At 45.1% G+C, this 64,933-nt stretch overlaps 1 protein-coding gene and 1 long non-coding RNA gene across 6 annotated transcripts; one reads left to right on the plus strand and one right to left on the minus strand.

Annotated features, from left to right (window-relative positions):
* Positions 1-2,823: 2,823 nt before the first annotated feature.
* GALM (galactose mutarotase) lies at positions 2,824-58,733 on the minus strand. 5 transcript variants are annotated; one of them, XM_029937914.1, is made up of 8 exons: positions 58,432-58,730; positions 49,479-49,633; positions 49,197-49,400; positions 43,864-44,070; positions 37,258-37,339; positions 6,633-6,774; positions 4,515-4,689; positions 2,824-3,907 (listed from the first exon to the last, which is right to left on the minus strand). In XM_029937914.1, exons 1-8 carry the CDS (start codon positions 58,619-58,621, stop codon positions 3,830-3,832), a joined length of 1,233 nt encoding a protein of 410 aa, XP_029793774.1. In that variant the 5' UTR covers positions 58,622-58,730; the 3' UTR covers positions 2,824-3,829. The 5 variants fall into 5 exon arrangements, with proteins under 5 accessions (XP_029793774.1, XP_029793776.1, XP_029793775.1 ...); XM_029937916.1 differs by lacking the exon at positions 4,515-4,689 and having other exon boundaries at positions 58,432-58,732; XM_029937915.1 differs by lacking the exon at positions 49,197-49,400 and having other exon boundaries at positions 58,432-58,729.
* LOC115290142 lies at positions 6,301-8,632 on the plus strand. The gene is made up of 2 exons (XR_003907984.1): positions 6,301-6,440; positions 8,496-8,632. It is a non-coding gene; the product is annotated as an uncharacterized LOC115290142 (long non-coding RNA).
* Positions 58,734-64,933: the final 6,200 nt, after the last annotated feature.

Below are 64,933 nucleotides of genomic sequence, written 5' to 3' on the forward strand. Positions count from 1 at the left end.
GGATTTTTTGTACAGTTGTTACAACTCTTAAGTTTGAAATTTTTTAAAGTTTTAATTTATTTTGTTAAGTTTATTTTGAAACAGCGTGAGTGGGAAGTGTCATTTCTGCTCTCATTTTGCTGACTTAAAATTAAAAAAAATTTTTTTTAATGTTTTAATAATTTTTGAGGGAGAGAGACAGAACATGAGCAGGGTAAGGGCAGAGAGAGGGAGCTGTCAGCACAGAGCCTGACATGGCGCTTGAACTCATGGACCACAAGATCATGACCAAAGTCAGCTGCTTAACCGACTGAGCCACCCAGGCACCCCACTGATTTAAAATTTTAATTGCCAATGGAAGATGCTGGTCTTTGGCAATTCAAACAATGTAAATAAAGTTAAAACTGAAAGTTCTCAGTTTTCCTCCAAATTCTATTTCCTAGAGGACCCAACTGTTAATAACTTGTTTAGCCCTTCTAGATTTGATTTTCTTTAAAAATTTTTTTTAAACATTCATTTTTGAGAGTGAAAGACAGAGTATGAGCAGGGGAGGGGCAGAGAAAGAAGGAGACACAGAATCTGAAGCAGTCTCCAGGCTCTGAGCTGTTGGCACAGAGCCTGATGTAGGAATCAAACTCATGGACTATAAGATCATGACCTGAGCTGAAGTTGTATGCTTAACCGACTGAGCCACCCTGGCATCCTGATCTTTTTTTTTTTTTTTAATTAAAGTTTATTTTGAGAGAGCATGAGCAGGCGAGGGGCAGAGAGAACGAGAGAGAATCCCAAGTAGGATCTGTGCTGTCAGCAGGGATCCTGATGTGGGGCTTGAACTCACGAGCTGTGAGATCATGACCTGAACCAAAATAAAAAATTGGTCACTTACATGACTGAGCCACTCAGGAGCCCCTGATCATCTCTTTTAGTGGCCATGTAGTATTCCATTGTACGGATTATTATTTACCCATTCTTGTATCGATGCATGTTTAGGTAGTTTTCAATTTTTCATTATTACTGATTAAATTGCAGTGAATATCCTTGTCTGAATGTCTTTACAGATAGATTAACAGATAGAGAGGATTTTTTTCCGAGCAGGCAAAACAAAATTTTATTGAAAAACCTTTTTTTTTTTGTTTAATTCTCAAGTTAACAGTGTAGTCTTGACTTCAGGAGAATCCAGTGATTCATCACTCACATGTAACAACACCTAGTGCTCATCCCAACAAGCACCCTTCTTAATGCCCATCATCCGTTTTCCCCACACCATCAACCCTCCGTTTGTTCTCTGTATTTAAGAATCTCTTATGGTTTGCCTCTCTGTTTCTATTTTACTTTTCCTTTCTCCTCTGATCATCTGTTAAGTTTCTCAAATTCTACGAGTGAAATCATGTGAGATCTGTCTTTCTCTGACGGACTTCTATAGAAAAGATTTCTAAAAGTGGAATTATAGATCATGAGTTTTGCAAGTTTGCCAATATTCAGATTCTGCCAAATTTCCCTCCAAAAAAGTTGCATCAATCTACATTACTACTAATGGTGATTGAATAAAAATTCTCCACTTACGAAGTACTGTGTGGTTTTAAAAATTTTTTTTTAATGTTTTATTTATTTTTTTTTGAGAGAGAGAGACAGTGTGAGCAGGGGAGGGTCAGAGAGAGAAGTAGGCAGAATCCAAAGAAAGGCTCCAGGCTCTGAGCTAGCTGTCAGCATAGAGCCCGGCACAGGGCTCAAACTCATGAACCCTGAGATCATGACCTGAGCTGAAGTCAGACGCTTAACCAACCGAGCCACCCAGTCACCTGTTGTGTGTTAAGACTCTTCAACTTTTCCCTCTGAACGGAACATCTTGGGACTCTTTTTGGGAGTGTGGTGCCAGCAGAGCATACCCGGGGCTTCTTATTGAAGGGCTTGCGTTCTGGATCAGGACTATTACTTTTTCCAGCCAGGGACCTCTTAATGGGGATTCTGCTACCTCATTATAGGCTGTAAGGGTCAGATGAAATAACTTCTTCAAACATCCTTTTGGCAACCATAGTGGCAATGAATCCAGGTAAGTTGGTAACAGGGTAAGAATTCAGTTGTCCAGAGGTCCTAGAAGAAGGATATGTGATGGAAGTCTAGGTTGTGCAGCTCTCAACAGTAATGTGGTGAGACACCCCCACCCTCCCCCACTGCCTGCTCAAAGCCACTTGGGAAGAGACAGAACCACAGGTCCTGGGCCTCAGCATCTTGCTCAAGGCCCTGGCTGCCTGAAGAATTTGCTGTCCACCTTTTCAGGTCCTTCGTCGCAGGCACAGGGAGGGCCTGCGGAAGAATTGGACCAGTGGCCAGTTTTAGTTGTCCTATGGACGTGGACTTACCTTCAAGACATCTCATGTCTAATCCCTTTGCCTTGCCCAGTCCCCAAAATTGGTTTGTTTGCCCATGTAGTAAACACCAGCAGTAAAGTTTGGTCTGTCATGATGCAACTCTACACCATCTGATTGTCACTATTCGTCTTGTCTCATCCAGAGAGACTGATCTCCCTGAGGAAATACACTACATCTTAGACATTACTTAAATTCCTTAAGACTCAGCAGAGAACTGTATACGTGGTAGGTATCCAGAAAGTCCATGCTGAAATGATCTTTAAAAAAAATCCATGGTTTTTTTGGTTTATTGTTGTTCCTCACAAAGTATGGGAAGCTCAGTAGGCAGCCAGTTAGGTGACTTTCTTCTAGAAGGTGTTGGGGCTCGTACCGGAAGAGCACAAAGGGATCCAGAACACACCCTATACATGGTCAATTTTCTGAAGGTCTGTGTCTGACAGATGTTAAAGATGAGCGAAGACACTGGGAGCCTCCCGAAGGTGCAAGTTCGGGTTTTATTTCAACTGATGACTAGTATATAACTGTGGAAGATACATATCTTTAAAAACCTAAACCAACCACCAACCCAAACCCATCGCTGATGATTCAATTGTTCAGGAAAGGGGAGCGCTCTAGGCCCAACTATGTAACAGCGTCTTGTGCCAGGTGCAATGTACAGTCCTCAGGGAAGGCCCTCTCCACACTAACAGCTGTCTCCAGGGGCTAGCTTGCTTCCATGCCATGGCTGAACTTGGGCTTCCTCTACCACAAGGGCAGAGATCAAAATGATAGCTTCTTCCTGGATATTTTGACCTGGCCCTGTAAGTCGTATCCTTAGAGACAGCTAAACTCAGACTAATGCTTCTCATAAGTATGAATCTGGAAAGAAAGGCTGGACCTAACAAAGGTCAGTGATCCTAGGAATACTTTGGCAGACTGAAATGGAAACAGAAGGGGACTTGAATGTGCACGACCTGATGTCAAGTCCTCACTAAAACAGGCTGTGCCTTTATGAGGGTCATTTACCCTCCCTAAGCCCCGGCTCCTTCACTCAATCATCTGCTGCCTTATCAATGTGACTGAAAACTCTGAAGTGCTGCACAGGGATGGGGTGGCTTGAGGCGGAGAGGAGGACAAAGAAACGGAATGAGAGTAGGATCAAAAAAAGGAAGGGTAAAGAGAAGAAAGCAGGGCAGAGAGACAGCCAACACAGCAAGGGGCTGTGTACCCCTTCCGGGTCAGGGTCCAGGCTTAGGCGAAGACAAGGTGGTTGGATCCTCTTAACCACACGGAGGATACAGCTGGTCATTAGACTGACCTGTAGCCAGTCACCGGGAAAGGAAATCACAATTCTGATTAATCACTGTGAAGCTACACTTTATATGATTTTGAGTCACAGGATCACTTGTGAAGCCTATAAATCCTCATCTCCTCTCTGGACAGGAGACAGGCTGTCCAAGGGGCTCTCAGCCTGGCCCTGGAGGTCATGTCTTTACACTTCCTTAAGCAACCGAAAACTTGAACCAAGTGGTGTGGTCGTACTCCTCACCAGGCCTCAGCAGCACAGAAGGGAAGTTGGGCTGTGAAGAGAAAAACAATGCAGGTTACACCTTGCCAGCCTGGGTCACGCCCTTAGCCATTCAGGATGGCTTCCGGCCTGGTCCCAGACCAGCTCTGGGAACCAGTTGCCAACGTAACTACTGTTTGTTACCGGTTTGCAATGAGCTAAAGAATTCGAGCCAGGATGAAAATCAGCTACATGGCTGAGCCCGTGTCGCTGAGGCAGCACTTCCCCGTGTGGATTTACATTCTGGGGCAAGCTGCAAGCGTCTTTTGAGCCCGTGCTCTGAGGAGCACTTCTCTAGGCAGTGGCTAGAAAAAGAAGTTACCAGTAAACAAATAGGAAGAGACGACAGGGCATCTTAAAAGTATGGTTACAGAAGATGCATACTATTGGCAAGGAGCAACATTAAACTGAGTAACTGCTTCAAAGGCACGAAATAGGAGATTAAAAAAATATGTAAATCCTACATTAGTAGCTTGGCTATGGGTTTCCTGTGCTTATTATGACTTAGAGAAGAGAACACACGTGGACTTTTGAGTCAGAGCTGACTTGAGTGTTGTGACCTCTGTCATACAGTGTGACCTTGGACGCAGCCCCATGGAGAGGCTGGCCTGTAGCTTTACCTGATTGACTGCATCAGGCCAGCTCTGGGTCTCGAGGCAGAAGCCAGAGTGCTTGGGATAAACTGCTCCACTTTTGCCCTTCAGTGTGCCATCCAGGAAGTTGCCCGTGTAAAGCTGGACCCCCGGCTGGGTGGTGTACACCTCCAGAACCCGCCCACTTCCAGCATGACAGACCCTGAGGATAAAGCAAATTACAAGGAGTATAGCGCTTGGAAAAGCCAGCAGGGACAGTGGGAGCTGCTGGGAAGCAGCCTTGAGACAGTAATCAGACCCAGTCACACAGCAGGGACAAGATACATGGAGACATAGATAAGAAGGGCATGATGGGAAATTCTCGCAGTCTCATGGGTGAGGCACCAGCAGGTGGTCCTGAGGATCCTCCAAAAGCAGCTTCTCACTGATCTTGGCATCTCTGAGGAAGGCTCGCCCCAGCCCGCTGTGTGTGTATGTATGCTGGGGGGCGGGGGCGGGTTGCAGGGGCACACTGGTTTGATTCTGGAGGGGCTGAGATTCTTGCTCAGGAAGAGCTGGCACTTTCCGCTTGGCCTGGCAAAGCCACCAGCTGTGTCTTTGGAAAGAGAAGAGATGCTTTTCTAAATTAAACTGTCGCCCTTCCCTGTGGCTAGAGCAAGCTGTGTTTTTGAGTCAGATTTCCCCCAAGAACAGATGTGCTGTTGGTTTTTGCTAGATTCACGGTTTCCTTTAAAAACAACAACAACAAAACAACAACAACAACAACAAAAACCCCAGGCCTCTATGGAGCTAAGAGTACCTACCCGGTCCCATACTTGGTGTTGAAGGGATGTGGATAAATAAAAGCCTCAGTCTTACCATCTTACCGAGAGGTAAAACATCCCAACAATGTATATAGTCAATCAAGAGGTTGAGGGGGGGTGCCTGGGTGGCTCAGTCGATTGCGCTTACGGCTTCGGCTCAGGTCATGATCTCACGGTTCATGGGTTCGAGACCCGCATCAGGCTCTGTGCTGACAGCTAGTTCAGAACCAGGAGCCTGTCTTCAGATTCTGTATTTCCGCCCCCCCCCCCGCCCCCCTCCCCACCTCTGACCCTCCCCTGCTCACGCTGTCTCTCTCTCTCTCTCTCAAAAATAAATAACATTAAAAAAAAAAAGAGGTTGAGGGAAAGATGTTCAGGAAGGGGAGGGCCCAGGACTTGAATAAGGGAGAGAAGGCAGGAGTCTCCACCAGGTGGGGGCAGTAGAAAGAGAAATGTGAGCACTGGGCAAGAGAATCGTGGACTCCTTCCGGAAGAACACAGGGACTGGGGCTCTGAGGGACAGAAAGCGTTTGAAGTTTCTATTAGAATCATTTTCTCTGCTTCATTAAAAAAGAAAAAAAAAATTTTTTTACTGTTTTTATTTATTTTAGAGAGAGAGAGAGAGACAGCATGAGCAGGGGAGGGTCAGAGAGGGAGGGAGACACAGAATCTGAAGACAGGCTCCAGGCTCTGAGCTGTCAGCACAGAGCCTGATGCGGGGCTCGAACCCACGAGCCGTGAGATCGTGACCTGAGCCGAAGTCGGACGCTTAACTGACTGAGCCACTCAGGCGCCCCCTCTGCTTCATTTAAAATCCACTTATCCTACAGACATTTTATTTGCTGATGCCAAGTCGGGGGTAAGACGCTCGGGCAGAGGTGGGGATGCAGAGGTGGCGTGAGGAGTCGGGAAGTTAGCGAGGAGGAGGGAGAGAGCTAGCGGGCACTCGAACGCCCGTCAGGCAAGACTCTGGTGGTGGGCGCCCCGGAGAAGGGCAGCCTCTGACGTTCCCTGCGTCACAAACCAGACGCCGGAAGTTCAAGGAAAGCAGAGGCGGCAGTCCAAAGGCATTAGCGCTCCTCACAAAAAGGGGGCCTTAGAGAACAGGCTCCGATGGGGAGAGAAGGCGCAGAGAGCGACAGGATGCCAGGTGGGAGCACGGGGATGACGGCGTGGCGGGGAGGGGAGCGCGTTCCCCGGCGCTGCTCTGCGGACCCGGACCCGGGGCTTTGGGAAGACGTGGCTCTGTGGGTCCCTGCGGCGTAGTCAGTGCATGGAGGTGGCCAGAGGAAGAGGTGACATCTCCTCCTCCCTACAGAGGCGGTCAGGGAAGAGAACCTACCGTGCACAAAAGTGCTTGTCTTTAGATCCCTTCAGGCAGAAATTGTGGTCAAAGCCCTGGATGCGGAAGTCCTGCAGGTGTTTGCCCAGCTCCACGGGCCTCCTCAAGTCGAAGGCAGTTCCTTGGACTGGAGCAACTTCTCCTGGTGGGAAGAGGCAGAGGAACGGGCAGCGGGCTGGAGGCTTCTGGTCATGCTCTCTTGAAAGAGGTCAGGGACTCTGTTTCCAAGCCTCACACCACGATCCAGTTTCGTTTCAGGACTTACTTAAAAAATGGTCTTTTATGTGAGCACGGTTGACACACAATATTGCATTCGTTTCAGGTGTTCAATGTAGTGATTCAACTTCTCAGTACAGGATGCTGTGCTCACCGTTGAGTACAGCTACCGTCTGTCATCATACAGAGCTGTTGCAATACCACTGACTATATTCCTTAGGCTGTTTCCCGTGCCTTATTCATTCTGTAGCCCAATCTAGTTTCTTTAAAGGTTTTCTTTTGTCCTAGAGCTATATCATGTATTTTAATTTTCTTTCTTTTTTTTTGAGAGAGAGAGACCGTTTGATCAGGAAAGGGTCAGAGAGAGAGGGAGACACAGAATCTAAAGCAGGCTCCAGGCTCTGAGCTGTCAGCACAGAGCTCAACGCGGGGTTCAAACCCACAAATGTGAGATCACGACCTCAGCCGAAGTGGACACTTAACTGACTGAGCCACCCAGGCGTCCCTGTGTCATGTATTTTAAAAGTGAATACAGAGGCTAGTTAACAACCCTTTTAGGGTTAGAATTACTTTTTCCTTTCATGTGGTCAGATGGAGAGGTTTTAGGAACTTGGTTTCTACACTAGTTTCAGGGGAGAGAGGTGGCATGCAAAGTGGGTCTGAAATCAGGAACTTGTACCTTACCTTAAAAGATTTAAACAAGTGAAAGGAGAACCGACTTTTAGCCATTCAAAGCATTTAGTTCTGCTTTTGTGTATTGCTAAATCTCCTACCTTTGGGTGAAAACGGGAATCCTTTTTGGTTTTTTTTGAATGTTTTTTATATTGACACAGAGGGGGTGGGGGAGGGGCAAAGAGAGCAGGGAGAGAGAATCCCAAGCAGGCTCCACACTGTCAATGAAGAGCCTGGCTTGGGGCTCGATCTCACGATTGTGAGATCACGACCTGAGCCAAAATCAAGAGTTGGTTGCCTAACCAACTGAACCACCCAGTCACCCGGAGGGCATCTTTTTCTTAAACCCAGAGCTGCCTTTCAGAAACATAATCCTCCTGGTACATGAAGTGGAGTCTGTAAGTTCACACAGAGCTGTGAGGATGTCTGGGGTCCAAAGCACCCGAGGGGGACACAGAGACCTGGTCGATGACACCCTAGCACCTGGTGTCCACTGTTAAACCAAGGGAGTTGGGAAGCACGCAAAAGAATCCTCTTACCTGAGTCAGTGTTAGGAAAAATTAAGTAGCATTCTTTTTTTTTTTAATTAAAAAAAATTTTTTTGTTTAATATAGTTTATTTTTGAGACAGAGCATGAGTTGGGGAGGGGCAGAGAGAGAGAGAGAGACACAGAATCTGAAACAGGCTCCAGGCTCTGAGCTGTCAGCACAGAGCCCAACACGGGGCTTGAACCCACAAACCATGAGATCATGGCCTGAGCTGAAGTCAGACGCTCAACCAACTGAGCCACCCAGGTACCTCAAGAAGCATTTTTATTGAAGACATCCCTGAAAACCAACTATTTCCTTTGCCTTGGTTCTACTTATATGAAAAAGAATTTTGGGATGGGTAATATTTGTACACATCACTTACTAATGTAAAAGGTACAAAATACTATGCGATGCCAAGAATCTCTCTCATCTTTGTTCCCCACAGATCTGGTTTTCTCCACCAGAAGCAATGGTCACGCTCACACCCTTTTGGAGATAAGACAAGGATATCCAGCGTGTAAATGCACACCCATGCACACACACAACAATATAGTCTGTTTCCACCTTGCTCTTTTCACTCAATTTGTCTTCAAGGTTGTTACTAAATATTTATTTATTTATTTATTTAAATGTTTCTTTATTATTGAGACAGAGAGAGACAGAGCATAAATGGGGGAGGTGCAGAGAGAGAGGGAAACACAGAATCCGAAGCAGGCTCCAGGCTCTGAGCTGTCAGCACAGAACCTGATGCGGGGCTCAAACCCACAAACCATGAGATCTGACCTGAGCCAAAGTTGAACACTTAACCAACTGAGCCACCCAGGCACCCCGGTTGTTACTAAATTTATTCCAGTGTATTTCATTAGATAATTCTATGTGCCGTTCATATTTCTATTTTTTCTATGATTACTTAAAATTTTTTTTCTGGTGTCATAATTGCAAATTTATATTTTTCTAGAAACTTATGTATCCCACCTCTATCACTTTCATTTATGTGTAGAGTCAAGGAAGACAGTAACTTATGATCCGGTCAATTTTCTCTCTTTGTGGCTATTTGCCTATGCTCATTTCTAACTTTGTGCATTGAATAGGTAGGCTGATGCTTTATCTGTTTTTGTGGGGGTTTTTTTCTTCCAACAAAGCAGGTCTTGGATTTATGTATTAGTACTATATTTTTCCTTCTCTTTTCAAAATCACAATTTCTGCTTTTAATTATATTTTTATTTTGTTCTCTTGGGTTTATTTTGTTCTTTAATGTTTTATATATTTTTGAGAGAGAGAGAGAGAACGCGTGCACGCATGAGCAGGGAAGGGGCAGAAAGAGAGGGAGACACAGAATCTGAAGCAGGCTCCAGGCTCTGAGCTGTCAGCACAGAGCCCAAGGTGGGGCTCAAACCCAAGAACCATGAGATCATGACCTGAGCTGAAGTTGGACACCTAACCAAATGAGCCACCTAAGCGCCCCTATTTTGTTATTCTTTTTCAAATATCTTGCATTAGATGCCTAGTTCATTTATTTTCACATTTTTTTGGATTAGTAAGAGTATTTAATGCTTCAATGTTGTTCTGAGCAATAGGCTTTATATCACATGTAGGAGTTTCCATTATATAAAATGATAACATCATATTCCCATTTATTATATATTCTGATATGTATTAAGTATATATTTCCATTCTATACAATTATGATATATTACTTATTTTCTAGATACTGCTAGTTTTGGGGTTTGACTTCTTTTTTGATCCAAGAATTATTAAGAGTTTAAACATTTCTAGGTCAAGCTTTGGCTGAATTACTCATATTTTGTGAAATTATCTGAGGTTTTCTTTATGGTCTCAGATATGGTGAACTTTTATTGTGAATTGCATCCTTTTTTTTTTTTAAAGTTTATTTATTTATTTTGAGAGAGAGTGAGAGAGAGAACAGAAGAGGGGCCGAGAGAGAGAGAGAGAGAGAGAGAGAGAGAGAGAGAGAGAATCCCAAGCAGGCTCTGTGCTGTCAGCACACAGTCCAGTGTGGAGCTCAATGTACGGCTCGTGTGAGATCAAGACCTGAGCCGAAATCAAGAGTCCGACGCTTAACTGATGCTTAACCGACTGAGCCACGAGGCGCCTTGTAAATTCTGTCCTTTATCATTACAAAGCGTCTTGCTTTCTGTCCTGGAATCAGCCTTTACTGATGTTAAGATTGAAACCTTCTGCTTTCATTTGGCTTTTATTTGCTTGGTTTGCTTTTGAAATCTCATGTTTTCAACCTTTTTGTATGACTTGGTTTATACACAGCCTTCTGTTGGGGTTTGATTTGTGATTCAATCTGAGAGACTTGTTTAATAGAGGCATTTTATGCCATTACTATGCCATATACATGTTCTAAGTATTCTTAGCCTGTGGTTACATTTTATGGGATGCTTTTTGTGTTTGTGAATTCTAGTTGTGTACTTTTTGAAATCTTTTTACTATATAGAGTGAATATATGTGTGTCTGATAAGTAAGACAGTCTGTAATTTTGTTGTAGTGGTAACATCTTTATATAAGTAACTTCAATCTAATATACTTAAGCTCTGTTTCTGACAATCTGCTAAGCATCTCTTTCCTCCCTTTCTCCTTTCTCTTTGCTATCTGACTCGGGTTTCTCCCTTTCCAATAAGAATCCAAATAAAGGCACTTTGTTTCCCAGTAGGTGGTGCTAGAGACACAATATAAAGAGCTTGCTTAAACCCAGATCCGTTTCCGGAGAATGAATAGTTGAATTTTTCGGTCCCTCAGGCCATAAGGCCAAATCCTGGATGCTAGTGACCCACCTGGGTGCTACTGTCTTGTGAAGTTTGGGTGACCAACCACCTCTCACACTGATATTTTTTAATTTTTAATTTTTTTAATGTTTATTTATTTTTGAAAGAGGAGAGTGTGCGCCAGCAGGGGAGGGGCACAGAGAGGAGACACAGAATCCAAAGCAGGCTCCAGGCTCTGAGCTGTCAGCACAGAGCCAACATGGGGCTTGAACCCATGAACTGTGAGATCATGACCTGAGCTGAAGTCAGATGCTCAACAAATGAGCCACGCAGGTGCCCCTCACACTGATTTTTAGAAAGGCAAAATGTTTCCTTATGAAAAACTTAGTCTGGGAAAAAGAAGCAGCTATTTTCATGAAGCTGTAGTTTTGCCAACTCATATTCTGAGTATTAATTTATGTTATGCTTTCTTCCCTAGCCCTATATGGTATTCACAGTATTTAGTTCCTTAAAGCCATAACTCAAAATCTAACCCTTATTCCCAATGTAATATTGCAGACGTCAGTCAAGATTACTTATTTCTCTTGACTTTAAGGTAAAAATAAAGTCATGGAATTTTCATGAAGGAGGGAGCCAGGTATATTTCAGGTCTGTTTACCTGATATTGAGCAATCTACAAATCAATGTTTGTGTTAACTTTTCTCTCTGTAAAATGAAGCTATTATTTGCTGCCTTACACATTACATGGAAATACTCAATTAATGATATGCTTGCATGGCATAATTTTGGGATGCATCTATAACACAAAGGAGAGGCTAGAGAGGGTGAGACTTCAAGAATGGCAGAGAAACCCTGGCTTAAAAATGAGAAACTTGGGATAATCCTTTTTTTTTTTTTTTTTTACTTAGTCATTTTATTTTTTTAACTTTTATTTTTTTAATATAGTTTATTGTCAAGTTGGTTTCCACACAACACCCAGTGCTCATCCCAACACGTGCCCTCCTCAATGCCCATCATGCACTTTCCCCTCTCCTCCGCTCCCCATCAACCCTCAGTTTGTTCTCAGTATTTAAGAGTCTCTTATGGTTTGCCTTGCCTCCCTCCCTTTCCATAACCATTTTTTTCCCCTTCCCTTTCCCCGTGGTCCTGTTAAGTTTCTCCTGATGCTCATATGAGTGAAAACATATGGTATCTGTCTTTCTCTGACTGGCTTATTTCACTTAGCATAACACCCTCGAATTCCACCCACGTTGCTACAAATGGCCAGATTTCATTCTTTCTCATTGCCATGTAGTATTCCATTGTGTACATAAACCACATCTGTTTGATCCATTTGTCAGTTGATGGGCATTTAGGCCCTTTCCATGATTTGGCTATTGTTGAAAGTGCTGCTATGAATACTGGGGTACATGTGCTCCTATGGTCCTGTATCCCTTGGATAAATCCCTAGCAGTGCTATTGCTGGGTCATAAGAGAGTTCTATCAATAGTTTGAGGAACCTCCACACTGTTTTCCAGAGCGGCTGCACCAGTTTATATTCCCACCAACAGTGTAGGAGGGTGCCTGTCTCTCCACACCCTCGCCAGCATCTATAGTCTCTTGATTTGTTCATTTTAGCCACTCTGACCGGCTTGAGGTGGTATCTCAGTGTGGTTTTGATTTGTATTTGAAACTTGGGATAATTCTAAAATGAGATTTTTGTTAAATGAGAAGAAAAAAAGAGAGAGGGTTCCCATCTTTTTCAGCCTCATGCCCTGATACATGGACCTCATGTATCTACTGATCAGGCATATGGAAAACTTGGAGTTTGTCCCCAAGATTCACTTTGTCTTTGGACCTGCAATGTCCTCTGTATCTTTTCTTCCACCACACCCTGGCAAAGTTGTTTAAGAATACTTACTCTCTTTCATGAAAAAACAATTTTTTTTACATTTATTTATTTTTGAGAGACAGGGAGAGACAGAGCGTGAACAGGGGAGGGGCAGAGAGAGAAAGAGACACAGAATCTGAAGCAGGCTCCAGACTCTGAGCTAGCGGTTAGAACACAGCCTGATATGGGGCTCGAACCCATGAACCATGAGATCATGACCTGAGCCGAAGCCAGATCCTCAACTGACTGAGCCACTCAGGTGCCCCAAGAATACTTACTCTCTAATGCCACTTCCTCTGTGAAGGATTGTAACCTCCACAGATAGAACTAATCTCCTTTTCTTTCTTTTTATCCCCTACCCCCCATCTCCTTTTCTACTTTGTTGCTATCACACTTTGAACATACTTTCTTTGAAGCATATGTTGCATTAAGACATAACCATAGGATTATAGTGAGCTCTGAGAGGGTATGTATTGTGTTTTTTATCTTTGTACCTTCTGAGCATGAAGTGAGCCTTTACTTGATTGAAAAACTGATGGATAAATGAAGTAGAGGCAGAAAAAACAGGGCCAACTGTGCACATTGTAGCACTCTGTGACAAAGTCAGAACAAAAGATCTAGAAAGGACCTTAGGAAATACCTTATCCAGTCCCCTCGCTTTGCAGATGATAAGACTGGGACCCAGACAGCTAAAGGGACTTGCCCAAGGTGACACATCTCCATAACGTCAGTCTCCAGGCCCCTCACCCCAGACCCAGAGTGACTTGGTAACAGCCCTTTCCACCCCCAACCCCTCAGGTGTTCTTGAGTTCTCAAAGAATTTGGAAAATCAATGTGCTGCTCTTCTAATTTTGGTCTATCTGAATATGTAACTTTGTTCTTGGTGCTAAGAATAGAAGACATCAAAATAGTGCTCTCAGCAACGCTGAGTGTACAGAAAATTGAAGCGGAAATGGAAAGGGTGCCCTCAGAGAGGATGTCACTTCACCAGACTTTGGTTTTGAAGCCACCAGAAAGCTGGGGTGTCAGCAGAGAGAAGCTGTTTTTGTAAGAGAATTTCTTCATGTTCCTGAAGGTTGGCCGAGTGTGCATTAAGGCCAGAGCAGCAGTGCCACAATTGCCTGGCAGACGGTGGGCTCTGACCCAGAGCTATGGGGTTACAGCTCTGGGGCAGACGGGCAGCCTGAAGTAGGTAGCATTTCTGCGTCCCCCTTTTGAGGAGAGCCTGACTGCAGGCACCAGTGCGGACCCACTTGGGGTTGCTGTCATGAATTTAGAGTGAGACCACTCCCTGAATGGTGGCAGCTACGGAGGGTGCGGTGGATGACATTAATTGGGGTTGGGTTTGTTAGAAGAATGGACAGAAGAGAGGGGGACGGTGAGGGAGTGGAGAGCATATGCAAAAGGGTGATTTGATGACAAGCCTCTGATTTAGGTGGGTGGGGAGCAAGCTCATGAGCGGGTTATGGGCAGTGAAAAGATGGTAGGATCAAGGGACTACAGGTTCGTGTGGCATCAAAGAATCGTTGGGGCTGAAACAGACACCTTAAATATGGATTATAGATGACTACAATAAGAGGTGATGATAAAATCAAGGGTATAACCCATTGAGCATGGGAGTGAGTAACTGAGATGGTTGGAGGACAAGATCATTGGCACAGGATGCCAAGAAGCTGAGAGATCAGAATATCATCAATCTGGATAATGAAATAATTAGGGACTATAACAAGAGTGTGTTGAAGTGACAGTGAGCCAGGAATGAGGTGATGTCTGTAGATGACCTCAGATGTGTCACTCTGGCAACCACAGCTGCCTCAGCCTTGCAAGAAGACACTGTAGAGCTCATAATTGGAAACAGGACTCTCTAACGTTCCAGATCTCCATCACAAGGTGTTAAATCTTTCTCTCCCTATTGGCATTCCTGATAGAATTATAATTACCTACCTTCTGGCAGCAAAGGAAAAACACACGGCCTTCATGAACTCCATCTGCCTGGATTCATATCTCTTATATCACATAAGGGGTTCTTATACATATTCTATTAGATAGACTTTGGCCTTTTCCCCATGAGTGCTTGTGGCAGGTTGCCCTTTTCAGAGATGGCCACACCAGTATGCATCCCATTCCACAGGCTCTACTTACAATGATGACATTCCATCATTGAGAGATGAAGTCTTTGTCCCCTCCCTTAAACCGAGAAGGACCTTTTGTAAATGCTGCAACCAACAGAATATGGCACAAGTGATACGATGTGATTTCTGAGGTCAGGTCATAAATACAAAAGTGATTTTGGCTTGGCCCTTGCTCTCTCAGGATCCTTGCCCTTGGAAGTCAGCCGCCATGTTGTAAGGAAGCTCAAGTCACATTGAAAGGCCATCTGTGGGGGTTGTTCTGGCTGATAGCCCCAGCTAGGCCCCTGAGGCAGTAGCCAGTATCAGCTGTCAGAGGTGGGAGTGAATGAGCCCCAGACATCACATCCAGAGACGAGATATGGCCTATCTAAATTCCTGATCACAGACACAATGAAAGATTATGTACGAAGTGTAGAGTGATTTATTATGTAACAATAGACAACTAGCATACTGCCTTAGGATGTTTTTACCTCTTGGCACTTAACTAGTCTTGACAGGAGGTTAATGAAGCCCCCCCTCCTTTTTTTACATAGTCATAAGTGTCTTTAGTTGGTTCTTCCTTAACACTAATCCCTGTGAGGGCACTTGGATGGCTCATTTGGTTAAGCATCTGATTCTCAATTTCAGCTCAGGGCATGATCTCACGGTTCATGGGTTCGAGCCCACATATGCTATCAGCAGAGAGCCTGCTTGGGATTCTCTCTCTGCCTCTCTCTCTGCTCCTCCCCTGCTCGTGCACGCTCTCTCTCTCTCTCTCTCCCAAAATAAATAAACATTTAAAAAAAACCCCACTAATCCTTACAATTGCTTTTGGGTGGGGAAAAAACAAATACAAAGTTGTTAGTTTATGCATTTTTGAACATCTGTTATGTACCAGGCATGAACTTGATCTCAGGGAGCCTAGAATCTGGTGAAGCAGACAATGAAGAAATTGACACTGACAGAAGAGTATGACAAGTGTGATGAGAGTGACATTCAATGGGCGCTGGCAGAGCAGCGAGAAGCAGACCCTGGTGTAGCTAGGAGGGGTCTGGAAAGGTTTTCCAAAGGTGGTCCTAATCTTGAAGGACAAGTCGGGACTGGCCCACTGGACAAGGTGCAGGGCAGAACAAGCATAGGAATAAGTTCTCTCACCTGTGAAGGTGTGTCTAGAGTGCAGGCCAGATGCATTTACGTTACATACATGCTGTAGGCTCCCAGCTCTGACTTAAGAAACAGAGTATAGAAGGTGACTTAGTCCTTCGAACTCCTGATCGGACACTGAGTCCTGTGAAATGGTTTTCTGTAACATCTAGGCATGAACACTCTCTCAATGTCTGACTGAGGAAATTCACCTGGGGTGAATTTTAATTCAGTGTTTTCAATTTCAAATCATCACAAATAGCTCTCTTCTTTGCCTGGTGGCCCTAGTGCCCGACTGAGAAGCTGGACAGATGGTCACTGTAAGAGTCACGGAATCTCCACGTTCATTCATTTTTGGCCCCTTCCCGGCAGGTCCCCTTCCCCTCTCATCTTCACACCACCCAGTAACGCAAGGGGAGCAATAAAATCATGGTCCCACCAGATGGGCCTCAGCAAAGTCTTATTTATAATAACAATTCGAAATTATTTTGAGAAAAGAGAAAAAAAAGAAAAAAATCTGGCATAGGCTTCCTAGAAAACTTTGGGTGGGGGGGATTTTTTCCAATAATTTTTTTCTTCCTTAAACAAGAGATATTAAAAAAGAAATATTTAAGAAAGGAAATATATTATTTGAATTTTTTTCTATTATTTGTTCTCTATTTTGACTTACAAATCTAGGATTTGTATCCATCTTAGGATTTAGACAGACTTACTAACTGACCTTGGGTAAGTTTCTATGCCTCTGTAAGATTCAATTTCTTTTTATATAAAATGGAGCTAATAGTGGTATATACCTAAGACACATATTTGAGGTTTAATTGAGAGAATGATATGAAGGAAGTCCTATCTCTAGGGCAGTACCTGGCACATGGTGCTCCCTCTGTTACTCTCTCTCTCTCCCCAGAAATAGAGAACAGAGAGAACAATTATTCATTATAGCATAAATCATTGATGCAAAAGGAAGGTGCATTTCTGCCTCAAGGGACATTGCAATTTTCATTAAAAAAGGATTCAGGGGGGCGCCTGGGTGGCTCAGTCAGTTAAGCATCCGGCTTTGGCTCAGGTCACGATCTCACGGTTCGTGGGTTCGAGCCCCGTGTCAGGCTCTGTGCTGACAGCTAGCTCAGAGCCTGGAGCCTGCTTCAGATTCTGTGTCTCCCTCTCTCTCTGACCCTCCCCTGCTCATGCTGTGTCTCTCTGTCTCTCAAGAAAAAAAAAAACATTAAAAAAAAGGATTAAAAAAAAGGATTCAGGGTTTAGGGGTTTAGTTTTGATGTTGGAAGCTTCCTCTCTCAGTGATTTTTAATCTAGAACTATAGTCTTAAAACTGGTTTCTGAGTCATGCACTCCTTTGAGAATATTGTAAAAGTTATGGGCGTTCTCTCCAGGAAAATACATACATATATAACGAACGTTCTCAGATCCTCAGTCATGCAGGACTGGTTAAGAATCCCCGCTACACAGGCTGGTGAATTTGTTCTGCATAGACCCTGCTCATCACCAAGCATGGAACCCTCTCATTGCCTGATACTGAAATGCACATTTGGAACATTGCAGTCACATAACGTCAGGTTTGGGTCAAGAAATGTATTCTGGGAGTCTGCTGGCAGACTCCTCCTATAGCAATGTGGCGAGGGCTTGCATAATACATGGGGGCCGCTTTCTGGACTATTTATGATTCCTCCATATTCTTGCAGGAAGCGCAGTAAACTAACATGTGAAATACGCTGGAGCTTGTCTTAATCTGAGCAAATCAATAGCTCTCAGAAAGTGCAGGAAAGTGATACATCAGAGAAAGTGGAAATAGCCCCTAATGACAGCTCAGAAAATGGGGCTAGTTAGGCAAGTGCGTCGCCCTGGGTTATAGTGGATATCAGGAGTCATGATCACCAATTACTGTTATCAGCCTCCCAGGGGCATCTTGCTCACTGCCTGGCAGTCAAACTCAATAGATGTCAGAATGGATTTTAAGAGTTAGGCAGCCTGGATTTAAATTCTTTGCTATAAAAATTTGTGGAGATTGCTTAGCTTCTCTGAACCTTGCTTTCCTCATCTGTAAAATGGGGATAAGAAGCGTATCTACCTCATGGAATTTGATTCTGATAATTAAACAAGATAAGGCATGTAAAGTGCTCTGCATCCTACCAGTCTGCAGGAAGTTCTCAGTAACATAGCTGTTTTTGTGGACAGTGGCCGGGGATGATAACTACATAGACTCTGGGGTTAGGGAAACTTGGCTCCAAACCCTGAATCCACCAATAACTTACCTGCTTAACTGTGTGCAGGTTAACTAACCTCTCAAAATGCCTGTTTCCTCAACCGAGGCATAACTGAAGCATTACACACCTATTTCAAAGGGCAGTTAAATGAGCTACTGCCTTTACGTGCTTAGCTCAGTGGCCGGTATAGATTAGACACTCAGAAATGGGGACGATGGTGATGATAATGATAATGGTAATAATAGTGGTTAATGCTTACGGAGCTCCTATACTATGTTCTACACATTTTACATGTATTACTGCATTTAATCTTCACAACCAATGAGGGAGGTCCAATTAACTTTATACATGAAGTCTGCAGAGATTGAATAAATTGCCCAATTTCTCAGAGCTGGATTTAATCCTAAGCAGTCAGGGTTTGGGTTTATGCCTTTAAACTACTTTGTTTTCCTGATTATAATGTGTCAAAATCAGTCTGTCTAATTGATTATTTGTTTATTTTATTTAAAAAAATTTTTTTAATGTTTATTTATTTTTGAGAGAGAGAGAGAGCACAAGCAGGGGAGGGGCAGAGAGAGAAAGAGACACAGAATCTGAAGCAGGCTCCAGGCTCTGAGCTGTCAGCACAGAGCCCGACACAGGGCTCAAACCCACAGATCGTGAGATCATGACCTGAGCCGAAGTCAGACGCTTAACTGACTAAGCCACCCCGGGCACCCCTTGTTTGTTTATTTTTAAGAGCTATTTATTCATTTAGGTAATCTCTACACCCAATGTGGGGCTTGACTCATGACCCTGAGATCAAGAGTTGCATGCTCTACTGACTGAGCCAGCCAGGTGCCCTAAAATTGGCCCTTTGGAACAGCACTTATGTGTTCAATGTCACACCAAGGACTCACTTCACTAAGGTCAGAGGCTTTTTCTATTTCCAGCGGAAGCTCCCTCACCTGTGCCCATCACTTGTTGCGGGATCCAGGGGCACCCCCTGCCCAAGAGCAGGTGCCTGGCTGGGGCTGGGTGTTGATCCATGAGAACTAAGGCTACCTTTCCCAAACCCTCCTGGGCCCCCTGGGCTTTGTCCACCAATGGTCCCTAACTCCTCTAGCAGGAGGACAGCCCATCTGCCTGACCACACAGACAGTGTTCGGGGTTTGCTTGATGATTTCAAAAGGGGAACATGTTGGGGCGGAAGAATTTTCCTGCATGTTGTTTCGCTGCTTCACAGTAGCTCTGGCAGGCCCCAGTGACAGCGGCGTGGTTAGGGAGCCCAGGCTCATGGTAGACCCATGGCTTCCTGCTGTCCTCCAAGAGCCATGAGGATCCCACTGACCATCATGGTTCACAGGAAGCCAAGGAGAGCACCAGGGACAGGTGGCTGGCATCCTGACACCAAAAAGGGTGGCATCCAGAGATAGTCAAGTTGCACTAATGGCCCAGGGTCAGAGAATAGAACCGGTAGAGAAGAAAGAAATCAGTCCAGCCCTTCTGGTCAATTGGCACAGTGGCAGCACCTAGAAACGTGGGGGATCTAGCCCCTGTGATCTCCATCAGTGTTCCCCTCTCTTGCAGATCATTCCAAGTAAACCTCCAATTTAAGTTTCAAGGCACGCCCCCAGTCTCCCTTCTAATGAGACCGGTGCCCCACGCTCCCCCTGCGCAGAAAGTCTGACCACCATGACTACTGAGCCTCCTGTGGTTTTACTCAGGACATAGAAGGCCTGTGTCAGTACTAGTGCAGTCAGAAGGAAGGGAGCCTTGAAATGCAGGGCCAGCCTCCTAGGTCTCATTATCTGCAGGATGTGGTCGTTATCCTCTCTGGGATATATATTCCGCACACCCTGCATTTGATGGGGTCTGTGCATCTGGCCCTGCCTGGAGGGTTAGTTTCACAAAAGATTAACTTAGGAGGTGCTCTGCGTTCTGGGAAGAATTCTGGAATGGAGACCTGGAAGGCAAGATGAATCATGCTCACTAGGAGCCAAATACAGATATATTCAAACACAAATCATTCCCAGGCTACCCCCTAGGGTTACAAGGCTGCTGGCTGGGGGAGCTTGGAAGATGGAGCACCGAGACTTCAGGGAGCAGAATGTGTAGGGAGTTGTCACGTGGTCTCTGATTTGTGGATGGTCTAGATGAAGATATAGGAGGTATTCTTCTCAAATTAGGACAGACAACATGAAGCTAGGAGGCAGAGCCACCTGGGATAACAGAACCAGGAATCCAAAGTAGGGGTAAAGCACTGATAACAAGATGATCTTTATGAATAACAGCAATAGATAGGGTTCTGCACTTGTGTCCCAAAATCCCAAAAGCCACCCGCCCGCCCCCAATAAAAGGACACTGCCCAGCTTTACCTTGCAACTCTAATCCTGGGCACAAAACATAGTCTTCTGAGGTTCCATGCCCTTACTTGTAAATCTGGGACAATATAACCTCTATCCCATGAAGTTGTCATGTCAACAATTACTGTGGGCAGGGTGCCTGGGTGGCTCAGTCATTCAGCATCTGACTTCGTCTCAGGTCATGATCTCACAATTCATGAGTTCAAGTCCCACATCGAGTGAGCATAAGCCCCCCCATCAGGTGAGTTGGAGCCCTGCTTTGGGCAAAACATGAGCCTCACTTCCCTCTCTCTCTCTCTCTGCCCCTTGCTCACTTGCACCCTGTCTCTCTAACACACACACACACACACACAGACACACACACACACACACACACACCAGTCATTGGGCAAAGGGCAAAGCCCTTAGCACAGGGATGATGATACTCGTGATGGTGGTAAGTACCAATGACATGACTCTTCATTAAGTGCTCCACACCTCGGCACTCTGGTTCCAGAGCATGTGTTTGTTCTTAGCTATCATATTATACTAACTCATAAATGTTAGGTCTAATTACTACAATTATTACTGACTAGGGAGATGTAGCTGAGCCACAGTGTGTATGCAAATAACTTTAAGGATGCAGTTGGCAATAAGTTGAACAGGAGTCACATAAAGAGTGTAATGAGGTGGTGACAGTTTTTGGTTGCTTTTTGCACTGTGGGCATCACAGGTGGAAGCAGAGTCAGAGGAGAAGGACCAGAATGGCCAACTCATGGCATAAAAAGAACAGCTCTGCCTGAAGAAATGACTTGGGGGCAACATGACAGCTACCTTCTAAGGCCTTCAGTCTGACCTGTAGGGACCCAAGAAGTAAGCAAAGTGGGGTCAGATCTAGGTAGATGGATCGCAGCTCACTTTCAGGGAGGCCTTTCTGATGTGCTGGCTGACGCAGGACGGACAGTGAACACCCTGACCTGGAGGCACCTGAGTGCCCACGGGGACCACAGTCTGGGATCCAACTACTGGCCAGAAGGTCTTTACCAACGGTGACCTTCCGAGGCTGTAGGCCCACGGGCCTGTGTGAGCACCACAAGGAAGCCGGTTGTTCCTCTTAGGAACACACTGTGGTATGTGGTTATTTCCCTCCTCTCTTCTAAATCAAACTGCTAGCTTGTCTCTTCTAAGGATGCCATTGGCCGAGAGCAGCTCTTTGCAGGCTCCGCACTGTCAGCGCAGAGCCCGATGCAGGCCTCGATTCCACAAGTAGCGAGAGCATGACCTGAGTGCAAACCAAGAGTCGGACGCTTAAATGACTGAGCTACCCAGGCCCCGATAGAGCCTTTGAAATAGCTACAGAAAGTGTGGACCCAGGACCAGCACCTAGGGCCTGTTAGAAATTAGACCCAGAGGCTCTACCTCAGACCAACTGAGTCAGAATCTGCGTGTCGACAAGCTTCCCAGGTGATATATGTGTGCATTAAAGGCGAAAGGCACTGATGTGGAGACCATCTAAGGGAGACCCAGGCTCAGATGTGCTTACATTCATCTCAGTTTAAAAAAAAAACCAAAAAGGGTGGAGAGGAACGCAGGGGGCCATGGGAAGAGCACCATGACGCAGGAGCCTGGTCTCCATGGGGACGGCCCAGCTGTGCTTCCAGCCCAGCTGCTCCAATTATGTCTGTTTCTTTATCTGGTCGGCTTCAGAACAGTCACTCAGATTTGCATAAGGAAGCCGCCGGTAATGGGGCTCGTGGGCACAGGTACTCATCTGACACCTAATTAAGCCATCTTAGTATATCATCTCTAGAATGCCTGTTATTATTTTAAGAAACAACCTAAAGAGAATGATAATTAAAAGTAACATCCTGGGTAGGAATTTTGTCTTCATTCCAGTGGTTGGCAAGTAAAGCACCCTGGGATTTTTTTTTTTGAGGTAACATTTCTATAAATTTTCATAGATCACACAACCTCAAAGCTTGTCTCTGCTGCAGTTTCCTCCCGTTCCTCTGCCAATGCCTTGGGTTTGTGGCTTTATTCTACTGCTGTTTCTTTTTTTCTTCTTTTTTTTCACTGAGCATTTTCTGATTTTACTTGAACTTGCAGTGGGGGAGGGGGGAGGGTGTATTGCTTCTGGATATTACATGTCATCTGAAGCATAAAATGCTAAACCCAGTTTCATGTTGTTCTCAGGTGAGAAGGCAATTTTACACTTCACAGTTGGGCCCACACGACGCATTTTCATGCAGAGAATTTTTCCATCCTAGACTCCTATCAAGGTGGCGCCCAGGGATTTGCTGCCAGTGGAAAGTTTGCCCACTGTCTCTCAGCAGGCTTCCTGCATGGGCATTCCTGATAGATCTATTCTCCCAGAGGGCCGCTATCTATCTTTCCCCGGTCTTCAGGTTCCCCTAACACAGCATCCATCAGGTCCCTACGTCCTTTGCTACCTGCCAGGGACCGGTATCTATGACTTGAGCCACTTTGGATAGTAACACTCTTCCTGACCAGCCACACACCCTATCCTCCTGTCCTTCGTACCAGACAAAATCCCACCTTTGGACCATCCCACAATCCACCTTCTCTGCTCCAGACATGAAGCCCCTGAGAAAATCTGGAGAAAACTTCCAGGAGCACCCCCTGAGGCCACCACAGATTCCTGATGGCAATCCTTACCTGGCACCCTTTGACAAACATTTCACTTGCCCTCAGTTGGCTCCTTTGCCCCTAAAACCCCTCTTCCTTGACCCTGCATCCCCACCTCGTGGAAGCATCCTGTCTTCTTCCTTTCACAGATTTCCAAAAGCGTATTCAACACCAGTGGCTCCCATGAGCTCAGTAGGTAGCTTACACAGATTGCCAGGCCCCACATTAAAGCAAATGAACCAGAATCTCAGAGGCGGGGCCTGAGATTTTATATTCAAGAACGTTGTCTTCCCTGGGAACTACTCATTGGCCTATCCTCCCTAACTTTCTTTCCTCATTTTCTTTTTTTCTTTTTTTTTTATTAAAATTTTTAAAAATGTTTTATTTATTTTTGATACAGAGAGAGACAGAGCATGAGAGGGGGAGGGGCAGAAAGAGAAGGAGACACAGAACCGGAAGCAGGCTCCAGGCTCTGAGCTAGCTGTCAGCACAGAGCCTGACGCGGGGCTCGAACCCACAAACGTGAGATCTGACCTGAGCCGAAGTCAGAGGCTTAACTGACTGAGCCACCCAGGCGCCCCTCTTTTTTTCTTTTTTTAATGTTTATTTCTGAGAGACAGAGAGAATATGAGCAGGGAAGCGGGGGAGAGAGAGAGAGAGAGAAATAGGATCTGAAGCAGGCTCCAGGCTCTGAGCTAGCTGTCAGCACAGAGCCCGACGCGGGGCTCGAACTCACAAACTGTGAGATCATGACCTGAGCTGAAGCCGGACGCTCAACCAACTGAGTTACCCAGGCGCCCCTCCTTCCTCATTTTCAGTGGCTTCTCACCGTCATAGCCTGGCTCCCATGCTCACCGCTCCGTGAAATGAGGTCAGTGGGAGCAGTCACCATAGCTCGTATACTCTTCCCAGGTATCCCCAGAGAGAACCCTCTGGAGTACTTATGTTCTTGGTCACTCCAAGACTTCCGGTCACCTTTTCTCTTCCTTTGCCTTCTACCTCTGACCGTCTTCCTCAGCGCCTTCCGTGTACGCTTTTTTTGCACCTTAAACACTGGTGGTGCTTTCACAAGTGTATCTCCCCCTCCTTGTTGCTAGATCCTCACAGACACTTAGAAACTTCTTGCAGTTCAAAGTGATCTTGAGAAAGCCTCCTCCCACCCTTGTCTCTGTGCTCCCTTAGCACAGAGACACTACCTCTTTCAATGTCCTGACTACCTTAGATTCTTCACTCCCTGTGAGCTTCTCGAGGGCAGAGACAGCGTTCAATCAGCTTTCCATGGCCAGTGCCTCAGGAAGCATGTAGCAATCAGTAGGTGCTCTATTAATGTTAGCTGAACTGAATACAAGTCTGCTCCGAGTACTCGTGTGAATCAGCCTCGGGCCCATAGTGCGAAGCGCAAAGTTACCTCTCAGCCTCTTCTGAACAGGGTCACCTTGAAGGTGCGAATTAGAGCCAGCTCCTGTCTAGACCTGGGGTGGGGAGGGGTAGGTGTTACACAGTGGTTCTCCAAAGGCGGTAGTCAGAGCTCTAGCAAGTCACATCTCTTCTGGCAAATTTACTTGTTGTTAGCCTCAGTGTTCACAGGAATGACATCATGCCTGGCCAAGTGCTAATTTCTGAGCTTTCTTCCTGCCAAATTTCCACCATGCTGGCTCATGCTTGCCAATCTCATAGCAGTGATGTGTCTTCTAGCAGAGAACACAATATTGCTTTGGGAGATAATCTGGAGCCTCATAAAACTGTTCTTGGGGCCCTGTTATAGGGAAGGATTCAGTAATGCACCCGGTTGGAGAGTGTTATTGCTACCAGGAGAGGTCCTTAGAGTTTCTGTAGAGAACTTCCTTGAATACTGTCTAGGAGGGACCTGTCCCTGAAACATCTCTAGCATCACCAACTCTCCATAAGTTCCAATATCATGTTTCAGGTGTTTAGTCTTATTCACCCTTTCTCGAACACCACTAGCCTTATTTCTTTGAGCACAGGACCTGTACTACATTCATGGCTGTAGGTTCTCCACGCAAGCAGGGCATATCTGTTTTGTTCAAAATTGCTTCCCCGGGGCTGGCATAGTACCTGGCATCTAGCAGGTACTTGGTATCAGCTGGTGATGGAAGAATGGAAAAAGAATAAACTTGGGGAGCAGACTCGCAGCTGGAGGTGCTCGTCTCCAGAACTGCAGAGCTGACGGTGACACCCAGGACACCACGCTCTGGTGTGCCACTTACAGCGAGGCCCAGCGTGCTTGCCTGCTCCTACCCTCCACCGACTGATGGCCAGGCCTGGAGCTCTGACTGCTCCAAGGGCTGGTGGATACTGAGAGGCAAGTTCATTCATCAGATCAGGCAGGAACAGGAAAGCTGACCATTCAACCCTGACCCCTGGCTGCTGGTGCTCCTCCAGATGGAAACTTGGGGAAGTTTCTTTCCTTCTGGGTGTGCCATCTTCTTCCTCTAGCTAATCTAACTTCCTTCCAAAACTATAATGGTGATGAATTAGCAAAAAAAAAAAATAAAAAAAAAATAAAAAAATTAAAGCTACCCTGAAGATTATAAAAAGAAAAACACACTACTTCTCATCTCTAAAACAATGGCTTAAGAGAGGAAACAAAACCAGACCTTCTGTGGACTGAGATGATGTGATCAATCCATACAGGGTTTTACACAGAATTTCAGGGGCCCATGAATCCCTGAAGATCTCTCACTTTCCCAGACATACACGTATGGACCCTGGTTATGAATATCTAGGTTAGAGGTCCCACAGGGTCTTTGACTCAGTGTTAGAAATTGAAAGGACCTCAGAGTTCAAGTGATGAGAGTTGGCAGATGAGGTTATGAGGCCCCAAGAGTTTCCCTGGCTGACTCAGAGTGCAGGACTGGTGGGCGGCAGAACAGATGCCTGTACCTGGGCTCTGAGTCCTGGTCCCCCCGCAGTGCTGTGTTAATATGCTCTGTGGAAAACAAATGTCAAGAAGGGAGAAGAACAGAGAGACTGAGTATAGGGAAAGGAAGGAATATCTGTTTCTAGAATGTACAGATTGGCTATTACTGGGTTTCCTTTTTGTGTTTAGTATAGTTTTCTTGCTTTGAGCCAAAGAGACCAAGCCTGAAGCTCCCTTCAAGCCCCCTACTTTAGACCTGTAACTGAATCCTGATAGGTCATCTCTGGCAGCCTGGTGAAGGGGAAGATTAAGAGCCGTGAGCTCTGGGCACATGGTGAGCTCTACAGTGTCTGTTGTTGCAAAACCCCTGCAATAACAAAGAACCTATTATTTCCAGGAAATGGGGAAATGATTTCTAAGGAGAAAAGTATAGCCTTGAGGAAAGAATAGGGGTTTATGCAGCAGAGAAGGGGGAGGTGAGTGGTCCCTGTGGGTGGGTGGGGGGTATGAGTGAGGCATGCTGGGAGACGGGTCTGGGAGGCAGCTAGTGTGTGGCCGGGAGCCACCTGACAGGTTTTTAAGCTGTGGAGTATCAAAGTAAGATTTGCATTTTAGAAAGATAACTTTAGTAACCAGATGGGGGATAGATCTAAAGAGATCCCCTCCCTCCTGTAAGAGAGCTATTTTCCAGGTCATTTGTTTAGTCATCGATCCCAATTTGTGAAACTCAAAAGCCAGGCACTGCTCTAGACAAGAAAAGTCAGCTTAGCCAGGATAGTGACAATGAAAATAGAACCATATCATCAACAATACACATTGAGGAGACAGATTCCAGAAATACTTAGAGGAGTTAAAAATCAGCAGGACCAGGGTGCCTGGGTGGCTCAGCAGGTTAAGCGTCCAGCTTCGGCTCAGGTCATAATCTCATGGTTCGTGGGTTCAAGCCCTGTGTCGGGCTCTGTGCTGACAGCTAGCTCAGAGCCTGGAGGCTTCTTTCAGATTCTCTATCTCCCTCTCTTTCTGACCCTCCACTGCTCGCGCTGTCTCTCCCCATCTCTCAAAAATAAATATTAAAAACATTTAAAAAAACCCCAGCAGGCCCTGAGGACTAATGATATTGGGGGGTGGGGCAGGGGGAGACTGAAAAGGAAAGAGGAAGCATATGATGGGTGGTTGAAAGCATACTTTGGATTTCTAGGGGAGTGAATATTCTGTGTGCTACCATAACGATGGAGAGATGTCATCATATGTTTGTTTAAGGGTGAACCCCACTCTTGGGGTTCAAGTTCAAACTATGAACTTTGGATGATGATGATAATGTGTCAAGCTAGGGAGGATCATCCATCATAAATGCTCCACTCTGGTGGGGGATGTCAAAAATGGGGGATGATGTACATTTGTGGGCGCATGGAGATATATGGGAACTCTCTGTACCTTCTGCTCAATTTTTCTGTGAACCTAAAAGTTCTCTAAAAAAAAAATACAGTTTGATTTTAACAAATCGGCAGCACCTGATGAGTGCTGATACTTGGGTGTGGGGAAGTAGCATGAAAAGGAAAGAAGATGCATTCTGATTCAGGTTTGAAATTAATATTACGTCCAGCATTTTAGGATCATATCAAATCGAAAGGAATTTTTCTGTAAGAAGTCCAGAATGATTAAAACACGTAGATCAAAACAGTCTTCATTTGCACCATTTTTGAGCCAGGACACTACTTTGGAATTGGTTATTCCTCCGGGGCAGCGACTTAGCCCTGCCTAGGGAAGTGATTATAAAATTGACTGAATTGTCAGTTGAACCCCAAGAGGGTGGAATGAAATACAAAAGGTTTTGCGGGGCCTTTTTCTACAGCCTCATGGTAAGCCTTTCCTACCAGAATTCTAATTTTGTCAAAACAGGGTTGCTTTCCTATAATTTTAGAAGGCGCTTTCAAAAACCAAGAGCTGCAAGAACAGCAAGTGAACACAGATGGGCTGGGGGACAGAGTGGGTTGGGTAAATTTCTATAAAAATAAAAGGTATCTTTTCTCGAGAAAAAGAAGAAGATAGAATTTTACTGATGTTACTTTAAGAGGCAAAAGACCTAATCAAAGCATTCATTTTTTTTTTTTTTTTTTGCTTTCTTCATTCCTTATCTACTACTGCAAATAAAGAACAGCAAAGTTAAAAGGGGAAAAAAAGCTCTATGCTCCAATTGCCTCTATAGACACACGCTTGGTTCTGCCCAATGTTGTGTACATGATAATATCTTGCTGGGCAGGCTGCCCACACTGCCTCCCAGTCTCACGGTTCCAAAGGAAAAAAGAGGCCGTGTAATATTTACAACCCTGGGAATGAATTAATCCCTCGAGAAACAGAAGGACTGAATTTTCTCACCTGCTCATATTTAGGGGGCTTAGTCCTGGAAGCTAAATGCCCAACATGGCAGCCCAGAGATCTGGCACTAGAATGTTCTCTCTCTCTCTGTGGACAACGAGCATACACTGAACCTTCCTGGTAAATGTCTTCTAGGAGTTCCACTTTTGGGAAACTGCAGGGACAACCCTGGTAACAACAGACATAAACATACACTCAGGAGGACCGGAGATGTCCCAGCAACAGAGCGTGAGCCCATCCTAAGTAGTGCCAAATACTTTAATGATGCAATTTAAAAAAATGATTTTGGTAATGTATATTTATTTTTGAGAGAGAAAGAGAGAGAGAGAGAGAGAGAACATGAGCAGGGGAGAAGCAGAGAGAGTGAGATACAGAATCAGAAGAAGACTCCAGGCTCTGAGCTGTCAGCACAAAGCCTGCTGTGGGGCTCGAACCCACGAACCATGAGCTCATGACCTGAGCCGAAGTGGGAGGCTTAACCAACTGAGCCACCCAGGTGGACCCCCCACCCCCGCCTTTTTTTAAGTAGGGAAAACTAATGGCTCAGGAGAGGCAAAGCTAAACTAACTGCTGAGACGCAAACCCAGCCTGACAGCTTGGCTCCAGACTTTGCTCTTGGCCTACAGTTGAACCATCTCTGCAGAGACCTTCTGTTGGTGCAGCTGCAGCGTCAGAGAGGCACCTGTGCCGAAGGACCCCGTGCCCCAAATGCCACTGCTGACTCCAAAGTGCCCAGACTACATCCAGAGCAGTAGCTTTAGAAGGAAGGTGTGGATTCTATTCCTTCGTTCAAAATATTTTCTTCTTCTTTCCACTCTCCCCTCCCCCCACCAAAGAGTCTTAAGCAACCATGCTGGGGTCTTGCAGCCTAACAACACACAGGGGACAGTGTTTGCCTGTGTTTGCCTGGAAGCCTCCAGGGAATGACAAAATGGCAGAAGTTTCCAGTGGGGAAAGTGGCGGGGGCGGGGTGCTAAATTGTTTGAATGGGCCCCTTTGAAGGCTTCTGCTACCCCTACATCTGCCAGACTTTTCCACTGAGCTTTGGGAAAAGGCTAGCTTTTTACAAGAGAGCAGAGAAAGGGGGAGAATGAAGGAGGCACGTAATACAGGCTGTTGTCTTCTGTGTTCTACTGACTGAAAGCGCTGAAGACATTTGATATGCTCCCCAAATTGCCAACAGGAAGAAAGGGAGGAGCGAAAGAGGAGCCCGAGGCCCCCAGAGGGTCCTGCCAGGGGTAGAGGTCTAAATGGAGGTCTTATACATTTAAGACAAAGGGATTTCAGGATATGCGCTTGCTTTGGCTCCCTAAAACTGTATGCCAAGGTCTCCCTTTCCTTTCTGTGTGGTATCACCCGATCAGTAAGTCTGCGTCAAACAAAATGGAGGACAAGTCTCCACCCCTCCCCCAAAGACACAGGGGGAAGGTCCCTTTTTACTGAGGACTGCTGCCACAGTATTACAACGACTGTAAAATAAGAGGTGCTACTTTCTCATGACATTGGGTTTTCCCTTCACCTGAAAAATTATTTACCGAATATCTATAACCAAGGTGAAAAACACCCGCAAAGTTTAGACATGCATCAGCACTTCCCTCAAAAATAGTTTTTATAAAGAGCAAACAAAAAGAAGGAGTTGAAAAACATGAGTATGATTTAAGGCACACAAAAGGCAGGGACTTGGGACTATAAAACATCCTGTGTCACAGAAAGACACAAGCTTAGAAGCAAGCCTAGGGGACTTGACAAAAAGTCCAGAGGAGGCTGGATAAATGAAGCCACATAAACTGCAATTTGTCAGATGAAGCATTCGGGATAAACCGGCACAGAATTCAAAGAATGATCTGATAAAAATCCTCATGGTTAGAATATTGCTTCCTGAGCTTCCTCCAAATCCACCACAAAGTCTCCTGTCTGAGCTACTTTTCGGACATGTTTCATTGCCGTCTCTTCTTGTGATACTGGGTAGAGATAAGGAGTTCTTTGCTCTTTTGGTACAATGATGGTAAGGAAGACTTTTCTCTCTGGGAGCTCCAAGTAAAGATAACAGGACTTTTATGACCCTAAAACGAGAAATTTTATAAACAAACACACAAAGATTTGAGGTGGAAAGCAGAGGATGGGGGGTGGTGTGCAAAATCACCGATTACAGAGAAAAAGCTATTCACACACAAGGAGATGGAAGTTTCCCACCAGCCTCTGCAGGGCTTCCCCACAAATAGGCAGCAGCCTCTGAGAAAGCCAAAGGGAAATGAACTCACTGCCAAGCACCCTGCTGGTTAAATGAAGCATCTCACTGTAAGGGAATATTCCAGATGACTGAAAGCTACTCAGGTAAATGGTTAAGCTTTCCTTTTACTATGTTGGTGAACTTCCTACCATCTTCAACAGAGACGACCAACATACATTCCTAAAGAAAGTAAACCTTCAACAATAAGTTGGTCCTGACAAGATTTTGCAGATGAGAAAACCAAGAACCAGCAGGACAAGGGATGAGTCACCAAACAAGGTACTATGTTGTAACAGAGCAATGACCTCAGAGATTACTGAAGTGCATAGAGAATAATTCTGAGCTTTAAGCTGGACTGTTGCTTTCCTACATTCCCTTCCTGGTCAGTCTAACATGGCCAGACACTTCTACTCATGCTCTTTGGTCTCAGGAAAGCCTCTGATGCCTCCATCTTTGTCTCCCCTCTGTCCCCCGTTTTTCAATATAATTTGTTTTGTTTTCTCTGCAGAAAAATCAAAACAAATGTAAAAAAAATTTTTTTAAACATTTACTCATTTTTGAGAGAGAGTTAGAGTGCAAAAGGGGAAGGGGCAGAGAGAGAGGGAGACACAGAATCCGAAGCAGGCTCCAGGCTCCGAGCTGTCAGCACAGAGCCTGACGTGGGGCTTGAACCTACAAGTGGTTAGATCGTGACTTGAGCTGAAGTCAGACACTCAACCAACTGAGCCACCCAGGCACCCCAAAATAAATTTAAGAAGAAACAGGGAGGAAAAGAGAAATGCTATGAGACTACCTATAGAAAAGGTAGACAGGAAATGAGAACACTGAAATGTCAAAACATTTTTGTTTTTTTTTTGCTTACTTCCCATTTTTTGACTACATGGTGATCTTGGCTACCTATATAGTCAAGGAATTACTTTTCTTTCTTTCCTCTCCCCCAGCCCCCTGAAACCTTCTTGACGTCTGACCACACTGTAGGGTCTGTAGAGGACAGGTCTAGTTATAAGCTGGAATTTTAATACCAGTCTCCCTAGGTTTGAATCCCAGCTTTCCACCACTTGTTAACTGGGTGATCCCCAGTTAAGTTACTTAAACTCCTTGTGCTACAGGTTCCATATCTGTTAAATAAAAATTAATACAACCTACCTCTTAGAATTCTGGTATGGATTATCATTTATAAAGTGTTCTCTAAATACTAGCTATTATTATCATAAACCTTCATCTCATCTCACAGATAAACAGTATCTTCCCTTTTTTCAATTCAGCACAACCACAATCTCTATATACTGCTTATCAGTCCCCCCAGAACTCTTACCAGAGCATGACTGGTCTAACGGGTTTCTTGTCGCATATCTCAAGGAAGTGGCCTTGTGGTTCAAGTCCACTTCTGGTTGAATATCCGGAAGTCTGAGGCTGGACTCAGGCACACCTGTAAGTCTGCCCTGTGTGGAGCATCCTTGAACTCCAGGTCAGCCTAGGGCCATCCAGGGCCACCCCAGGGATTGCAGCTCTACCAGAACCTGGTGCAGATCTGATATGGCCCCAGCCAACCTCTCCAGGCCCATCGGTTTTCTGCAACCAAACACACACCCAAATGCTTCAGAAGCCTGGGCTGGCCTGGGGGTAGTCTTGCTGCTTCCTGGACTCTCTATTCTTGTTTATCTCTATCCAGAACACCTTTCTCCTGATTGCCTGGCAAATTTCCATTGCCCTTTCCAGTTTTCTTTAACTCTCATCTCCTCTGTCCGGAAGTCCTCAGGCAGTGCTTTCCCTCTGTAGCGAGTCTCCAGGTTCTATCTCTCCTGATATTTCCAGCTTAACGGATGTTGTTCTGGCTGACTTCTCCACTGTACTGGTGATTCCCGGTGAGCCCAGCAACACAGGGGAGGCGTTTCCAAATGACCAAATGACTCTGGACTGGTCTCAGAATTAAGCCACAAGCCCATGGGCTTTTGATCAGTGTTAAGAGTCCAGTGAAATGTGGGCTCCTAGATATTTGCTCTTGGCTGAAAGAGGGCCGGACACGTGAAGTTTTCCATCATGGCAGCACAGAATGGGAGTTACCACCCAGTTTGGAAGGCCGTTTCAAAGGAAACATAATTTGCTTATTTCTTATGTATTTCTGAGGAAGGGGAAGAAGAAATAACCCTTAAATTTCAGTTGAAGTGTCCCCAGGAAAACAGATATAACCTATGTTGGGACTGGCTGGTGTATGAGTAGGTAAGAGACTTCCGGATTTTTTATGTCCTCTGAGGTTGCTGCAAATTATTTACTTTCATGATAGAGTTCTAATGGCTTTGAAGGGTGGTAGAAATAGCAGTAAAATGCTATACTGAGAACCTTGTAGACTCGCAGAATGTAAGAGCTACAAGTGACTTTTCAGACTAATTGCTGGTTTTCAATCATGAGGCCATGATAATATTTTTACTGGTTCACAGAAAACTGAGATATATCTGGATACTCCACTACCGCACTTCTCTTAAAAGCAAGATGAATTCAATTTAAAGTGTTGTTCTTCATTCTGAGATTAAAATCTCCCCACTTTTGTGGTGATAAAATATGTTCTTTTACGGGGCACCTGGGTGGCTCAGTCGGTTGAGCATCTGACTCTTGATTTAGGCTCAGGTCATGATCCCAGGGTCGTGGGATCAAGCCCCATGTTGGGCTCCATGCTGGACCGTGGAGCCTGTTTAAGATTTTCATTCTCTCTCTCTCTCCACCCCCCCACCCTTGTCCCCTGCTCAAGCACATTCCCTCTCTAAAATAAATAATTAAATAATTAAAATATTTTCCTTTATGAAAAGATGGTGATTATAAATGGCAACTTGGGTAAAAAAAAGAAAAACAAATTTAGTCTATTTCTTTTTTTAAAAGTAGGTTCCATGCCCAACATGGGGCTCAAGCTCACGACCCCAAGATTGAGAGTCACGTGCTCTACTGACTGAGCTAGCCAAGCACCCCTAGTCTATTTATTTCTGTTCCTCATTATTACCATGGTTAGTTTAATTTTTTTTAGTTGAAATATAATATACATACATTCCTATTAGTTTTACTAGCCCTATATTTATGATAGCTTCCTAACATGGCAAAATAAAAAGTTGGGCAACTCCACGTAAGTCTCTCAAATTATTTTCTAAAGAAAATTTATGGGTCCATGAAATCGGATTGAGTTCAACATCCCTCTTATTTCTAGGAAAGGAAATGAGGGTCTAAGGAGGTTAAATGTTAAAATGTTACACATATACTGAAGGTCACCTAGCTAGTTAACAGCAGAGCCAAGACCACAGCCATGGCTCTTGCCTCCCAGAGCCCACAGCGCCTGCAGCCTACTCCGCTTCACAGGTGTTCAAAATTAGTATAGAATTTGACCCGAAAACCACTCACGGTGCAGAACTGAGACAGACATGAGTTTTACTCATCCCACTAGATTACATGTTAAGTTCTACTGTGCTTTGCCACAACTGTTTCTTACAATCATGACAAATAATCTTCACACGGCATGAATTATGCATTTTTGCGACTTTCATCTGATCAAATCTCAATAGGACAACATAAGATTTTATAAATACACACAAATAAATATGCACTTATTTCATCACCTCCACCTATAAGCTATTTAATTCATTTTCTTCTTTATCAGTAGCTGCCCCTAGCTTTTCTTTGCAGTTCACAACATTACAGTTCCAACGCAATCATGCTGCATCTAGGACAAGATGGTCCAGTTTACTCATCCTCACACTGAGTCATGTAAATATCAGAAGATGACACATGCTACCAAGACAAACATAAGAGCCTTTAAAACCAGCCCTGGAGCTGTGAAAACCTTCAAAACTGCAATGCAAAAAAATTTTAGTCCATTTATCTTGACTTCTCATTATTCTAAGTAGTTTTGTGGTCCCTGTATTTCTGGGTTTCTAATTCCTGCTGTTAACTGAAGTTTCTGTTTAGTATGCAGGCTCACATGCTTATTATTTTCTTCATAATAATTTTGAGGCCATAAACACAACCTCGTTGTTTTAAAGAGGCCAGATAAAAAGCAAAGGCCCTTACCTATAAAGTAAGGTAGGGGCGCCTGGGTGGCTCAGTCGGTTGAGCCTCCGGCTTCGGCTCAGGTCAGATCTCACGTTCGTGGGTTCGAGCCCCGCGTTGGGCTCTGTGCTGACAGCTAGCTCAGAGCCTGGAGCCTGCTTCCGGTTCTGTGTCTCCTTCTCTCTCTGCCCCTCCCCCTCTCATGCTCTGTCTCTCTCAGTATAAAAAAAAATAAATAAAACAAAAAAAAATTTAAAGTAAGGTAGATGTTCAGGAAAATTACAGTCATGTCTTACTTGGAGCCATGGGCTTTTTTTTTTTTTTTTTTTTTTAACTTCGAAATAATCTTAGACTTCAGCAAGGTTACAAAAATAGTACATCTCTGGGGTGACTGGCTGGCTTTGTTAGTCGATAGAGGATGCGACTCAATCCAAGGTTGTGAGTTCAAGCACCACATTGGGCATGGAGTACATCTCTGTATAACCATCCTTTCCCTAAAGTTAGCATCATACATAACCATGGTACAATGATCACAACTAAGAAGTTAACATTGGTACAATACTATTAGCTGAACTACACATTTCCCTAGAATTTCACCAGTGTTCCCACTTTTCTGGCTCAGGATCTAGTCCAAGATTCTTACTTAGCTGTCCTATTTCCTTGGTCTATTCTATGACCAATCTTCAGCCTTGCTTTGTCTCTCATGACCTTGACACTATTGAAGAATACCGATTAATTATTTTGTAGACTGTCCCTCAACTAGGTTCGTGTGATGCCTTCTCCTGAATGGAATGAGGTTAGGCATTTTTGATAGAATATCACACGATGTTCTTTTTTAGTACATCATATGAGGAGGACACAATATATCTTATTACTGGTGATGTAAAACTTGATTATTTGGTTAAGATGGTGCCTTTGGCTTCAAGTTGCTCATATTCTATCGTTCCACGTTCTTTATTAGCAGAGATAACCAAAATAGTAGCACGCTTACATGGGGTGGGAACAGAGAGAAAGGCCTTGCTGACCTTCCTTCCACACGGAGCTGTCAGCAGATGGGCTTACGGAGGGCCGGGGCTCTGAGCAGATGCCCAAGAGGGCAGAACACAGGACGTTAATGGTCTGGCCAAGGGGCTCCAAGGTAACACCTTCAAATTCCCATGAAGCAGGAGATCTTGGCCAGCCCAGGGGCAGCAGACAGGCAGCCCTTCTTCCCAGGGGCAAAGGGGATGATGAGCAAGTGTTTGTGTGTTTCTGGATTTCTGTTATTTTCTTTCATCCTCTACTTTTGTTTACTTTTTTTTTATTTAAACAATCTTTTTAATTTTTGAGAGAGAGAAAGAGACAGTGCACGAATGGGGAAGGGACAGAGAGAGAAGACGACACAGAATCCAAAGCAGGCTCCAGGCTCTGAGATGTGAGCACAGAGCCTGATGTGAGGCTCAGACTCACAAACCATGAGACCATGACCTGAGCCAAAGTCGGACGTTTAACTGACTGAGCCACCCAGGCACCCCACTTTGGTTTTCTTTGACTAAGACTTCTACACTTACCTCATCTTTGAGTTTAATGAAATCCCAATAAGAACATTTATTTACTACTTTGGGGGTAACTACTTCAAGTGAATTTCCATAAACTGACACAAGTAGCAGCACCCCTGCCGGCCATCTTGCCCTCATCCATCTGTCCCCTGGAGGCAGATGGCGGTGCACCTACAGTCTAGTACAAACCCACACCACTTAATCCTGGAGACAACAGAGGAAACGAGGTTCGTTTGCTTTCTTTTCTTTTTTCTTTTCTCCTTGTTTTAATTGGTATATAATCCACAGACCACAAAATTCACCCTTTTGAAGTGCACAGTTCAGTAATGCTTAGTATATTTACAAGATTGCGCCACTCTCACCACTGTTGAATTCCAGAATCCTTTCATCACCCCAAAAAGAAATCTTGTACCCACTGGCACTCCCCATTACCCTCTGTCCCCAAGTCCTGGCAAACCCCTAATCTACTTTCTATCTCTGTGGATTTGCCTATTTGAATCAAGGCAGTTTTGATCCCAAATAATAATAACCAAGGTCATCTCAATCCAGTAAACCTAGGAGACGCACACATATACCCAAAAAGTTTGATTTTGGCAACACCTCACCTTCCCTTTTGATACTCTGGACTCCCCATGCTACCCCATTCCCCTAAATATGCATTTGTCTTTCCCAAGGTACAACCTTTCATCCTCCATCAAAAACCGCATTGTGTTCTATCAGTGTCCTGCATTGGTGAGACAATGTTTGGTAAATTGATCTCTGCTAAGGTGCTAAAAAATACCAGATTTACATTTTAGCGGAGAACTTTTGCTGTCTAAGGCTCAGCTAGGGATGGCCATCTGACCCAGTTTGTTTAGAACTGTCTTAGTTGATGCCTGCTGCCCTGGCTTAATTATTAATAGCATCCCCTTTTCTTCTCAGTGGTGTCCTGGTTTGGGTGTTTAATTATATGGTCCCCCAACCATAACCAACATAAATGATTAATCATGGTAATTATAGGCACTTTGGCAGGCTAACAGAGAAAATAAATTTAGGTAAATGAAGTTTCGATGTTCCTCCAATCACACCCCAGCTCTGCGTTCCCATAAAGAAGTTTAAAGTCACCAACCTGTAGGAATCAGGGTTTCATCCACAGGCAAAAAGGCATCAGCTTCTATAGTGACTTCATGGTCATAGATGTTTGGGGAACCCTGGGAAAGAAGGGTAGAGAAAGAAAAGATTTAATACTTAGTCTTATTTTAGTTTTTTTTTTTTTTTTTAGGAGAGAGAGACAGTGAGAGTGTGAGCACAAGCAGGGTTTGGGCAGAGAGCAAGCAAAAGACAATCTTAAGCAGACTCCACCCTCAGAGCAGAGGGAGGCCAACGCGGGGCTCAATCCCACAATCCTGGGATCATAACCTGACCCAAAATCAAGAGTCACTCGCTCCACCAACTGAGCCACCCAGGTGCGCCGATATTTTTGCTTTTTAACTTCTCTGGCAGAAATGTTTTCAGGCATTGACAAGAATGTTAGAAATCCCATTTGACCTATGGTGATCATTAATATGTTCATTTAAGCATCGGCAGATAGGTCCTCAACATAGCAACTGAGACATTTGGAAGAAGTTTTCAAGGGTGACCCCGGCATGCATCTTCTCTTCTAAATGGAACTATGAACATGAAAAGTCAGAGAGATGCCACTGGTTTGAAAGACTCGAAAGACTTTTGGACTTCGGCTTCTCAGCAGAGGGGTTTCTCCCACTCTCCTCACATGACAGGCGAACAGAAGAGCAAGAGTTGTGGGCCTGGAACACACAAGTACTGGGTGGCCACGGTATCGCCTCCAGGCTGGCTAGAGGTGTCACCCTTCTCTGGCCCAGCTCCCACCCGGAGGACCCACTCTCCACCACATGACAGAAGCCTGGGAGTCAGAACTGGAGTTCCTGCTTTTGAGAGCTTGCCCATCTCTTTCATTAAAGATCCAGCCTGCCCTCCCCAGAGGGGTCAAAGATGGAGGGTCGGAAGTCAGTTGACCTGTGGTCTAGCTCTGGCTCTCATTGAATGGTCCCAGGTAGAATCTTTCTTTGTTTCTTTCTTCTATCCTTCCTTCCTTCCTTTCCTTTCCCTTTCTTTCTTTCTTTCTTTCTTTCTTTCTTTCTTTCTCTTCTTTCTTTCTCTCTCTCTTTCGTTCGTTCTTTCTTCTTTCTCTCTCCCTTCCTTCCTTCCTGCCTTCCTTCCTTCCTTCCTTCCTTCCTTCCTTTCTTTCTTACCTGTCTTTCTTTTTTTCTTTTCTTTCCTCCCTCCATCCCTCCCTTCCTTTTTCCTAGAGCACAACCAAGGGAGGAACAGAGAGAGAGAGAGAGAGAGAGAGAGAGAAAGAATCCCAAGCAGACTCTACACTGTCAGCGTAGAGCTCAATGTGGGGCTCCAACTTAAAGAACTATGAGATCATGACCTGAGCCAGAGTCAAGAGCCGATGTTTAACTGACTGAGCCACCCAGGCGCTTCTAGAATCTCTTTTCCTTCAGGGTAAAATTGGGCCAGTGAGGCCTCTACCTTTTCCAGGGTTCTTGTGAAGATCAGTTTAGTTGTTTAGCCATGTTGTGCTGCTTTCAAATTGGAAAATACACATATATGTTTCTGATAAAAAGAATTCTATTTTAACAGGAGTAAATTTTTAAGCTTTATAGCAGAGGACATGGAAGGAGAACCAGAGAAGGGCTTTTGCTAAGTGAATGCTCAAAAATAAGCTAGCCTAGTGGTTCTCAACTGGGGATGATTTTGTCATAGGGCAGAATCTGACAATGTCTGGAGCCATTTCTGACTGTCATGATTGGGGGTGGTAATGCTCCTGGCATCTAGTGGCAAGAGGCCAGGAATTCTGCTAAATACCCTACAATGCCCATCCCTGCACTAAAGAAGTTATCTAACCCAACATGTCCATATGCTTGGGCTGAGAAACCCCAAGCTAAGTTACACCAGAAGCTCTGCTGGGTTCCTGAGAAGCAAGGAGAGGGAGGTGGAGCCCTGCAGGTTAACTGAAATGGATCCTCTAATCAGAAAGACTCAGGCCCCCACAGGGGCACCTGGGTGGCTCAGTCGGTTAAGCAGCCGACTTCGGCTCAGGTCATGATCTCATGGTTCGTGGGTTTGAGCCCTGCGTGGGGCCCTGTGATGAATGGCTCAGAGCCTGGAGCCTGCTTTGGATGCTGTGTCTCCTCTCTCTCTCTCTCAAAAATAAATAAACATTAAAAAAAAAAAAAAGAAAAGAAAAAGAAGGACTCAGGCCTCACAATCAAATGGAGTTCTCCTAAGGAGAAATGCCAGGATTGTAGAGACCATAAGAATCTATGTCTAAACATGCCAGGTATCGCCTTAATTACACTCCAAGGAGACTGTTTCTGAGGGGCTGCCATGGTCCTGCGTTCTCCTGTGGGTACCTGTGGGCAGGGGTAGGAGTGGACGGTGGGGGCACGGGGAGAGGAGACAAGGCCAGGCCTCTGCCCACTCTCTCTCCCTGAGCCACTTGTTTGGTCCTTGTTCTGACCTGAGAAGGCGGGTCCAGAATGGGAAGGGTCTGACCACGCCCTAGAGCAGCTCTAGACCAGAGCGGGTCCCTCTCTTGCTTGGCTTCCCCTCCTCCCATCCCCTCAGGCCTCCGTGGTACTGCCAGCTCCAAAGAGGCCTCTGGGCCTGAGGGGAGCGGAGAGGAGGGAAGACTGGGGGCTGTTTCCTCGGCTCTATCTGCTCAGGGCTCAGGCGAAGGCTGAGTAATATCCCATTGTACGGTTGTATCACAGTCTGCTTATCCATTCTCCTGTGGATAGACTTTTGCTTGTTTCCAGCTTTTTATGATGATGAATAAAGCTGCTTAGGAATTTCCTCTTTTTGTGTGATTTTTAGCACTAGGGGAGGAAGCAAATGATTCCATCACACACCAAATAAATTGCCAAGTCTAGGAGGTCAGGAAGAAACCTGGGGGAGATGGAAAGGAACATGTATTAGCCACTCTCTTAAGGGGCACTGGGTCACAAAGCGGCACCTACATTCCTTTATTAAAGGGAAGCATGCTGCATTTTATGGTTCTTCTGACCTGGAATAATGCAATGATCCACTTCAATGGAATATTACTGCTGGATTCATTTCCTTTCTAGGCTGATGAAAACCTGGCCAGAAACGCTGATCCACCAACAGATCTTGAGTGTTTGTTTCGGTCAACTTTGCTCAGCTGCTCTAGTTCAGAACATTAACCATTTATAGAGCTCATTATGGGCTGAAGGGTTGTTTCTTTTTCTTTTTCGTGCATTGCCTACCACTGCCTTAATTCAGCTGTCATCACCACCAGCAGGCTATCAGGGACAATATCATAGTACCCAAAAGCCATAACAAGTCCTTTACGGACGCTCTCCTTTTTCTCTGGCAGAACCCCGCCTGTAGATTCATCCCATGCTAGGCCGCATACTCAGGGAAAGGGCTCCCTCCCCAAGCCCACGGGGTGAACATTGATTGGCATACGCCAATCATGGCGGCCTGATTCCCTTGCTGGTGATTAGGTTAGGTGGGGCACGGAACACCCTTCTGGCCCATGAAATGTGAGGGTAAGTCTGCTGGGGAGCTTCTGGGGAAAGTTTTGTTTATTCTTTAAACATGGAACATCAGAGATATGAAGAAGGAAATAGGTCCTTTTTTGTCTCTGAGTATGACTCTATGAAGTGGTGATTCCTGGGGCTGTGGCAGCCATCTTGTGACCATTAGAAGATGAGCCTGAAGACAAAAGCCAAAACTGAAGCAGCAGAATGGAAAGGCGGAAGAACCCAGGTCCTCGCTGACATACCTACCCAGTTAGAGTGGAGCCAGCACTAGGGATTTCCATCTCAAATTCCCCGAGGCTGCTTTCATAGCTCTCTGGGTAAAGTTTCAATTAAAAACAAACAAACATGTTTGCCCAGTTTGGGGTTAGATTAGGCACAGCGACAACAAAAGCCCAACTAACCTGCAACCTGTATACCTTTTCCACTCTGAGAACCAGTTCTCTCCTCCCTCTAGGCCTCCAACACTCAAACTTAAAAGTGATGGGTCAAAATTTGGCCCCAAGGAGCACAAACATACTGCTTATAAAACAACAAACAAACAAAAAGAAAATGTATAAATTGAACTGACCATTTTATTTTTTTATTTTTTAATTTAAAAAACTTTTTAAATGTTTTATTTATTTTTGAGAGAGAGAGAGAGAGAGACGGCTTGAGCAGGGGAGGGTCAGAGAAAGAGGGAGACACAGAATCTGATGTAGGCTCCAGGCTCTGAGCTATCTGTCAGCACAGAGCCTGACACGGGGCTTGAACCCGCTAACCACAAGATCATGACCTGAGCTGAAGCTGGATGCTCAACTGATGGAGCCACCTGGGTGCCCCTGAACTGACCATTTTAAACGATCAAGTTTTGAGCTATTTCCCTTGGGAGGGTTTAAGACATACAGTAGCACTGGGGCGCTTGGGGGGCTCTGATCAGCTGAGCTTCTGACTTTGGTTCAGGTCATGATCCCCCGGTTCATGAGTTTGAGCTGGCAGCTCTGAACCTAGAGTCTGCTTTAGATTCTGTGTCTCCTGGGGCGCCTGGGTGGCTCAGTCAGTAGGCATCCGGCTTCGGCTCAGGTCATGATCTCACGGTTCATGGGTTCGAGCCCTGCGTCGAGCTCTGTGCTGACAGCTCAGAGCCTGGAGCCTGCTTCGGATTCTGTGTCTCCCTCTCTCTCTGACCCTTCCCTGCTCATGCTGTCTCTCTCTGTCTCTCAAAAATAAATAAAAAAAAAAAAACCCCAAAACATTAGATTCTGTGTCTCCCTCTCTCTCTGTTCCTTCCATCCTGTGCTCGCTCTCTTACTCTCCCTCAAAAATAAATAAATAAATATTCAAAAATGCTTTCCTGGGTAGGGTAAAAGATGTTCTGAAGTTGCAGAGGCCCTTTGACCCCAGGCCTCATGAACCACCACCCACTCTTGTTAGAGTGCTCCCCAAAAGGCTAATGGACCCCTCCTACCTCAACCCGGAAGCTAGTGGCTGTGGGTTTGAGCTGCACTCACTAAGCCAGTATACAGAAGGGGGTTAACATTGACCACCTTTCTGGGTGGGGTCTGTGCTCTGTGAGAGTCCTCCTAACAGGTGACAGCAAAATCTTCAGTGAATGTTTTGTTCCCATTTGTCTCCTTGATTGGAATACATTGGCAGGTGTAATACTTCATGCATAATATATTTTCTATCCCTGGATCTATTTCTTTAGGCCACCTCTGACCCATTACAGAATAGGATGTCCTCCGTATACGGAAATGTGGAAAACAGTAAAAAAAAATCACCATTATCTACTACCTATACGAACCTACTAAGATTTTATTCTATTTCTGTCAGCTGTCTTGTGAGCTCATTATAAAGAGTAGGATGTTTGAGCGGCGCCTGGATGGCTCAGTTGGTTAAATGTCTGACGCTTGATCTCAGGTCAGGTCTTGATCTTAGGGTCATGAGTTCAAGCCCCAAATTGGCCTGCTTAAAAAAGAAAGTGGGGTCACTATGCACATTATTCCAGGGCCTCTTATGTTTGGTTGCTTTGGTGGTGGTGGTTTTTTAATTTTTTTAATGTTTAGTGGTTTTTTTTAATGTTTATTTAGTTTTTGAGAAAGAGATAGTGCAAGCCAGGGAGGGGCAGAGAGGGAGACACAGAATCTGAAGCAGGCTCCAGGCTCTGAGCTACCAGCACAGAGCCCGATGTGGAGCTTGAACTCACAAACCGTGAGATCATGACCCGAGTCAAAGTTGGACGCTTAACTGACTGAGCCACCCAGGCGCACCAGGTTTTGTTTTGATCTTAAGGAACATGGCAGAAGTTTCTGAGGATAAGGGATAGACAAGTTTCTAATCCTCTTTATTTTTAAAGGGAGAACTTTGGAAATTACATAAGAACCAATTAATTCGTGCTATTTGAAAAGATCCTAGGGAAAAAAAATCAGCACATTGTCAGCAGACTCCTAAAAGAGTGTAAAAACGCAAGATATTACTAGTTGGCTGTGAACATCATCTTGTGCTGGGAAACCATGCCAAAGTGATTCAAGTACAGGGGACAACGAGTTTTTCAGATGAACAGAAAGTAATAGATATAGTCTACAGAGTTTAGCTCAACTTTTTACTCTGCCTCATGTGACAGCCTCCTCAACAAGCTAAACTATTACCATTAGCTGGAAGTAAAGTAGTCTAGAGGGAGAGTATGTCTACACCCCTCTTAGGGGGCCTGTACTGCGCGGAGACACACACACGTTGGTGGCTTCCCTAGAGGGGCTGAGCCAGGCACACTTCTAATATCCTAAGGGTGGAAAGTGCCTTAACTGGAAGTAATTTTGGGGGAATAGGCGTGGAATGAGGAATCAAACATAAGTTCATGTTAGATGAGAGGGAGTTCTTGAAACAGGCGGTCACTTGTCTGAACATGTGGGAAAGAGATGATTCTCTTGGTAATACAATATGCTCATTCATCTTTCTCTATAACTTCCATTTACTGAGCACCTACTGTGAGCCAGCTGCTTTGCTAAGCACTTTTCCTCATCACCAGGGTGACCCCATTGCCAGACTAAGTCCATTCTGGGTTGGTCTATCCAGCGACTTCCCAGGTGGTTCCACAAAGCGCGTAGCAGGAGAGAAGAGGCAAGTTACATTTTATTCTGCAGAAGGAGAGCGGGTGTAAGTTCTCTTACCTGGCCTGCCAGGTTGAAATAAGAATGATTGGTCAGATTGACCGGAGTGGTCCGACTGGCCTGTGCTCGGTAGTTGACCGTAAGCTCCCCACCATCCAACGTGTACGTCACCCAGACTTTCAACTCTCCAGGGTAACCTTCCTCACCATCTGGACTGACCCGCGAGAACTGGACGCCATTTGACAGCACCTGAGGGGTCCAGACGACCTAGAAAAAAGTGATTTCAAAGCTGCTGAGTCACTGCAATCTCAAGCTCAATGCCACATTTCAATATTTAGAGACAGTGAATTCTAGGAAGAGAAATGGTTACATGATCTTTAAGATGTCGGAATAATAGCTTGGATTTTAATTGTTCCAAAATTTTGTTTTATACAAAAAAGTAGATTTTGAGAAAACAAATTTTTCTCTCTCTCTTTACCTACCCTCCTTCCCCATACTTTTTCTCCTTAAATTTATAGGTATGTGCCTACAATATTTTCTTCTTATCCTTCTTTAAAAGGTTGTTTTTATCTTGATGCCCCATTCTGATAAATGTCATACAGCAGGATCTACTCGTAGGATTAAAAAATGACCTTAATAAGTCAGCCCTTCTCTCCCAGGGAAGTACTGTTTATGAATATTTATAAAAAAAGGGGTACCTGGGTGACTCAGTTGGGTAAGGGTCCAACTTCAGCTCAGGTTATGATTTCATAGATGGTGAGTTCAAGCCCCACATTGGGCCCTGTGCTGACAACGCTGAGCCTGGAGCCTACTTCGGATCCTGTGTCTCCCTCTCTCTCTGCCTCTCCCTCTCTGCCCGTCCCCTGCCCATGCTCTGTTTCTCTTTCTCTCAAAAATAAATAAACACTTAAAATTTATTTTTAAGAAAGAAAATTTATATTTAAAAAATGCTCCAAGATTCTCTATATTCCCTGGGCAGAGTTCCAAATAAGAAGACACTTGTTCTATTAGAAAGAGTCTTACCCACAAGTCAGGAGTCCTGATTTGGGGACAAGGTCTGTTTCTAGCCCACTGTGTGATGGTGGGCATCCATCCCTGCCACAAAGGGCTTGAAAAAATGGTCTTGAAGTGGTTTTTTTACTAGAAAATATGGTTCTAAGCGTGACAAGAAAAATATGAAGAAGGGGCACCTGGGTGGCTCATTTAGTTAAGTGTCCAACTTCAGCTCAGGTCATGATCTCACGGTTCATAGGTTCGAGCCCTGTGTCGGGCTCTGTGCTGATGGTTCAGAGCCTGGAGCCTGCTTCAGATTCTGTGTCTCCCTCTCTCCCTGCCCGTCCCCTGCTTTCACTCTCTCTCTCTCTCTCAAAAATAAATAAACATCAAAAATAAAAAAAAAAGAAAAATATGAATAAAAGTTTTCTAGGAGCTTTTTGCTTTTGGAAATAGGAATCTGGGATTCACACAGTGGTTTCTCTCTCCTTTGCCCTAGAGGCCTCAAGATTACCTTATGGAGGAGGGACAACCAGGATTTACGGGGTGCCCAGGATGAGCCAAGACATTTTGCCAGAAACTTCACTGTCTCAGAGCTGACTTAGGGTTGGCACCATTATCCTCATTTAGAGATGAGAGAGCTGGGGGCATCTGGATGGCTCAGAAGGTTAAGCCTCCGACTTCATCTCAGGTTGTGATCTCACAGTTTATGAGTTCAAGCCCCACATAGGGCTCTAGTGACAGCTCAGAGCCTGGAGCCTGTTTCAGATTCTCTCTCTCTCTCTCTCTCTCTCTCTCTCTGTCCCTCTCCAACTCTCACACTCTCTCTCTCATAAAGAAACGTTTAAAAAAAAAAAAAAGATGAGCAAGCTGCGACTCAGAAAGAATATCCTGCTTTTCCTAGCATCTTCCAGATAGGAAGACAGTGGATTTGAACTCAGTGGTCTGATCCTGAGCTTGTTTCCTTATTCTCTATTATCAGAGGACACAGTGTGCAGGGACCCCCAGTCCCTGTGTGGAGCCCTGGGGTCACTAGTCACAAGGCTTTTTGCTGATGTGAGATCTTTGTTCAATGCTCACCAGCCACTGACCTGGTGCTCACATAAATAATTTTATTTTGTTTTTAAAGTTTATTTGTTTTAAAGTTTATTTATTTACAGGGAATTCCACCCTGGCAGTGTGGGGCTTGAACTCACGAATCACAAGATCATGACCTGAGCCAAAACCCAGAGTTGGATGCTCAACTGACTGAATCACCCAGGCGCCCCTACATCAATCATTTTGTAAGGTAAGGATTTGTTGGAACCAAACGAAATGACTGTCTTTGTCAAAACAGTTGAACATTGGCAAATATCAAATGGCTCCAACTAAGACTATGACCCCATTTCACAGATGAGCAAATTGAGTTCAGCGGCATTACCTTGTCCACTCCTACCTCCCACATGCCAGGGGAGTTGAGTAGAACCCTTTCATACTTCATGCCAATTGTTTAGAGGGGTGTGTGTGTGGGGGGGGAACCTTGTTTAAAGTCATACATGTAATTAGCAACATAACTAGGACTCAAACTCAGGCCTGGCAGTCTACACTCTCCACATCTTCGTTTCAGCAAGTATTTTGTTTGAATTTCCTTTTGTTAACAGCAGGGTTGAGGCCACACACTGTCATTCCAAATAGGCCTGAAAGATCATAATTTCTGTGGGCCACAGGAACGGCTCTGCCTGCCGGCTCCTGGCGTGGCCAGCATCTCTCACTGACGGTGAGTGAGCCCACATTCACCAGGAAGGGGAGCCCAGCAGGGGCGGAGGTCTCTGCCTGCACCTACGGTGAGAGCAGCTGGCATCTGAAACAAATTCACTGACCTTAGTAAAAAATTAATTTTACACCCTAGTTATCTCCCAGAAATGCTGAACTTTCAAGGCACTTAAAATATAATCTGGCTATATGCATGATTCAAAAAAGAAAAAAGAATCCCCCAAATGGAAAATTTTAGGAATAAAATATTTGAAATAACATGTTCTTAACTTGCTACCTAGTTTTTGTCCTTCAGAAAAAGAATGCAGTGGAAAGTTTTTTCATGGAAACCAATATTACCAGATGAGTGTAATTCTGTGGAAAGTAAAATTCCTATTCATGGGAGAACATCTCAGACCCTGCAGTTTCCACATTTTCTGAAAATTTCCATGTTTGCACTTTTAGGCCTACTTATATGCCATTTCTAATCCTGTTAGGTTATTCAAATTTCATCTTTTTTCTTTTAAATGTTTATTCATTTTTGAAAGAGAGAGAGCGAGAGTGCATGTGCATGAGTGGGGGAGGGGCAGAGAGAGGGGAGTACTAAGGCTCCGAAGCAGACTCTGTGCTGACAGCAGAGAGCCCTAGGTGGGGCTCGAACATATGAACCATGAGATCGTGACCTGAGCCAAGTTGGACACTCAACTGACTGAGCCATCCAGGCACCCTTCAAATTTCACCTTTAAAAAAAAAATCTGTTGATATAAATAGAAAATGACTACCTATAAGCCATCGATCATTCAGTGATTGAGATGAAATACAACTTGAAACAAAGTTCCCCTCATACTGCTCATGTCACTGCAGGAAAGCTTACCGTTCAAAGGCTCTCCGTGTCCCCACGATAACGTGCCAAGTCCTTCCCTACCCCAGTCTGGGCTTCGGCGTCAACACAGCCACTCTCTCCAGTATCTACTTACTAAATGAAATGCTATTTTTTTCTTCAGGGTGGTTCAAATCCTGCTTCCTCATTTGCCATTAATCTGTCCACACCCAGGTCCTACGGCACACGGCTGACATCCGTATTATGGGGCTTGTTGTCTAAAACAGCTAGGTAGGTAAGGGTCTGGCTCCCTCACTCTACTGGAGTCTCAGGAACGCCACCACATCATGCTCCTGATTCACCGAAGGGGCTCAGCAGGCATAGTGCCCTCAAGGATATATACTCAGGATCTCGCTATGTTCTCATGGGGCACACGTGTTCGGCAATCCCACAGAAAATACTATAGTGAATAGAAGGAACAGGAACAAGCTAGAACAGGTGCTCTGAAGATCCCTGTTAGAACAGAGCTGAGCCCAGCTTCCTCTGGAAGAAGTCCATATGCCATGGACCTGGCATATTCCGGATTGCAGGACAGAGGCTCTCTCTTGCCATCATGCCTTCCTGGTGTGAGTACTTCAGTCATGGAGGAAAGGGGAACAGATGAGGCAGTGTGGTTCTAGGCCACAGACAGGAAGTTGGTGAAACAGAGGAAAGACAGTGACCAACTTCTTTCCAGGGGACAGGTGCCAGTAAGAGGCAGAAAAGGAGAAACTGTGATCTTTTTTTTTTAATATTTTATTTATTTTTGATACAGAGCATGAGAGGGGGAGAAGCACAGAGAGAAGGAGACACAGAATCTGAAGCAGGCTCCAGGCTCTGAGCCAGCTGTCAGCACAGAGCCCGATGCAGGGCTTGAACCCAGGAACATGGGATCTGACCTGAGCCGAAGTCGGAGCCTTAACCGACTGAGCTACCCAGGCGCCCCTGTGATTTTTTTTTTTAAATGTTTTTTAATTTATTTTTGAGAGACAGAGAGAGACAGCGTGAGCAGGGGAGGGTCAGAGAGAGAGGGAAATACAGAATCCGAAGCAGGCTCCAGGCTCTGAGCTAGCTGTCAGCACAGAGCCCGACGCAGGGCTCAAACCCACAAACCGTGAGCTCATGACCCGAGCCGAAGCTGGACACTTAACCGACCAAGCCACCCAGGCGCCCTGAAACTGTGATCTTTACCTGCCATCCACGTTCCTGTATTTTCTGTCTCTTCTCTGGGAAATAAACTGGGTGATATCATTGAAGGAGATTTAGCTACCACAACTACCTCCCTGAAATTAGACTAGTTAGAGTCACTGGGGGTAACCCGCAGACTCCCTCACAGCTAAGAAGCAGGCCAGGCATTTCTACCTCAGGGAGAAGGTGTTTGATCAGTTTGCTTTCCCAACCTTATTTTTCCAGGGATTCACGTAGGGAATGGGACTCACTGTGCAAAGAGGTAACTGGGGAGAACCTGAGGTAATTTTGAGGCACGAGGCACTTCTGTGGAAGGGCAGGCCTGGTTGTGGCACCACACTGCCTGGGGAGGGGCTTAACGACAGTTTCAGGGGTGTGTGTTGGACTGGGGGCACCCACAGCAGCTTTGGAGGGCACCAGTAGTGTTAGTGTGGAAATGAGGGCTTCGGGTCAGGCAGTCCAACTTAGGAGTTATGTGGCCTTTCATATCCTCAGATTTCTCACTTGGTGATCATACAGGGTTCTAGAAAGGATGGGAGATAATAGGTGCAAAATGCCTTGTACAGTAAGTGGCCGGTATTATGTTTAAGCCACTTTTCTGTTGTGCCTAAGGTCAACTGACTTCCTGATCCAGACGCTGTGAGGTCCTTCTCTCTCTTTCCCAGGTCCAGGGCTTCTGCCCTTTCACGCGGGGCCCCCTGTGGCCATTACAGTCAGATGAGCTGCAGAACGGGTCCTGGAACGGGGCCAGTGCATCGGCTCCTCTCCACCACTGGACCAGCGTCTTTCCTGCATCACATATTTGCTGTAGGGCCGGGGGTTGAGCCTGGCAAACAGAAGGTATGTTTGAAGGAGCTTTGTGAAGTGCTCTCGGTGGGGACTGTGTCCAGTGCTCCCGACTCACCTTATCAAACCCCTTGACTCCTCCATGCAGACTGTTGGGCCCATTGTTAATGGCCAGCTTGTACTCCTTCCCGTCCACCGTGAAGGTTCCTTTGGCAATTCGGTTGGCAACCCTGCCAACTACTGCTCCAAAATAGGGCTGCTTTTGGAGGTACCCTGTGGGGACATGGGATGGGGGCATGAGGTGAAAGTGTTTTTTAAAACTTCAAACCAAAGGTGAGGCTCATAGTACGGCCCACCACTTCCTCCTCCCTCCCTCCCTCCCTTCCTTCCTTCCTTCCTTCCTTCCTTCCTTCCTTCCTTCCTTCCCTTCTTTCAAGAGAGCACAAGTAAGCAAGGGGCAGAGAGGAAAAAAAGAATCCTAGGAGGGGCAGAGAGAGAGAGAGAGAGAGAGAGAGAAAGTAGGGCTTACCCCAAGTGGAACTTGTGCTCACCCGATGTGGGACTCCAACTCATGAACCGTGAGATCATGACCTGAGCTGAGGTCAGATGCTTAACAACTGAGCCACCCAGGTGCGCCCCCCTCCCAACTTTCCTCTGAGAGAACCTGAAAGTAGTAATAACTTGAGCATATCCAAGTCCTCAGGAAACACAGAAAAATGGTGTTCTTTACACACGACCTTTCCCCTCTCCAAAAGCAATGCATGTTCCTTATAAGCATTTTGAAAGAACTTTATAAAGTACAAAGAAATTTAAAATTTTTAAATGTTTATGGGGTGCCTGGGTGGATCAGTCGGTTGGGAGGCTGACTTTGGCTCAGGTCATGATCTCGTGGTTCGTAGGTTTGGGCCCTGCATCGGGCTCTGTGCTGACAGCTTGCTCAGAGCCTGGAGCCTGCTTCAGATTCTGTGTTTCCTTCTCTTTCTGCTCCTACCCTGTTCATGCTCTCTGTCTCTCAATAATAAATAAATGTAAAAAGAAGTTTTTAAAAAATTTTTAATATTTATTTACTTATTTTGAGAGAGAGTGTGAGGAGGAGTGGGGCAGAGAGAGAGGGAGAGAGAAAGAATCCTGAGACGGCTCAATGTGCCAGCAGAGCCTGACACGGGGCTGGAACCCACAAACTGAGACCATGACCTGAGCTGAAACCAAGAGTCAGATGCTTAACTGAGCCACCCAGGCGCCCAAAGCACAAAGAAAGTTAAATTATCCTAATCTTATCACTAGAAAGAACCGCTGTTAACATTCCTATGTTAACGTAACATCTTTTATGGATGCATGTGATTTTCTTCTTCTCTTTATAAAAATGTAGTCTTAATATACCTGCTGTTTTATAATCTGCTCTTTTCTATGCCAGTCAATTTCCTTAATCATATTCTTGTGTAGTCTTGAGAAAAAACTATCTTACTCTTCTTTCTCTTTTTTGATTTTTAATAATTCAATTATTTTATGAAACTATCCTTTAAAGAACATTAAACAAATATATAGAGTTTGTCGAAGGAAATACAGGACACCCAGTTGAATCTGAATTTCAGGTAAAGAATAAATAATTCTTTGTATAACCATGTCCATATTATTATTCTACATGAGATGTATTTAACGCCTCAAAACCATTTGTTGGGGTGCCTGGCTGGCTCAGTCCTGGGAGAGTGTGACTCTTGGTCTCGGGGCCAGGAGTTTGAGCTCCATGTTGGGTATAGAGATTACTTAAATAAATGAATAAATTAAAACATTTTTTAAAGTGTAAAAAAACCCAAAAAACTCCCATTTATTTTCCACTCAGACACCCTTGGAAGTCTATTCCCCTTTCCTATGGTACTTTGTATCCATCCCATCTGCGCTGATAGAAGAAACTGGAATTCAAGCCTATGAACTATTTCTACCGTGGCTGGAGAGGCTCTCTGATCCTGAACCCTTTGCCCAGTTACAGGCTCCCATTACTTAACTGGTGGGGCCTGGGTGAAATATTAATCATGCTCTTCCAGGTCTTTCCTGGTTCACGCCCTTGTTAACCTGCAGGTGCTCAGAGTCCTGCCCATGAACTATTGTAACAGCTGACACCAAGTCTTCCTCAGACTCAGCCACTTTCCAACTACATTTAACTCGTTTCATCTTCAGGATACTTCTACAAGGTAGACACTATTATTACCCTCATTTTACAGATGGGGAAACTGAGGACAGAAAATTTAAGTAACTGGTCCCAAACACACAAATTGTTATCAGAAGAACCTGGATTTGAACATACAGTCTGGCTGCTAAGTTCTTGTTCTCTCTTTTTAAATATTTATTTATCTTTGAGAGAGAGACAGAGACAGAGACTGAGACTGAGCAGGGGAGATGCAGAGAGAGACACACAGAATCTGAAGCAGGCTCCAGGTTCTGAGTTGTCAGCACAGAGCCTGATGTAGGGCTCAGACTCACACACCATGAGATCATGACCTGAGCCGAAAGTTGGACACTTCACCGACTGAGTCACCCAGGTGCTCCAAGGCAGGGTTTTTTGGGTATGTGTGTGTAACTAGACATATGATTCTAACCTTGCTGTGAAAAAGCAAAGGGCCAAAATAGTTATAAATTTTTGAAGAAAACATGATGAGTGACTTGCCTTAGAAGATCCAAAGACTTCCAAAGTTAAGGCAGTGTGGCGTTGGCCCAGAAAGAGACAAACAGACCAATGGAACAAAACAGACAACCTCAGACATGTCCTGTTCCTGTGAAGACCTGATGTGACAGAGGTGACAGGCAGATCCGTGGAGAAAGAATGTAACCAAGAGTTGGACTCTTAACCCACTGAGCTGCCCAGGCACCCTGCGAGTTCTTGTTCTTAAGCATTAGAAAAACACAGGGCTTTCTGGTGAATTGCGCCTACTACCATCTCTTAGCATAGGCCAGACTGACCTCTCCACCTGCATCCCTCTCCCTCTCCTCCCTCCTCTCTTTCCAAAGCTGCAGCCTTAAAACTTTACACTGGGTAACCAAAGGAGTTCCAAAGGGCCAAGCAACCTTCTTTTGGTTTTGCTTCATTTACTGTTGTTTTATTTTTATTTTTTTAAGAGTTAATTTTTAAGTAATCTCTACACCTAACATGGGTGTTGAACTTAAACAACCACGAAATCAAGTCACACACTCTACCGACTGAGCCAGCCAGGAGCCTCTTGTTTCGTTTTTAGATTTTATTTTTTAGAGCAGTTTTAGTTATACAGTAAAACTAAGCAGAAGGTACAGATTTCCTAGATACCCTCTATCCTAACACATGCATTGCCTTTCCCCTTATCAACACCCCCCCCACATCAGAGAGACACATTTTTAATAACTGATGATCCCATGTTGACATATCATGATCAAACCCAAAGTCCACAGTCCAACAGGAAGGTTCACTCTTGGTGTTACACACTCTCTGTGGGTTGGACAAATGAATAATGATATGTATCCATCATTATAATATCAGAGTATTTTCACTGCCCTAAAAATCTTCTCTGCTCTGCCTATTCATCCCACCCATCCCCCCAGCCCCTGGCAACCACAGATCTTTTTTCTGTCCCCAGAAATGTGCCTTTTTCGGAATGTCATAGTTGGTATTGTGTACTTTGTAGCCCTTTCAGATGTGCTTCTTTCACTGAGTAGTATGCATTTTAGGTTCCTCCCTGTCTTTTCATGGCATGACGGCTCATTTCTTTTTAGCACTGGGTAATATTCCATTGTCTCGATGTACCACAGTTTATTTGTCCTTTCCCCTACCAAAGTTGGTTGCTTGTCTTGGTAATTATGAACAAAGCTGCGATAAACACCTGTGTGCAGGTTTTTGTGTGGACAAAAGTTTTTAACTCTTTTGAATAACTACCAAGAAGCATGACCGCTTGATCATAGGGTTAGAATATGTTTAGTTTCATATGAAGCAATCAAACTGTCTCCCAAAGTGGCAGTCCCATCTCGCATTCCCACCAGCATCGAATGAGCGTTCCTGTTGCTCCACATCCTCGCCAGCATTTGGTGATGTCAGTGTCCTGGATGTTGGGCATTCTGATAGGGACTCACTAATGTTTTAATTTGTATTTCCTTGATGAGGTATAATGTGGATCATTCCTCTGCTTTTCCGGAGCTAAAAGTTGTGAAGAAAAGCAGAATTTTTGCTCAAATATTATTTGGCTGCATCTACTTTTGATGCCTACCCTAATCCATCCAACAAATGTACACAGAGTCCCCACTCTGCCAGCCACATGTTCGGCACTGAAGACAGTGACAAATTCAACAGCAAAGCTGCTGGTTCCTGGGCTTGAAGAATTCCCTCGGAAGAGACGGCTTTCTGGCAACAATCAATAGCCCAGGGAGGGAAGAAGCACTCGCCAGTCCTTGGTTTAGACAGAGTTTTTAACAACTAATCCGTCAGGACAGCAGAAACCACGGCCCTCAAGGTCTTTGAAAAGCCCCTCAGAACAAATGCATGTTATTTGTTATGAAGACATTAGTATCTTCATGAGTTACTAAGCTTTTATATCAAATCAGAATTACAAAAAGTGACATTCCCCGAATTCTGAATAGGACATGACTCAATAGCTTGTTTTCAAATGCAGAAAATACTGTTTTCCATGAAAAAGGGCAAAGTTTCTAGGTCAAGCCATGAATGATGATTTTTTTTCATTTGCTGATGTGGGATAAAGGGTAGAGGAAAAGTCTGTCCCTTTTCCTGGGCAACAGACTGGCCAGAGTATATTACTAAATCCTTAACCAGCGCTATGGACCTTTCCGCTCCTCTAACATCCCTCGGACCCCAGCTATGCTCTCCACCTCGTACTGCCCCCACGTCAGCTGGGGTGCCCCAAAAGTGTGAAATAAAAGTACCTACTATTTCCAATCTAAGCTTCTACAACCTGTCTTCGGAGATAAACAAACATCACTTTAATTGACAAGTACTTTAATTGTCCCCCATATTTTATATAATTTTAAATGGCTGCTGGCTGTCCACATGGATCTTGATGCCCTTTTCTGAAGTATTAACCAAGTGAGGTAAAACGCTCAAGTCGTGTGAAGGAAGACATTTGGGTACCAGGGAAAGAAAGGAGATAAAAACAATCGATTGCTCACTACGGTCCGACACCATCACAGCCAGTAGCACGTTTAGTCCTCATTATCCATTAGTTAAGGTGAAGAAACAGGTCTGGGAGGTTAAATAACTTTAAGGGACAAAGCAGAGATTGAAACCAGGAATCCCGAATACTCCCACAAGGGCATCTGCAAGACTAGACCGCAATCTCTGAACCGGTCCCTTTTCCTCCACCTGCTAGGCGCTGGGGTTTTCTAAAAGCACTAGGTCTATTTTTTCTATTTTTTCCATAATGAGTCTCGTGGCGGTAATAGCCGGGTGTTTGGTGGTAACCAGAGGGAAGATGCAGGGCGAGAGCAGCACAGACCGTGTGGGTAGGTTGTTTAAACCTGCAGCTTATTGGCAAATAGTCTCATCACAGATTTTAAAAGAAGTGATAATGACTGTAGGTGGGGCACGAAGAGGAAAAGCATTTTTGAATATGTTAGGTACAAAAAATGGCAGAACAATTCATAGGAGGCATTAGTGACTTTTCCAGGCTGTAACGAAAAGATCGTATGATTTGCCTCTTTAGAATTCTACAGAAGAAAGATCTCATTTTCCCAGGGAGAAATTGAGCCATTCTGACCTCCGGTCATGGCCATGATCCAAGCAGTTTATATAATCTATCTAGGAAACTGGAGATAGGTCACATCTAAGTTGGCAATTAAAAAGGACCATGTTTCATGGAATTATACATGCTTAGCTCCTCCCTGTGGCTCAAAACATTTTGGGGGCATAGTAATGTCAAGATAACCCAATATTCTGTCATGTCCTGTAGCTTTAAATGATTCACCTCAGGTTTGTTTATATAATACTTACATATTCAGATATTTGAAAAGAATAGACAGTGAAAATAAAGTCTCCTTCTTATCCCTGCATCCCAGTGACCAGAGTCCTCTCTTGAAGACAATCACTGTTGCCAATTTCTTTTTGTTATTTTTTAATTTTATTTTTTTAAATAATTTCTACGCCTAACTCACAACCTCAAGATCAAGAGTCGCATGCTCCCCCACGTTGGCTCCCCCAAATGTTGCCAAGTTCTTAACATGGGTTTTAACACACAAGAATGATCAAAACAGTAGCAGAGTCCCATTTCACACTATTCTGACCAGGACAAGTATGCTTCCTGTTATGACATACATAATGTCTTCTTTATCTTTAGCAGTATCTACCTTTGTAGAAAGAATCTACCAAAAACCCCCTGAAAGACAGGAGTGCAAAAAGGGAACAAGGGGCCTCTTCCAATAGCCAGGATGATGGCTGCACGTATTAGAAAGTATTACTTGATAGTCTAAGGGCTTTTTCCAACTTCTCCTCTTCTGAAAATAACTTGCTTTCCTTCTAGAATAAATAATTCAATCATTTAAATTATAGCATAGGAATGAGCACCTAGAATATTTTGGGTGCTTTGATTCGACTTGGCATTTTGTGAAGTCTGTGATGTATACTAATAAGAAAATGCTATTTAACATTCTCAAGAGATGTTACTAACATGGAGGGAAAAATAAAGCACATACTAGATCACTGTAATCTGAGGAGATCGATTTTTTTCCTCCCTTTTAAGAACATTTGGGGATAATACTTTCTTCATCCAGACCCCCCTGAGAGTCACAGACTTACAGAGACAACTCCACTGTATTAATGCCCTCACAGAACCAACACTTCTGTGCCTAATAAGACACCGGTGCTATTGCCCTATAAGGTAGTCACCCAAAGGATCCAAAAATCCAGATTTGAAGGGGCACATGCGCCCCAATGTCTATAGCAGCACTGTCAACAACAGCCAACCTATGGAGAAAGCCCAAATGTCCATCTGATGAGTGGATGAAGATGTGGTCTGTATACACAATGGAATATTACTCAGCCAACAAAGAAATAAAATCTTGCCATTTGCAACAACATGGATGGAACTAGAGTGTATTATGCTAAGTGCTGTAAGTCAGAGAAAGACAAACACCATATGGTTTCTCTCAAGTGGAATTTAAGAAACAAAACAGATGACAGATGGGAAGGGGGAGAAGAGAAGAGAGGGAATCAAACTGGAAGAGACTCTTAACAATAGAGAACAAATTGAGGGTTGAGAGAGGGGAGGTAGGTGGGGTATGAGCTAGATAGTGATGGGTACTTAGGAGGAAAATTGTGATGAGCTCTGGGTGTTGCATGTAAGTGATGAATTGGTGAATTTGACTCCTGAAACCAATATTGTGCCAGATAGTAACTAACAAAAAAAAAGGACTCCGGTGCGGCCCAGCTGTCACGGCGTCATGGCACACATTTCATAAAAATTCCACAAAGACGTTTTGTATTTTGAGATCCTCATATCAGAACTAACACTGGTAAGGAGTGAGAGTTGTGAATGTGTGTGTGTAGAGGTGCAGAGGGAGGGCCTTATCTCTGGAACGGTGATAAGGCAGAGATGGAAATGAGGCGCTAAAAGCAGAGGCTGACAGCTCAACATCTCCAAAGCTTTGGTGGCTCTGGAATTCTAGGCCATATGTCCAATTCTTTGACTCCACTGGGCAATTTTGCACCAGCCAAGTAATCTCTTTGTGATTCTGTGTCAGCCTGGAAAATAGTTATGGTACTAACAGAGAGAGGTGACTCAGCAAAATCATTCTAAGGGACACTCTTTTGTCACTTGTCAACTCTCTTGCCCTTTGATTGAAGACAGATCTGAAGCCCCACCAAAGAAAACCAACACTCAGAGTTTTCTGTTAACTTCTAACCATGAGCCATGTTACATATCTAAAGAACCAAACAGACAGAATAACACACCTAAAGGAAAACCTCAAACCTCCTCTCTACCGATTTTGCCCACGTCCCTACCACTGAGCAAAGGGTACTAATTTTCAAGCAGTTTCCTTTTGCTAACTTTATTTCAGACCTCATCTGTCTAGCTACATAGTAGTGCCAAGATATACCACTGCAGACCCTTTTCATTGCTGAAATCAAACTGCAACTGTAATGATTTTTTAATGCGATTATTTGGCTAATGTCTCCCCCCCCCCCCCGAGTTAAGTGCAAACTCCATGAGGGTGAGGACCTTGTCTGTCTGGCTGAATGAGATAACTGATTGATCCGTTTGTGAATGGATTAATATAAGATCCTAACTGGCCATGGAACCCATAAAACTTCATCCTACTTGGGAGGCCTCCCTGCTAGACCATGAGTTGGTCTTCTGCTTGGTTGGTTCCTGAGCAAACGACGGGGGAGGGGGGCGCTGGGTGCTGTGTTACACCAGATTGGTGGCTAAGCTGTCCGCACCCACTAAGCCATGTCCAGGCGCATTTCTCAGAGAACTAGGGCTCAAGGAGAATCTGAGAAGGAGACAGGAAGTAGAAGAGGCAGGTCTTAGATTGCCCCACAGAAAGAACACAAGGCAAGATCTGGGAGCCACACCCCCTCTAGCCAGCTTTTCCTTCTCATGCCCTCACATATCCGGCAGTTCAAAGATCGCTCCAGCGTTGCTGGGGTTTTATCCTACCCTCAACTATTTTTTTTAAATGCTTATTTATTTTAGAGAGAGACAGAGGGCGAGCGGGGGAGGGGCAGAGAAAGAGAGGAAGACACAGAATCCGAAGCAGGCTCTGAGCTGTGAACTCACCAACGTCGAGATCATGACCTGAGCCAAAGTCTGACACTTAACCGACTGAGCCACCCAGGTGCCCCCGACCCTCAACTATTCTAAATTAATTAAGGCAAGAGGACAACCAGAGGCCAAGTCCTATAGCTGTTTCCATTCATGTGTCTTTTTCAGAGCACAGGATGGAAACGCAGCGGGTCGCCGGCTGCAAGCACTCCTGACGGGGACCAGGGTGACGAGTTCGGGTACTTGCCCTGGATCCCGGCCACCGACAGCCGGATCGGGGGCGTGTGCGGGAGGGCTGGGGGCCCGGGGCCCGCCCGCAGCCCGGGGCAGAATTCAACCCACCTTCCAACTCTGCAAAGCCGAGCACCACATCTGACGCCCTGCCCTGCCTGTCTTTGACCTCCAAGGCTGTAATGGTGCAGCCCCAGGAGATGATGTCCACTTTCAGCAGGTCTGACTGCAGCTGGAACTTCTCCACTGTCCCTGCCCCTGAGGGCAGGTCTCCAAACACCGCTCTAGTCACCGAAACCATGGGGAAAGCGTGGGGGGTGTGCAGCTACTCCCAGCCCTTCCAACTCCACCGTCCAAACCTGGAGCGGGCGAAGTTTACAGGAGAAGGGGCGGGACACGGCCCAGACTCCTCCCCTTCCTTGCCAGGATGGGGGGGCGGTGACCACTCCTGCAAAAAAAAATACCCTCTGGCGACTTTCTAAATCTTTCCTTTGCCTGAGGGTGACATGAAGGCAAAATTTCCAGACGGGGTTTTCCTTTGCTAACTCTGGCTGCATTGCATGTTGGGAGTGGTAGTCTTTGGAAGGCGAAATTGCCTTTTGGGGCCCGTAGTTTTTCTAAACCCAAATCCTGAATCGGCTGAATTCTATTTCCTTCTCTGGTTCCCCGTTCTCAACAGGCAGTGAGCTAGCAGTTCGTAACGTTGGTGGCTGACTTTCAGATAAAATGCTGGAAAATGCAGAGAGCAGAGTTAGAGACAGGTGAATGCTGGGGGGAGATTCTGGTTTTAAGTTAACTCTTTGATCTAGAGGAGAAAGGAACACAGAGGTAATTTAGAGAAGGGGTAAAATGATTGCAGGAGTCTCTGCACACTCCCTGAAGATTCACTGTTTGTCCCTTACAGTGGAAACTCTGGACACGTTTGTGCTGGAGCCACTGCCCAGAGGCTTTCCTGGTTTGGGTCTGGAGCAGCAGCCTGGGCAGGGTCAGGTGTAGTTACATGGAGCCGATCAGCGGCAGCCTCTGACTTTCTTTCCCTCGGGGGACTGGGGAGGGACCTTGAGGACCTGCCGCCATTTTGTTCCTGAAGTCCAAGATTCCTTTAAAAAGGGATTAAGGGAGTATTTATCAAGGTCCCCCTAAATGTCACGTACTACACTTTATTATCTCTTTTCCACAAGCAGAAAAAGGTTATAAGTAGGTACCCATGGGAGATGGAAAGACAAGCAGACCATTACATAACTGTCATGCTTTCTGAGTGCCTCAGAATCATCTGAGATTTTTCAAGAATGTGTATTTCCAGGCCCATCCCTGGAATTTTCTTTTCTGTGAGTCTAGGGCCAGACTCAGGAATATGCCTTTTTCACAGGTTTCCTGCGTTATTCTAATGCAGATTACCTGGGACCCCCCCCCACCCCCGCGCCCCGCCCCCAATTAGGCGCTGATGGCATACGACTAAAATAGAGCTCCTAAAGGCCTTAATAGGATTGCCAGATAAAATATAGGAGCCTATGTACTTCTTTGCTAAATGTGTCAACTCTAGGCAGTATTGGGCCCAGGAAGGGGGAGGATGCTAGAAGCCGGAAGTGTTTTACTTGATGGCCTTTATACTCCTCTTGGCTTGACCCTGCTTTTGCTTTGGTTTCTAGGTACTTCAGAGGGGATCCACATGGACTGTGGTGACCGCCGAAATGCATCCGTGATTAGGAAATTAGGAGACTTGGGATCATGTTCCTGGAATCAGATGTGAATAAAACACAACTGCCTCTCAGCCCTTTCTGTCTGTAGTCTGAAGGAATACTTTGCATTCTTGCCACAAGCCTCAATTCTCATTCATGGGGGGAAGGGGGGGGGAAACCGTGTTAGCAAGGGGAAAAGAGAGCTTGCAACGGGCTTTAGCGAAGCGTAACACATGATAACAAAAAGACCCAGACAAGTCAAATTACAGCCTGCGCCACACTCACACAATAACCCAGAGAACTCTTGCGTGCTGCTTCATCAGAAATTCTCCTAAACTCTGCAATCCTCAGCAGCCCACTTAACATTTGTGGCTGATTCATATACAAGCCCTTTCGGCAATGCTGTGTTAGCACGGATGTCTGAGAAGCTCTTCTGTGGGCAGGAAGACTGCATTTTCTTTTCTCAGCCTCCAGTTCTCAATGTTCTGCCAAGCTCATGTTGTCACAGAGATAAATGCATTTTAACGGGCCAAGGCCAGGTGTCACTCGGGGAGACAGTGTAGCTAGGCTTGGTGGAAAACGAAACACACCATGACGTCTCTCGAAGATGTAAGAAGTACATTTCATTTCATTTTCCTTTCACTTTTAAGGGCTGAACATATTGTCATAAACAGGACTAGGTTGTGCTAGGTCAGCCGTCAGGCTCGAACCTTGGCTTTTCTTACCAAGATATCCTATTTTCCTGGTCTCGCAGCGACACTCTGCAGGAATAGTTGGGCACTTGGGGCGCCTGGCTGGTTCCATCAGTAGAGCATGCAGCTCTTGATCTCGGGGGTGTGAGTTCAAGCCCCACGTTGGGTGTGGGGCCTACTTAAAAAAATAAAAATTAAAAAAATATAGAGGAATATTTGTGCACTTAAAAAGGAAGAAGAAGCAGCACTCTAAAGCTAAGGAAATATTCTCCATCTCCACGGTTGGATTGGGTCAGAAGCCAGGTAGTGCCTTTGAAAACGAAGCATCCTCAAATCTAAGGAAGTATTTCTTTTTATTATTTGGGGGATGGGAACTGAGGGTGAGGTCATGAGGTAAAGAGGGAAGGAACTGTGACATTGTTGTCCAGAGGAGTTACTTAAAGCAGCGCCTGGGTAGCTCAGTTGGTTAAGCACCTGACTCTTGATTTAGGCTAGGGTCATGACCGCACAGCCTTGTCCCGGGCTAGACACTGCGCTGACAGCAGGGATCCTGCATGGGATTCTTCCCCCTCTCTCTGTCCCTTCCTCATTCACACGCTGGCCGTGTCTCTCAATATAAATAAATAAAACAAAGAAAGAAAGAAGAGTGACTTAAAGTGTGTAGCTTTTCTTTCAAACAGAGACTGAAGACTCAGGGTGGACAGGTCAAGAATGAGGTCAGGTTCTCTTCTCTGCTGAAGGTTAGTCCCCAAAGCTGAGTGCTTGGGGAGCCAGGAATGAGGAGATCTGAGCCCTTGGACCCTGGGCTCCACCTCCTCATTCTACAAAGACACTGCGGGTGTTCGTGGGACCTGTCAGATCCGGGGCCCATGGAGACGGCTCCAAAACTTGAAGCCGTTGACAAGCTGTGTAACCCTCTGAGCTGTAATAATAAAACCAACTCCCGACACCTCACGGACAGTTTGTCTGTAAGGAGACCCAGAATAGATTCTCTTCAGCTGAAAAGTTATCCTCTTCCTGTTCTCTTTCTCATTGCTCTGAACTCCAATGGCATTTATTGTCATTTCGCTTCATTGGGTGCTCAACTATGCAGTATCTTAGATGGCTCTTTTTCTTTCTATGAGCACATTTTGTTATTATTGTTTAGTCAACGTTTGGCTCCCCGGCTCCATATTTTGACTCACAAATTTTTTGTAACGCAAACAACACTACACTTGGTTTCAGAAGAAATCTGCTTGAATCTGGGAGTCAGGAAAACCTGGAAGAACTTCTTCAAATTTACAAGTGGCAGAGTTCTTCAGAGTTCAGGTCACTCAATGTCATCAATAATTTTGGAGCAGCTGCTGGGGAAGGCCCTATGGGGGGCACGTGAGAAGCTGGTGAGGAAGACGGATTGAATTTTGCTGTATGATAGGTTCATTCATCGAATATGCAAGGAGTATGTGCTAGGCACTGCGCTAAGCGCTGCTTGTACATTGATAAGTAAAACATGACCCTTGCCTTCAAGGAGCTTACAGCCTAATATGATATAATGCTCATCCCTATCTTCCATGAAACCTGCAGTAAAATTTCCAGAGTTCATTACCGTCAATGCTGGGGGAAACAAAGCCCTGGGATCGGCCCCAAAGTAGTTGTAACTGCAGGGTTGCCCAGAGATGTTCAGCCATACTGGGATTATTTTAGAATTTCCTAGCAGCAAGCACAGAGGCTGGCAATTTTAGATGCTTGGTGAATAACTGCTGAATGAATGCATGATACATTCATATTTATAATGTCATAGTGGATAATTGGCTCTGATATCAGAAAACGTGGCTCTGAAAGTCATCAGAACTGACTGGCCAGGCAATTTGTTCAACCACTCTGAGCTTCAGTTTCCTCAACTGTATCATGGGAATCATATCACAGGAGTGGGTCCATTCAAATATTATTAATTGATTGCTAGTCAATATAAAGTGCTAAAAATGAACTGGGTACCATGATACCCACTGCTATGAGTCAGGCACTGTTATCTGATACAGAAACAGACTTACCAAGGTTAAGCAACTTGTTGAAGGTCACATGGTTTGTTAAGTCACGAAACCAAGATTTGATCCTGGGCAGTTTGACTGCAGAGATAGGAACATTTACCCACTTCCTTATATGCTGTCTGGTATTGTGGTCAACTGAGAACCTAGAGTCCAAAGCAGTCTGCAAATTCTGACATATTATGCCAATGTGAAATGTTCATCTCCTAATTTTTATGGTAGTTACAAGTTTTAAAAAAATAGTTTCTGGAGGGACTCAGAAACTGGGTGGCTCAGTCGGTTGAGCATGCTACTCTCAGTTTTAGCTCAGGTCATGATCTCACATTTCATGGGTTTGAGCCCCACATTGGGCTCTAAGCTGATAGTGTGGAGTCTGCGTGGGTTTCTCTCTCCCTCTGTCTCTGCTCCTCCCCCACCTTATGCTGTCTCTGTCTCTCTCAAAATAAGTAAATAAACCTAAAACAAATTAGTTTCTGGAATTAGGTCACATTGGGTTCAAGAGGGCACTGCATTCATTTACTGTGGGTAGAAGGGCCCAAGGAGAAGAGCTAATCCTTAACATCCATACACTCTGGAAACAAGGCACTCATCACCTCCAGACCTATTATATTGTCATCTGTTTATTTGTCATTATGTCTTCTGAGCATTTTCACCACTGTATCCCAGCAGCTAGAACAGAGTAGTAGATCACTAAAAAATATTTGTTGATTGCATGTTTGAATGCTGGAAAGGATGGGAAGCATCTCTCATCCACAGCTGGTAGGAGTCTCAATTGATATAAACCACTTTGGAGGACAACTTGTCCATATCTAATCAAGTCTGTTTGCACAAAACTCAGAAACAGCCCATGACCCAGCAATTCCATTTTTTTTGGAATATACCCTAAATATATTTTGCATATGGGCCTAAGAAAATTTATAGCAGTATTGTGTGTAAGAATCAAAACTTGGAATCAACCCAAAGTCCATCAACTGAAAAACGAATCAAACAATTTTGGTATATCCATGTAATGGAATATGACATAACAGGAAAATAAATGCACCAGGGACTCCAAAGGTCCCCAGGCATAACATTCATAAGTATAGAGCAAAGGAGGAGCCAAGATGGCGGAGAGGAAGGGAGCTCTGTAAACTTCGTCTGCCCCATTGATAGAACTGAGAAGGATATTACTCTCATCTGCAAGAGCGGAAGGAGAAAATATGGACTCCCTAAGGATGAGAACCTGAAGGATACCTGAGTGAGTGAGTGCGAACTGGGGAGATTGGAAAACGGGCCAGCCTGAGACAAGCAGGGGAGGTGGCAGCCCCAGCCCAACGCGGGGCAAGCGCGCGGAGCCTGAGAGACAAAGGGAAGAGACAGAGAGACTGAACATGCTCATAGTACTGTCTCTGGGGAAGAGGTAAAGAACGCTTAACCGCGCTTGGAGAGAGAAGCTCACTCCATAGATAACTGCTGGATAGCCTAAATCCCGAACCCAGGTGGCGCAAGGGAAGGAACAGCTTCCAGCCCAGCACCATCTTGGCAAGGAGTCGGCGACCGCTGCAGTGGCGGTGTCGGGGTGCTCACTTTGACTTCGGTTTTGGGAGTGCGAGCACGCACCTCATTTCCACGGCGCATTTCGCCCCCAGCATTGGCCGCGTGAACCCCGAATCCCGGGTGCCAACAGGGAAAAAATAGCCCCCACCTCTGCGTCATCCCGGCAGAGAGTTGGCGGCGGTGGAGACCTGGGTGCGTGCGCAGGCTGCGGGAGCTCCCAGTTCATTTCCAGCAGCTCCCAGCGCTGCCTCTGTCAACAGCTAGGTCCTCATTCCTCCCCCAATGCTAACTCGATCCCCACTGGGGGTTGGGTCTGTGACAGTGCGCACATACTTCACCTCCTGCTGCGCATCTTGCCTCAGGCAGGGACAGCAAAAATCCCAGCCTGAGCCAAGACAAACAGATTCCTCCCCCTAAGAAGCCAGCAACCAAAACAAAACATCTCATCTGTGGTAGCATAAAAAGTGCATGGAATGGAACTTTGAACTGAGGCGGGCCTGGAAAATACAACCAACCGCGCTCAACCTTGGCAAAAGGAGATCGGAATCATTAGAGTGGCCTACAGTTCGTAGTTCAGCAGAGCTTGGCGTGCCGCCTATCTAATCTCTGCAGACACCAAGGCAGAGCCTCTGAGAGCAGCCTCCGAGACCTATCACATCAAACCACGCCTATCCACGAGGGG

The sequence above is a fragment of the Suricata suricatta genome, chromosome 4 (genome assembly GCF_006229205.1).
Source record: "Suricata suricatta isolate VVHF042 chromosome 4, meerkat_22Aug2017_6uvM2_HiC, whole genome shotgun sequence".
NCBI classification, from domain to species: domain Eukaryota; kingdom Metazoa; phylum Chordata; class Mammalia; order Carnivora; family Herpestidae; genus Suricata; species Suricata suricatta.

Coding starts and splice junctions, on each gene's coding strand:
- GALM (XM_029937914.1), bottom strand. CDS start 58,621: ATGGTTTCGGTGACTAGAGCGGTGTTTGGAGACCTGCCCTCAGGGGCA. Junction 49,401..49,478: donor GAGTCAAGGGGTTTGATAAG/GTGAGTCGGGAG, acceptor TCTGTTTGCCAG/GCTCAACCCCCGGCCCTACA. Junction 4,690..6,632: donor GACAAGCACTTTTGTGCACG/GTAGGTTCTCTT, acceptor CTTTATCCTCAG/GGTCTGTCATGCTGGAAGTG.